This window comes from Plectropomus leopardus, chromosome 11, assembly GCF_026936395.1.
Source record: "Plectropomus leopardus strain MGB_pleo_1.0 chromosome 11, ASM2693639v1, whole genome shotgun sequence".
NCBI lineage: Eukaryota > Metazoa > Chordata > Actinopteri > Perciformes > Serranidae > Plectropomus > Plectropomus leopardus.
The window spans coordinates 24,573,549-24,632,470 of record NC_142186.1 but is presented as its reverse complement, the minus strand read 5'-3'; the positions used below and the strand labels follow the sequence as shown (position 1 = coordinate 24,632,470).

At 41.3% G+C, this 58,922-nt stretch overlaps 1 protein-coding gene across 5 annotated transcripts; it reads left to right on the top strand.

The window, feature by feature from the left end:
- Positions 1–2,034: 2,034 nt before the first annotated feature.
- On the top strand, positions 2,035–57,870 carry ddr1 (discoidin domain receptor tyrosine kinase 1). 5 transcript variants are annotated; one of them, XM_042489309.2, is made up of 20 exons: positions 2,035–2,390; positions 19,023–19,180; positions 22,689–22,791; positions 25,683–25,758; positions 27,528–27,680; positions 28,521–28,668; positions 31,100–31,202; positions 31,992–32,178; positions 36,341–36,587; positions 40,348–40,500; positions 42,111–42,167; positions 43,300–43,466; positions 47,186–47,393; positions 48,397–48,516; positions 51,427–51,728; positions 51,819–51,946; positions 53,288–53,485; positions 53,603–53,870; positions 54,306–54,455; positions 55,205–57,870. In XM_042489309.2, exons 2-20 carry the CDS (start codon positions 19,081–19,083, stop codon positions 55,343–55,345), a joined length of 3,009 nt encoding a protein of 1,002 aa, XP_042345243.2. In that variant the 5' UTR covers positions 2,035–2,390; positions 19,023–19,080; the 3' UTR covers positions 55,346–57,870. The 5 variants fall into 5 exon arrangements, with proteins under 5 accessions (XP_042345243.2, XP_087940492.1, XP_087940491.1 ...); XM_088084366.1 differs by lacking the exon at positions 2,035–2,390 and adding an exon at positions 4,009–4,028 and having other exon boundaries at positions 48,439–48,516; XM_088084365.1 differs by lacking the exon at positions 2,035–2,390 and adding an exon at positions 4,009–4,028.
- Positions 57,871–58,922: the final 1,052 nt, after the last annotated feature.

The window sequence follows — 58,922 nt, the reverse complement described above, 5'->3', positions numbered from 1 at the left end:
GCAGAGAAAATGAGGCCAGGCCAGATGAAAGTCCAACTAAAGTCTTTATAAACACAAAGACACTGAGAGAGAGGAGGGGAGGGTGAAGGGGTGAGGGTGGGGGAGTTAGTGGACGGGGTGGGCTGGGGTAAATGTGGCCTAAAAGGAGCAAGAGCTGAAGGGAAAGTCAAGACTGTGAGTATACATTTATAAGAAATGATGGACAAATAGAAAAGATGTATTTGTGCCTCTTCTGTATACACCAGACATGGATTGTTGCAATTCAAAGTATTACACAGACTACACTTATCAAAACAGAGACTTTCCAACAGTAAATCTATTCTGCAATTGATGTGCACCAGCCTCATTGGGACACGTTATCGAGCTGCCTAAGGATTGTTAATTATTAGACTAAAATATTCCAAACTCTTTCTGAAGTTTTACAGATGCGACTTGATACAGATCTAGCAATGTTTGGAGTGAAAGCAGTTAACATAGAGCTCAGAAATCGCCAATATAACATGATACGCTTTGTGACATTGTTGGCACAACGATGGATTATGTTAAACTGGAAACAGAAAACCCCACACACAAATGTTTACAGCATTTTTTGTTAAGAGTAAAGTAAAGACACATAAAAAATAATCATAGCACACAGGGGCGTAGATTTTGTTTCTAAAGCATGGATTTGTGCCTTTACTGCATAAATTTACAGTATGGTGGAAATATCTGTAATTCTTTCAAAATAAAACTCCTCTGCTAAGAGCCAGACACACCAAACAAGCATCACATCTAGTGCTGATGAAAGCCAACTGTTGCATCGCTTCAGGTCGCCTGTGTCGTGGCCCCAAAGCTGCACTCGAACACACGCTGCAAATTGCAATTTCTGAATATAAATTGCAGAATTGTCATCAAGAATGTACCTAAAGCATAAAAAGCACATAGTGAATAGTTTCGTATGTAAAATCTGAAAACTAAACAGTAATTATAACTGTTAAATAATTCTTGTGAAGTAAGAAGTACATTTCCCTTTGCAATGTAAGGTACTTTAGTAAATATAGGCTTCCTGGTTACTTTCCACCACTGCATAGCATGAATCTATCACTTTGCTGACTTTATTTCAGTCAAAAAGATTAGACAAAACCACCTTACTTCAAAGAACTAAGAGCAACATGTGCAAGTGAAAACACATGCACAAAAGCAAAAATGAACATTAGGCAGCAGAGAGAGTATCAGAGTTCCTCTTCCCTGTTTACCCAAGGTGGAGCTCAGAGTGTGTTAAATGACCTTTATTGTCCCTCGCTGCTGATTGAGCGCCAGCTAAAGTTTCCCTCCTCTCAGTCAGACAAGTACCAACACATACTGTAACTCCTGGATGGTGCTTTTTTTCCCCCTCAGTCTGTCTGTGTCTGACTGTTTCAACATTTGCTGTAATTCAGCGTAAACATACACACATGTGGCTCTTTTAAAACATGAATTCCCATTTCACTCTCGCTTTGCTCCGGGGTCTCATATCAACAACTCTCCTGGTTCCAGCTCCATCGCAAACCCTTCAGTCTGAGTCATTATAGCCCAGGGGCAGTAATGGTATACAGTTACACCACCAATACTCTGTAATAAAGTTTCCTTCAGAGGTAAATACCAACTGTTGTGGGGCCACATTACATGCTCCAGGCAGATGCTGAGAGGCATAACAGATCATTTCAGGAGTTTACAAGTTTATGTTATAAAAGAATCCGTTATAAAACAGCAGAACATTTTCCTACATGCAAAGGGTTAACAAGGTGAAAGCACTCTGCTGTATCATATATCATATTCCCCAAATCTCAGCCTTGTTGTAACAAAGAAACTCCCATCGCCCCCAAAGGCTTCACGTTGAATTTCTCTCTCTAGTGTTGTTAAGGTCACAGCTCCCGCCCACAGGGGGCTGTGATTGGACGGTGAGGCTGCTGGAATATTCAATCAGACACCTTGCTCGGAGCTGTGATTGGACACAGCCGGTGCAGTTATGTAAATGAGCACCTGGTGGCGCCTGCTGGCCCGGCTGCGGAGCCCGGACTGAGGTTGGAGCTGCCGGGGCTCAGATTCACCGAGGGGCCGAGGTGCAGAGACTCCGGACGGTGTCTCAGTCTGTTTTTGTATATTCGCCCTCATTGTCGAGAAGTTTTATAATTTATCCAAAGTGTGCCCAGTGAGAGCGAGGCTGCTGGTTTAGTATCAGCCGATGCGTAAAGCAGTTTTCGCGTAATTTGTTGTTGTCTGAGTTTTGACAAAGGTCGATCTGTGAGCTCAACAACTCCTCCGAAGCACAGTTTGGACTATTCAGTGGACGTGTGTTGTTCCGGGCAGCTTTACTTCGTCTAACTAAAAGTTTGGACTGCTGTCAACGCACACTTGCCTGTGTTTTTTAGGTAAGTACTGACCAACTCCTTTAAACCCTTCGCGCGTTTCCTCTCCGCGCACTTTACTCCATAATCAGCGGGTATAATAATATTGCGGCGGATATTTCCAGCTGTCCGCGTGTCTGTTAATGTGTGTGTGTGTGTGTGTGTGTGTGTGTCTGCCTCTCACTCTGTGGCTTGGCGTCTGTGAGTCTCGGTGTGAGGCGGGCACGGCAGCTCTGGACGCTGGCCACGGACTGCTGAGAAGCGCATGAGGTGTAACGTTGCGCTCCGGTTCTGTGCACGTTTGTGTGGCAGAAACATTGTGGCATTTGCCGACTGCGTGGCTGAGATATTCCGACAGTGTACATCATGATCTGGACTCTATTCAAACTGTTCAACATCTTTCTAAATGTGGGTCCTTGGCAGAGGAGAAAACATTACTCTGAGTCCTGATTTGCGCCAACACTTCTGCTCTCACACCTTTTATTTCTTCCGTCTTGCTTCACCCAGTCTGAAGGCCACAGAAATATAATATGTTTGGTTAAGTTGTCACCAGTCATTCCTTTCTTCAGTCTGCTAAACTCATTCTTCACATTGCACCTCATTCACTAAACACACACATCAACCTCACAAGTCAAACAAAAGTCATTCTTCTCAGCATGCCAAGCTTTAAAACTTGGTCAGTAAAATGTAATGTTTAGGATGACCTCCACACATCCAGGCGGTGGTCATCACACCCAGCATTAACCCTTTGACCTCCCAGTAAGACCATCCGCTCTGGTTTCAGTCACCTCTGGTCATAAATGAGTTTATTCCAACTTTGGGGAGCTATAGTCTGAACTCATCGCCTGGTGGTGGAGATGAGAACCTTTTGTTGATACAGAAAACATCTCCAAACTCCAGGGAGGAGCTGCCCGAAGGTTTGGACTTTGAACTGAGTGCACAGCTTGTTTTTTTCATGAGCCAGAAGAAAGGGAGAGTGAATCAATCATGTGGTCTAATGAATGATTCTGCTCTGTGAACAGAATGGAGCAGGAATTTAAAAAAAAAAGTGATGCTCAGGAACTGAATATTTTATCTTTCTGCTGCAGTTTGTTTGTTTATGTCAGGAAGAGACAGAAGGAAAGAGGTGAGACTGTGGGAGTGATTGCATGTGTTTTGTTGCCAGCTTGTTTGCTGTGTGTTTGTGCATGCCTCGCAGAGAGGCGGAGGTGGCCTGATGGAGGAGTGCACAATGGGCTTCAGTGGGTGTGCAGTGCAGCGGGGCAGTCACCTTTCCCACCACATGAAAACTAGATGTGGGTAGTTTGTTGGCCGAGGGGACTGAGCAGGCAGTCCAGAGGAGGTGTAGCATTGTTAGAAGGAGGAGGCGGTGGGGGTGCTATTTGCCAATAGATAGTGAGGCAATAAAAGACAATTTTCTCCCCCCCCATCCCTCCCGCTTTAAGGCAGGGGTATAAAGTGAGGAGGAGCCCTGAGCGTGGGTATACACAGTCCCTCACTGCAACCACAGGTCTGCTGGATCCCTGTCTAATGGGCATCTGGCTGCTAAGTCTCCAACAGCATCCCACGAGAGCCGCTGGCCCTGCATAGCTGCTTTTTATCAGCTGTGCAGTCCAGCAGAGGAGACGCAGAACATATTAAATAGCTGGAAAGACCAGTTATGTGAGTATAATTGCATATGCATAGTGGGGAACAGTTTTTTTTATTGATTTGTCTTGGCAGGCTTAGCAGAAAATGACATTAATTGCATAATATGATTTGTAGAGAAGTATGCACACAGAGCAAAGTAATTTGTCTGACAGTGTCTGAAAAAATGGCTCCTTGTTATTTGTTTTGTTTCGGTTTTTAGACATTTCAAAAGACTGCAACAAACGGTTTGGAAAGACGTTTTTTATGTGGAAGACAAGAAAAATGAAGCTGTTTTTTTTTATTACAGTTTTGCCTGATTGCTGTTGTTTTGTGATTGAAAACACTCCAGATGCCTGTGTGCAAGCTCTCTCTCTCTCTCTCACACACGCACACACACACGCACTCGGAGGCACGGTTTAGTCTCCACAATGGGAGCACTGGTTTGTGTAGTCTGGTTGATCATTGACCTCAGTGTGTTGTCCTCTATCTGCGTCATTGTTTTGGTGGCAGACATGCTTTGTGACTCTTTGTTTCTGGTTGTTGACCGTTCTGAAAAGACTTTTAGTAGGTGGATACAAATCCAAAAACCAAGGGCAGAACCTTGAACAATAACTGAATTGCATGCTTTGCACAGTTGCCTGATCTTTACGGCGGTGGGGCCGATCTGACCTCATCAAAGAACACAATGATGATAATAGTGTTTTCCCGTCCATAAGAACTCTTTTATGTGACTTCTCACACTGCGATCACGCATTAGGCAGCAGCTCCACTAAATTCTGTGTTTGCGCGTAATTGGCTCCCGACAGGCCGAGCGAAGCAACTGGAAGAATTCATTTAAGTCCAAAGACACGACACGGTTCCCTGCCTCTCCTCTCTACAGTCCCCTGCTAATAGGAAATGAAACCAATTGAGACCAGGAATCAACTGTCCACCCTGTTTTCCTAAACCAATTTCCCCTCAAGTCTAGACAGCTGGACTTTTCAATTGCATTTTGCCTGTATGTGTGGTCACATGCAGAGAAAGCTCACCCGGCTTGTCAGAGAAACAAATTTCATCGAGGAATTGGTGGTGACACTTCAAAGCGAGATCTGGGGTGTTCTTTGGCTTTAGTTGTCAGTAAGTTCTCGAGCCTCTATTTGATTTCCTCACAGTGATTCTCCATCACCAAAGTCCTACCTTCTTTCAGATTAGCCCTCCATCCAACCTTGACATCCAGCTTACTTTTGATCCCCTAATTGATCATTCTAGCAATCTGTCTCTCTCCTTGCATCTAACATGGAACACACATCCTCCTCTTCATCTCCTATCTCCCCATTCCCTTTGAAGCAGCTCTAGATGTTTCATTTATCCTCCTCCCCCTCCTTCCACCTCTCATCCATCTCACCCTCAGCCTCCCTGCTCCTATCGTCCCTGTGAGTCTCCTCATTTATCTGTTTGCTCTTGCCGTCGAGGGTGCCCTGCTAAGATAACAATGTTGCTGCCTCGATGTAAGCAAACTGGGGTTATATTTTGGCTGCTGAGGTTTCTTCAAAGAATTTGTCACAGTATCTTATCAAGGTATCTCAGAACCTTGGCTTGATGCCTCGTTTGAGCTCAGGAGCCTGCAGAAATGCCTTTGCGAGTCCCCAAATTAAAAGTGGCCTACTTTGGAGGCGCTAACATATTCATATGATATATTTCACTCAGACAAAAGAACAAAAATGAAAATATCTCCCTAATGTGCAATTTTTAACCATATTACATGTTTTATGACTCATGAATAAAATAATCTCACTAAGTACTCCACTGATTCAGTATTGCACTCTTATGACATTGTCAGATTTTTTTGTAGTTTAAAGGCCCAAATACACCAAACCACCATCTAAGAACTGGTGGCAACAAAGGCTGACTGTTTGTTGTCCCTCGAGGCTTGTGTTTTGGCAAAAAGGTGCACATGAACACACTACAGCCAAATGCCAACAAGCACATACGTTCTGCACCTGTGTTTGAGGAAATAACTCTATCTAGCAGCAGGAGCTGGTAGACTGTATTCCTCATTAAAAACAACAGGGTGGATTCAAGATGCTAAAAGCCAGTTAGCACATAACAACAACACAACCTGCTGAAAGAACAAAGCATCTTTACTGTATACTGGCAAACAATAGTGCAAACATTTAGTAACTTTTTTTGGGAGAGCTCAGTGGCTAAAAAAATAATCGTACCCATGACAACATTTTTGTTTCAATCACACACCCTCTTGACTTCAGTCATTTGTTTGCTTTCTATACTTCAGTGTCTCTTTTCATGCACTCAATTGAACTGACAATCAGAGGGATTTCTTTCACCAACAGGATCCGGCACCAGCTCAACATGCTGAATCGGCCCCAAAAAACCTGACAAAGGCCAATTAGTGGCAATGGTACGGCCAAAACTAGGGCCACAGATACTCAACAGCAGTCCCTCATTGACCAACTGCCGATCATGGGTGTGTCAGGGCCCGGCAGCAACCTCCAGGGCTGAAAACTGAAGCCAACACAATAGTGCCAAAAACTGCAATTCGCTGAACAGCCACTTCATGCTGGTTCCTAAAGCGAGTCAATCCCCAATGCCCAACTCTACAGCAGAAATAAAAAAAGTTTACAGTCAGGTACAAAACAGTTTTGGTCTCTAAAGCTAATGTCTCTGTTCATGGCAACTGTACGTGGGGTGAATTTTTATATAACTCCAGTGTATACATTTCATTAAGTCTTATAACTTATGCATATATAAGGTCGCGACTCTTTGAGTGACCTTGCGGATGACGTCCTCGGCTTCTCAGTCAGATCAACCCCTCGCTCCTCCACAGTGCCAGCCTCTCGCCCAAATATCGTCGCTAGGGTTGCAGTGATATACCGTTTTTAATGTGTGAAAGTTGAGTATTCGCATACCGTGTACATTTGCTTATGCATTTTTATTCCTTGTCTTATCCTGGTGCATACATTACCCACAATGCAACCTTCCCACAAACATTTCAGCTCTGAGCTTTGGGTGTGATATGCAGGTAGCAGCTGATGCAGCCTCAAGCAGTAGCCTCAAGCAGAGATGAAAAGCAGCTCAAGGTTTGATACATCTCCCTCTGGAGTCCCAGAAGTCTTTTTACAACTTTTTATCCACATGTGCAGTAGTTCTTCAAAAACACCTGCCAACACACTTTGATGTGTAGCACTGGTGTAATTCCCCTTTTAAACCACATCATGTTGAGCTGAGTTAATGATCTAATGAGTAAATGTGGTCAATGCTGAATCCTGTGAGTTGAAAACAACCGTGAATCAAGTCGATTTCTTTCACACGTCTTCCTCAATAACCGGCAGTTGAAGCTATCGCTTGTGGAAAAAGCGAGGCGAACCTTATGAAAGATGGAAACTTTCTGACACTTAAAAGCCAGCGTGTGTGCTCTGTTCTCTCCCTCCCGCTCTTTCTTTCTTTTCAGCTTTTTTTTTTCATCCCTGTCCAAATCCTCACACTGTGGTGGTGTTTTCGTCTTGAGTTGCGAGCACACATCGTGCCTCTCGTGGCTCGGTATATCACTAATAACTACTAATGGCTTCTGGCAAAGTAAGTGCTTTTGAAACCTTGTTGGAACATTGAAGAAAATTGTGTTCAACATAAAAGGTGAACTCCTTTTTTTTTTTTTTTTATATGATTCTCTTCGTAAGATGGATTTGAATTGTAACGATGTTCATACTGAGAGAGGCGGACCTGTCTGTCTTTCCCTCCCAGGGGTTTAGAGGGGCATATTAGCATCAGGAAACTGTTGTGTGATGTGTAATTTAGCTCTTTTTAGGAGCCTTTTTTCAGCTGAGAGGGAGGAGGAGGAGGACTGCTAGTGTGATAGAGGTATCAGCCTGTGCCTGAGGCTTTCTACTGTGTGTGTGTGTGTGTGTGTGTGTGTGTGTGTGTGTGTGTGTGTGTGTGTGTGTGTGTGTGTGTGTGTGTGTCTAGAGTTTCAGCAAAGTCTTTATATTAATCAGGTCGCAACACTTTTTGGATCCAGTGCTTTTATGCTTTTATGTGAGTGTATTCTTTGGTTTGCCCACTGCAGAAGCTAAACATCAAACAGCGCAAAGATGTCTGAAAATCTTTTCTCCCTGCTCAGCTGTCATTCATTAGAAATGAGACGAAGACATCTGTTAGAGGGCTAGTTTTGGCCTGACTGTTTTTCTCACTTTGACTCAAAATGCTGAGTCTCACTGAACTCATTCCTGTTTGACCTGGCCTTTCTTTCTGCTCCGTTCTGCTTCTCTCCAGGCCATCCCTCCTTCTTTCCCTCCCTCCCCTCTCCCTGTCTCTCTTTCTCTCTCACCCTCCTGAATAATTCTCACCCTCCTGCAGGCAAAGAGTTGCCTTTGTCCCACGTTCACACTGTCATTCTCAGTCTCTTCGTTCGGTTACTGGAGGGAGTTTTCCTCCATCATTGCATTCTTCTGTCTGTCTGTCCGTCTTCCTGTATCTTGGTCGCCGTCCGTTTTCTCTCTGCCCATTGTGAGAGTAGCACTGTGCTGTCACATGCCTCTGCTTTCACCCCGTCCTCCCCTCTGCTTCTCACTTGTTCTCTGACAGGTGGCAGTGAGACTGTGCAAATTGAATTCAGGGAATTGGGCTGCGGCTTGCCGTCACACTGCAGCCCTGAAACGCCCGTGGTGTCAAAACTAGAACCATCCACACATACACTCTGCTGTCGTATTAACATGATAATGCTGCCACATATCTCTGCTCTAGATTCTCATTATCATTTTTACACCCACGCTTCAACTGAGGTCAAACTCAGAACTAATCTTCCCTCGCTGCAGCAGCGAAGGCTCGTTTTCATGCAGCAGCAGCATGAAACTTCGAACTTTTAGTGGAGGTGAGAAAGGTCTTTCATTAACTCACTTTCACAGGGAAGTGAAATGCCACTCCTTTCATTCCAGGGGCATTAAACAGAGCGAAAAGAGCTGAGAACAGTTAAACTTCATGTACTGACATGTATGAAGCTTCAAGCCCTGAGAACCAAAACTGTGCTCCAGTTTCTGTCAGTCAAAAACCAGTTTTCCACAAGAACGTCTAATACACTCTTTTCTACTTTTTTTTTTCTCTGCATGAGAGAAAGAGGACGTCACCCTTTGATTCACTCGATGCGGCTAATGAACAGCCGACTCAGTGTGCATCCCGCTCGCTGCCAGAGGTGCTAACAAGGCCTTTGCGTGGTGGGAGGTTTTTTTTTTTGGTGTTGCACTCACTGTTCTTTGTCACATCTCAGCCATCACAGAACACTTTGTTTTATTCTAGTTTTTATTCTTCCTCCTGTGTCATTACTGTTTATGTGGCTGCTCGGGCTTATTTCCTCCTGATGGCCTCTGCAGATGCCATAATACTGGAGCACAGTGATTCAGCTATAATTAAAAAAACCCCATCCAGACTAAATATTGTGTTTGTACTGTGGGCTTGTAGCTACATGGACTGTTTTAGATCTACCTGGGTGCGGCTTTTTATTTCTAGCTCAACAGAAGACAAACCTGCAAGCGTCACCTTTTTCCCAACAAGCCTTTTATTGGCACAAATGTTGCGCAAAACAGCTGCCAAAAAATAACATTACCTGAACAAAGACAAGCAACATAACAGCAACACTGCTCTCACAGAACTGGAACATTGTGGTTCACACTGCAGAAGAGATTAAACTGTTTTCTGTATAAAGCCAACACACAGACATAGTTTTAACAAGATCCTGATTATTATGAATTTAGTATTGTGTATCATTTGTAACATTATTTGTAACACTAAAAATCAGGAAAGAGCAGGTACTGGTTCATAACAAGAGCTGGATTTCTGCCATATTGCAGAAAAAAATATGTTTCTTAAATATTTAAACATTTTACAGTTGAAAAATGAACTTTGTCAGGGCTTTCTGATGAACAGAAACACTCCTTCTAAGTTACCAAAACCAAATATTTGGCATTCCTTATTACTTCAAATGTATCTGCAAATTTTCCCACTGTGTGACAAATAAAGTATTATCTTATCTTATCCACAATAAGATAATATTTGTTTATATATTGTTGTAGCTCTATCAGATTCTGCTGAACATTATCTACAGTAAATAACGACACAGCCTCCTCTCCTCAGCCCACATGCTAAGATGACTTCCCACCTCCATCACACTCTTAACTTACTAACTTTATAAACTGTTTTTGGTGTGGAGCTACCCAGTGCTTTCAAAAGCATTGTTGCTTATATTTTATAATTCGTGGGATTTCACAAAATCCAACTTTTGCAGCTGCTAAACTTGCACAAATAAGACAAAAACAAATTGTGTAATTGCTAAAAGCACCTGCAAAAGGTGAAATGCACCCCTAATTGAGCTGCCAAGCAAATAGTTTCCTGGTGTTCCTGTGTCATTTGCTCACATTTAAATTATGTAACATACATACATTTGGCACAAAATTGGTCCTTTCTTTGCAAATGAGCCCCATTACAAAAACAGTCCATTTCACAAAGACCCACACTAATAGCCGCATGCACTTAAAGTGAAATTATTAACGTCTTCAGAGAGTTAGTGGGGACTGAGGCGCGATGACTGTCTGGGATATTAAATCCTAAATACGGTTTCTCGCTGTCATGTTTAAATTTCTTGCCCAAAGTTTTGAGAAATAGACCTAGACTGTCAGGACCTGTGTCTTGCGGACCAAAAATGTCTTTTCTTTCTGCTGTTGTTCAGTATAATTGTAGTGACACACAAAAAACATCAAACACGCCCATTAAATCAAAACTTTAAGGTTGTGTTTACACTGTAGTATCATTAGTGCAATATATATCGTCAATGAGACCATGACACGGGGCAGGTAGTGGTTCCTAGTGATGCGTGATTCATTATTTGGTCAGAGGCTGCAATCCATTCTTTATGAATTCAGTGTGTTATATACATTTTTGATGCGTTTTGAACTCGTCTATATTAGGGGTCAACCGATATTGATTTTTGTAGGGCCAATACAAATACTAATTATTTGTAGCTAATGAGACCGATAACCGATATTTGGAACCGATATGCATTTACAATAAAAATTAAATTCTTTCTGTCAATATTTAGAATTTAGAATAAAACAAACTACAACACTAAACCTTGTTTAAATTCCTTTAGCAAATGTTTCATCAAAACTGATACTTTCAACTTCCTGTACAGCAAGTTCCCAGTTTTTTTGACAAAGTCAAGTGAAAATTTGAATAAAAAATAAAAAAAATAAAAATAGCTCCCTAAGGTTTTACAAAGTAAAAGGTCCTCCCATGCTGACACATTCTCTGCACTTTTTGATCAATTAATTTGATATGCAATCGTTAAAATGAAACGCCGCGTCCAGGCCCATTATCAGTCGACACCTAGATGTATGTATGTGTTTTGGCTGTAATGTGAGCCCCTGCCACAAATCAAGTTCCTACCGTAATATTTCTTGACCATCAGAACACCAAACAAAAAAAGTACAGAAAACCAAAAAAAAAAAAAAGTGTTTCTGCTTACTTGCTTGGTGTAATGCTTTGTCCCTACACTTACAAATAGGTTTGTGCGGCTGCTGTTGATGAAGGCATTCTTCATTTGCCAGCACAACCTGTGGTAATCAGTCACCATTTGTCTCTGTCCGCCATGCAGATATGCTGAGCAGTGCTGCAACTGGTATAGACTGAGGGGCCAAGTGGACCTGCTTCCAACTACAAAGCAGTCAGTGAAAAGGGAGAAGATGGAAGTTGCGCTCTTTAGTTATGATTGATTTCAGCTTTGTGTAGCTGCATGCTAATGAACCCGACTTTATTACATTCATTTTTTACCCATTTTTTGCTCGACCCTTGAGCCTCAGCGCATGAGCCTCTGTGCTAAACTAATACCGGTGCTGGCTCGTGAATTAAATTTGTTATGAGCTTTGTTTTTGCACAGCACTGCCCTGTTTTGTCTGTGCCACCAGGAAGATGTCTTTTGGGGATGAAAGCTGAGCCGTCTCAATGAGTCATACGATGTTCAGCACAACTTAACTATTCCTGGAAACACATTTTTCTCTTGCAATCCCCTTACCATGCTTCCCTCAGCGTTTCATCATGATTCACCGCCTCCTTCAGTCATCCTTTAGTCACATGCTGCACTTTCTCCTTTTCTTGTTATTGCTGTTTAATTTGTTTTCCTGACTTGGCCACTGTTGCTGCCTTTTCCTTCAGCTCTCATTACCCTTTTTAAGTGACTCATTTATTCTTCCCTCCTGCTTCCTCAACCTCTGGTTAAACTTAGTAGAATCAGATTCCACAGTCGTGACTGGTACTTCCTTGTATAGATGAATATCGTGACACACAGCTGTACTATTTGATGACCAATGTATGACCAGCACTATGACCAATAGCAGGGCACATCAACAACTTCCTGGCATATCATGGATCATTTTTGGATGGCAGTGTAGGTGATTATTAGAAGTGTGCTGCCTGTATTTTTAGTTTTAACCCTTTGAAACCTAAGCAAATTAGCTTGATTTCTTTCAAAAAGATGGAAAAAAGGCAAAGAGCAACTTAACAAGAAATTACCCCCAAATATGGCAAGAAATTTGTAGAAGGTTACAAGAAAATTACCTGAAAGTAAGCAAACAAACAAACAACAACAAAAAAGTAAAAGAATAGAAAACAGGAAATAACGGGAAAATGTGCTAAAATAAAATAATCAATAGAAATAAATTATCTAGTGATCTGTCCGTCTGTCTATGTATGTGTAACCTAATTTAAATCTAGAATTATAATAACTATAAATTTAGTTTTCTTGGTATTTTCCCAATTTATTTGTCATTTCTAATGACTCTCCCATTGTTTTTTTTCTTTTCATTTGCAGAATATTTGCTAATTGCCTTTTTCCCATGTTTTCAAAAGAAATTAAACCAAATTTGCCCATGTTTGAAAGGTTTAAATGCTTGTAAAAGGTGTCTGAATGAAGCACAAAAAACTGATGCTGATCCAGTGTTGAAAGTGTTAAAGAGCAAATGTCTCTATATTTACGGACTGAGGTGAAGTTGGAGGTGGAGACTTAGTGATACTATAATATTTAACCAAAGTGAGCTGAAGGAAATGCTTTTAGGATGAAAAAGGAACCCCATGGACAGATCTGTGCTGCCAAACAACCTACACCTGCCCTTGGAGTGGGTCTTCAGTAAAAAAACAAGGAAACAGTGGCCCCACAGGGATCAGTCCTCCATTTACACCATCCCAGAGTCACACAGAAACAAGCCTGTTTACAGGAAAGCCGTCAAATGACCTTGTTTCTGCGGCTGGCACAGTCTCACCCTTCAAAGTGCTGTGAAGTTTGAAGATTAATTCGGGCTTCCTTCTCTCCAGGACTCAGAGGGTAGTGGAACGACGTCCTCACCAGCGTCCTCTTGCACTGACGGAAACCAAAAACAAAGAGTTCACTACTTTCTGTCTTCCGGGGGCCATTAGTCATGTCTGCGTGTTACTCGATCTTGCTGTGATTGGAGACTTCACACAATGAGGTCTGTGTGTGGACAAGAAAGACAATACAGTAGAAGAAGAGTACTAGTGGAAGAAACAAGGATTAAAAGTTTTAACATAAGCACAGATAATATCCTTTATATCACTATGATGACACAATACATTTGAAATACATTTAGTACCTTTAATACAAGTTGGTTTCACCCAAACGGCAACCTCAAGGGCCCAAAATTGAAGCCAATGTGGAAATGCCAAGAACTGCAGTTCCTCTGGCTCCAAAAGCGACTTAATTCCCACAGACACCCATGTTAAAACATCCAACTTTGCAGCAGAATATGTGCCAGCCCTCAAAGCCTCGACGTGGAAGTGATTTAGAAGTGAAAACTTCTACCTACCTTCTACCGTAGTCAGAGCAGTGTTTTCCCGAGGTTGACTGCTTCAGTGTGGTGGATCGGCTCATATAGCACTCCAGGGATGATGTTTTTCTATAGGCCAACGCAGAAGTTAGCATCGCCCTGGTTCCCTCGTCGAAAAGCCAATGGGATTTTTCCATTTTCCATCTTCACAAATGAATACCACTTTTAGGATTTTTTAAGCCTTAATGCAGTCGGCAGAAGTTAAAAACTAACGTTAGAGTATAGACGAGCTACACTACAGTGGCATTATTCAATGTTTTAAACAACAAGCGGTGTTGGAGCGGTTTGGTGTGATGATATTCTGTAGTCTAGTTTAGCCACTTTTTACCAGCCGCCTTTTTAAAGACACATAGAAGTGTCAAAGTTCAAGTGGGGTATTTACTGTCATATTTTATGTCACAGAACTAAATGTGAAAGTCTCTTAACCTTTAGTGTTTAACCACAGACCTTATTTCAGGCATCTAACCAAAAATCCATTTAAAAAAATCCAATTGACTCTCAGATGAGGGAACAGGAGATGCTGAAATGCTAATTAATTTCCAGTTCTTAGAACTCCTTCCTGGGGTTTTCTATTCGCTGTTGGTTTAAGTCACTCACTGCATCTTTCCGACAGAAGAGAAACGTTGAATATAAGCAAGCATACATGTGTTCTTGGCCTAACACTGTTAAAAAACAGAGCGGCTGATACTGCTGGAGAAACAGCAACAGATTTGATTTGTTAGCTTTTATTGCACGCAGTGTAACAAGTTCTCATCAACTTGAGTAACTTTCATATCACCTGTCTCCTCTCCTGTGCTCTGCAGTGGAAGGAGAAACACAGCTCACCTTAGCGAACCTGCATCCCATTTAAAGAGACTCTGATAGCAGTGGCAATCACATCACGTCTAGAGTTTCCCAGACAATGGCACCGGGGTGGACTTATGTTTCAGAACAGGCTGCCACAAAGACAAATTATTGATTTTCTGAATGAATGGATATTTGGCATTAAAAAGTTTTTTTTTTTTTACCTGTTCTCATTGGTTGGGCAGCCCGCCAGGCTTGTACAACTATAGGGGAAACACTGATCTGATCAAGTCAGTGAAATTTATCCTTTTGGGACAATACATGTCTGTATACATTTCATTGCAATCTGTCCAATAGTTGTTTAGATATTTCAGGACGAAGAGTGACTGAGTGTGTAATTTCCATCCCTCTCCAGCAGCTCTAAACCAAAATCACTAAGTTTGGCTGCCAAGAATCATGGCCTTCAAATGATTTGTTGCTCCAAATTAAAACTGAATAATAACCAATCGCTGTGAAAAGCACATTGTAAGTTTGCTAGTTCTTGGCTTTTGAAATATTGCTTTTCAGCAGCTCTCTTGAGAGTCAGATGTTGATTATACACCAAAAAAATGTTGGCTATGTAACGGTTTTGATTGATTACCTCTCTTAGGTTTCAAGTTGCTGTAAGTTGATTTTTTACTCCACTGACACAATCCTAAATTAATGGCTGTCTGGAATACAGTAAATCACGAAAAGCCAACAAGTTATGAAGTTTTCAGCAGTGGTGTGATGCTTACACAATTTACAGTTAATGGGCTAAAACATGCAAAACCACCTGAATAATCCTTGAGGTCACTGCTGACATTTTGAGCGGCTTTATTATACAACTGGAAAAATTAACATATGCAAACATTTGGTTCCAACGCGAGGGGCTCTCTCTAAAAAAGACATTGACCAGTGCCAAGGCGATCCTGCCAGTTTTTTACTGAAGCAATCTAATTATAGAGACTCTGGCAAACTATCTTTAATGATGCAATGGCTGCTAACTACCAGCGCGTCTCCTGCGTGTCTCTCTGCTCTTGACTCTGCTTCTCTCTTGTCAGTTGTGTTTTGTTGTGCGAACAGAAACAGCAGCTGCTCTTATTCATTAGTGCTGCGTATGGATTAGTCGAGACAAAATGTGAGAGTGTAGATTGGGCTCCACACTGTGCTGCCTCCTTCAGAAAACAGCGGCTCCTTCTGCCTCTCTCTGAGCACTAACCACAGCTGTTCAACACCACTTGACTTTTCCGACAACAATGTTCTCCAATGGCCGTGGCCACTTTTGCTCCTGCTCGCCAAAAGCATTTGTCTTCTGCTGTTTTAAAGAGATCTCTCTGTGTTGTGTTGGATAAAAATGTTGTTTCCACAGCTTCATTGACAAAACGGGGATGAGACACTGTTGAGAATAATGTTTGTTGATATCACTGTGGTTGTTATGGTGTTTTGTGGCCTCAGTCATCAGATTCTCAGCTCTGATTTTGCACACGCAGCTCAGTCCAGTAAGCCCAATTTTTCAGCTTTTTGTCATCTGGCATACTTACTCATTTGGACAATTTGGGTGTTTTTTTCTGCAAGGAAAAAAGAGATCTCAGACTTTCTTTCTCTCCCCATTTGGAACACATGCACTGTGTATCGGTTGCGTTGTGTCTGCCATTCAGGACAGCTGCACTGGCTGGCTGTCCCTCCTCTCTGCCCGCATATGCGCCACACGGACCCGTGCATACACACACCGCCCAAGGCCATAAGTCACCCTCTCTGCACCACCTCCCAAACACACACACATGTACCCATGTCATCGCTGCTCTTGTTCCAGCGTCTCCGCCCTGGTGTGCCTGAGCTAACTCTACTATTCACTCTGTTTCCATACATTCCCCCTCCTAGACTCCCTCGCCAACTCCCCCCTCCTCCGATCTTCTGTCACTACAGCTGTGTGTCAGCTGTCGGCCTGTCCCAGTCTAGTCAGAGATGAAGCCGAAACACAGAGGGTCCACAGGGAGGACAGCCTGGCTTCTCTGTCTCTCCCAGCTGTCACTCCCACTTAAGACTTCCACTTATCTGCAGGTTTCTTTCCTCCCTCTTGCTTCACCACTGGAAGTCTTCCTCGAACACATCTTAAAAGTGAAATATGCACGAGGGATGGAGCAATGAATTGTAGTAACTATTTCTGTATTTTTCATATATTCTTCATCACATATCACATATACTGTCATTTTAAAAATGTTGTATATGCCAGGTTATGAGTGTACTGCATCATACTGAGGTCTTCTTAAGATTAATGTCCACCATTTTAATATGAGGGTAGTCTAAGTATTAGAAACACATCTCTGTATCCTCCAAAATGATCATTAAGTTGTATCAACACCTCTCTTCAGCTGTTTCAACAGAGACTGAATGTTATAACTGTCTGGAGGGGAGTTTGTTTTGTTGGACTTTTGCTTCAGAGCTGAAGAACAAGCCGACAGTCAGCCATTGGTCAATGTCGGGCCATTGGTGCGCGTCTGTCGCCCTTGTTCTTGCATTGTGTCACGCACTAGTAGGCCCTTGTCGCCTGCTTTTATACCAATTCAGCATGTTAAAGCAGCGGCGGAGCCGGTGGAGCCTGTTGGTGAATAAAATCCCTCTGATTAGCAGTTTAGCTCAGAGGACGAGAAGAGAAATGGAGGTGAGGAAAGCAAACAAACAACTGAAGTCAAGAGGCTGTGTTCTTTCAACATCATGTTGTGATGTTAATGTGCCAACTGGTTAACTTCAGGCCCCCAGGAAAGCTGCTCAACTGTGCTTCCATTTTTTTTCCAGTGACCGCTTGCGGTATTGTAAAAAGAAAAATGCCTGGCGACCCAACAATGATTTTCATTAAAGGCCACTATTGTAAAAGAAACGTCTGTAAAACTGTTGACAGGACTCCTCAAACTGCAGACAAGCTCACTCATGACTTTCTGCTCTTAATTTTTGTTCCATTGAGGTTTTACATTTATAAAGCTTTCCTCAGGAGGAGAAATGCCATTTAAAAATCAGTGACGTCGTCGAAATTTAAAGTCTATGAGACGACCAGGAACTCGCTGGTGGGGCCAGCGGGAGAAACAGTTTTGCACATATTCAGTGAGCTGCATATCGTGGAAGAAAACCGTGGAGCTAGAGGACTTTATTTGCCGTTTTTGCCAGGCGAGCAACGCCACCTTCGCATCAAGTGTTATAATTTTCAAGGTATACCGTGGTATGAAAGTTATCATACAAAAATGCAACATGACAGGACATGATACCTTTATTTTTGTCATTTTCACACATTTAACACATACAATTGATTAAAAAATGTTTTAGAGTTTCAATTATAGTAATAACATTTTTTAACTTAAAAAGAGCCCTTCGTTTTTTTTTCATCTCTTTAAGGGTCATTGTAACTGACTGTAATAATAATTTTGTAAAACATGGTTTAACAAAATTATTATCACATTATTACACTGCAATATATACTGAGACTATTTACTCATACAGTCTCATACTGTTGCCCAACTTCGGTGTGTCTGGGCCTTTAGACCGTTTTAGTTTCATCTGGGTGTACCTAATAGATAGGTTACTGGTTGGAGGTGTTTTAAGAACCCACTCAGGGAAACATGCAAAATGTCTGTGATGTGACGTTGTAAGTAGCTCATTTACTTTGCACTGACCTAGCACAGACTATATTTGTGTCCCCATTAACACAAATACTTTGACATCTGTCCTTCTGTCTCTCTCATTGGCTTTCATTTCCCTTGCCTTACAGCTTCATCTGTTTGTTATTTATTTCAAACAAGCATCTCCGACCGGGTGCTCCACATATGCTCCGCGCTATTAAGGGAAAGTGGGTTCGAAAATCAGTTTCAAATACAAGATGAATAAAAAATTCTCTGGGAGTAAATGGGGCCGGCTAATTATACCATCTTCAATTACCAAGCTGTTTGTACCCTTTCTGAAGAAAGTATTATTGTATCACGGCATTCTGCTGCCAGAGAGAAAAACAAATTAGTGTGTGAAAGTGGCCTTTGTTATATGGCTTTGTGCTCGCTCCTCTGGGGTTTGGGCCGTTGCCTGAGCTCGGAATGCAAAACGCAGAGAAACAAATGACTGCGAGACACGCTGCGTGCTTTCGACTGTGAGGATTTCATTGAGGGAGTTGAGTTATCGACAGAGATGGTGAGCCTGTGAGCTCAGCAGCCTCAGGCAAGAACTGTATGTGTGCATGCGTAATGTATTTGGGTGTGAAAATACATATTTTTTTAATTTGTGGTTTGATGGAGTTTGCTGCAGTTTGAACAAGACAAGAATGCTAAAGTGGATGTAAATCTAAATGTTTCTTTTTCTTTGACAGGTATGCCTGTGGACATCAGTGTGTCTCCGGACAGGTAACCAGGTGTGTTGCTGCTGTCATGGCCTTGCCAACCCTGCGGCTGTTTCCTGTCACTGTGATCACAGTCCTGGTGGCGCTGGTGTCGTCTTTAGGAGACCACGAGTGGCACTTTAACCCAGGTAGGATTTCCTATACACACATGCAACAAAGAAACATCTAAAGTGATGATGGATAAATTGCTCCCCACAGTTTTTTTCTTTGTTGTTTCCCCCGAAATACTGTCACACTTGAAACAGCTCAGCAGTTGCCATATTTCAAGGTTGTTTTTTATCCTCACAAACTCAGACATGATTGCATTACCAAGCCCTCACCCTCCGCTTTCCGTCTCCTCCTTGTGTCCACGGGCGCAGCAATCGTCCTTCCTGCTGCTCCGACATTCTCCTCACATTCTCAGATCAGTAAGGCTCATTCTCCGGCCGCTATCAACAGGCTATCCTGTGTCCTCTCCCCGTCTGCCAGCCAGTCGTGTGTAATAGGAGAATGAGATAGCAGGGTGGCCCCCCCATCGTCCTCCTCCCCAACACCCACCCCCCTCGGCTCGTCAAGACCGCTAATGCACAGGCAGCTCATGAAAGTGTCAGTCAAAATGTCGGGCAAGGAGTGCATGAGGGGTTGTTGAATGAGAGCCAACCAGGTGAAAGCAGAGGAGACTTTGCATTGCGATCGACCTTCTGACTGCAGCAGCTAGAATATGAATGAGACTAAGGCTGCAGAGTAGTGATTGTTATTTTTGATTATATGTTGGTCATATTTTATTCATCACTTAGTTTTTACACATCTAACATCTGTGAAACTGGATCCATCAAATGTTTGGATTTTTTAATTATTTCCGTATACATGACTAGGAGTGTAACAATACAAGAACTTGGACTGATATATAGACTCAATAGTCAAAGTTAAATACAAATCATCATCTTTAACAAATGCCTTTATTTTAAAATATCCATGGAACGTCTGCGTCACCATTTCCATCCAAGTGCACCTCCGTCCTCAACATTCAGACAGTCCGAGCAGCCTAGCGCCAGGCAGACAAGCAGGAGGTGTCAGAAAAATGACCACAGGTTAGTGTTCACCCACTAACTGGGAATATGAGCTCAGTTCAGACTGTTGTAGGGCAGGATTTTTTTTTCCAAGTAAAGGAAACAGTAAGGAATAAGGATATTTACTGATATAATCTCATACTGATTGCAATCCCCTGAATTAAATCAAATCAAAATTGTATCGAGGCAGACTTTGTGATATCAGAGAATATCATATTGTTGTCAAAGAATTTTTACGATATTGTATTGCAGTTAAACTTTTGATATACACCCCTAATGGTCAGTTATTTTATAAGTTAATCGTTAAAAAAAAGGATTTCACTGCTGGAAAGATGTTCTTTTCATAAAGCCAGGTAGTCTATGCAGTAGAAAGATGCAAATATTTTTTGAAATTGGTGATACATGACAAGAGAAAACAGAGAAAAAGGACTGTGGCATTTACTTTTATTCAAGAGGTAGAAAACCTACAGCTACCAGAATGCACTGCATTGCATTATACCAATAAAGGCTCCTGTTGGTGGGTGATGTTATGTGAGCGATGACATTTAACAACAGGATCTTGAATTACACATCAACTGTAAGCTCAAATTTATTTCTTAAAATATCTGAGAAGAGAAATGGGCAAAGCAATAACAGAATCTTGGTTTATATTTGATCAGCGCTGCTTCATTTTACCGCTTGAGCTCAGAATTTTAGCCTCCATTTCCACTATAAAGGAAACATTCTGGTGCCCACTTCATATCCACAAATTGTCATATCACAGTCAACCAGTACACTAAAATTTTTCTGAAGACATTTCAGGCAAGAAATCGTCAATCCAGTAACAGAGTCTTGGTTTATGCTCGATAAGCACTGCCCAGGTTTACGCTTTGACATGAGTTTCAGAGAGAGACAGAGGGGCAGCTCTCTCTCTCAATCTGCTCCTTTACTCTTTGCATCTGTGGTGGCGGGCATATGAATATGCAGAAGTACGATTTGCAGTTTGAGCAACAGCTCTAGTGCCAACAAAAATCCACTTGATGATGTGATTTGAGCTGAGAGATGAGCGGAGAGATCTAGCTGTTGGTAAGATGGAGTGAAGCTTACCACAGTTTATTTTCACATACTGCCCACATTCTTATGATAGAAAATCTGTCTGAAACTCATCAAAGTATCCTTTTAAGTTATTTTTAGGAATGCTTGCAGCATAGCTCTTGTGATGGCGATATTGTCTGTTGAACGTCAGACTGATTTATCGAGACATATGTAGCTAGATTGATGGAGAAGAGAATAGACAGATGAACAGACTGTGGTGCGACACGCAAACACAAACACATGCTTTGTCCCGTTGAAACAACTGAATCAATCTTGACAGCGTGAGCAGGAAGGTTAAGTGCATGGACCGACGTTTTATGAAAAATGACAAAAAGAGAAAGTGAAAGCAGAGGACACAGAGAGAGCGACGGAGACAGAGCGGTGAGAAGATTACAGAGAGCGGGTTGTTGAGTGATGATGCGTGATGATGATGATGTAATAAAATGGGCACCTGTCTGCAGGGTGTGGATGATGATGATGATGTGTGTGTGTGTGTGTGTGTGTGTGAGAGAGAGAGAGAGTCTGCTGCACCGGTTGGGGTTTTTAGGGTTTGTCAGTCAGCCCAACATTCCTGTGAGCTGACTCAATGACAGAAACTGAGTTAGATGCCCACCTCACCCCCGCCTCTTTCTGTCACCCCCAGCCTCCACTCCATATCACTCCCGGTACCCCTCTCCACTTTATCACTCCCCCAAACCCTCCCTCACAGCCACACACCCCCGCCACCGTCTCCTCCTGATGACTGACTTCAGAGCGGATAGCTGGGTCGTTGGGTAATCCCTGCCTGGGACCACACTATCTGGATCATTTGATAATGCTGTCGCTGGACTGGAGTCAGCGCAGATATCTGAGACCTGTCTGTGTTCTTTCATTCGCCCTTGGTTTCTCTCCCTCTTTTGTTCTCTTCCTGCAAATCCCCGAGCTGTGGTAACTGGAACAGGGGCTGTGCGGGATCGCCTGAGCCCCGAGGAGGTGGCTTTGTGTGGGATGGGGAACCATTCGGAAAGACAAAAGGAAAAAAGAAACAGGAAAGGTGTAGTCTCAGAAGACGGGTCACAGTGTCTCCCAGGGGCCACTTGATTTGCTGTTTTACAAACACATTTTAATGACTGTCTTTGATGCTGTCACTTTTGACAGGACAAAGGGGATTTGCGGGAACAAGTGATGCAAAACACTGGCGTTACGTTTTACATGAACTCATTAGTACAGAGTCTACCCTGAGAGATTCTGTAAAACAAAAAAAAAGAGAGGACAGGAACAATTTATTGTAGAGTCTGGTATTTTTCTCCCTCCTCTCAGTGTCTGTGTGAGTTATGAAGCATGGAGTCCGGAAGTTTTCCCAGAGATGACATAACAACATTATGCTCCGTGACCAATGATGGCTGCTGACACTCTAATGGAAATATTAAGTTTCCCTCGGACATGTGCTCCATACGGATGAGATTGTTGCTCCCGTCTCTCTCTCCTGCTTTCTCTTTATCTGTCTTTCTCTCCTGTCTGTTCCCCCCTGCAGCTCAGTGCCGTTATGCCCTGGGGATGGAGGATGGCACCATCCCAGACTCTGACATCACCGCCTCCAGCGCCTGGTCAGACTCCACTGAGGCCAAACATGGAAGGTGGGGAGTGTGTGAGTGTGTGCGCAGGGTGGAAAGTAATTAACACAGTAATCAAGCTGCCTTTCCTGCACTTTGTGTGGTTACAGTGTAAAAGCTTTTAATCTTCTTAAACCTCCTGTTACGCTTATTTGTCATCACAGCTCGAGTATTCCTGAGTGACTAGGGTCATGTTTAATCATCCAAAAAAACAGAACAATCCAAATAAACATTGTTTGTATCTCATAACTAATACAATTACTAACAATTCAATCAATATTAAATGCAATGGTGTTATTCAGATCATGTCTTTTTTTTTTTTTAAATAGGCCTATATGGTGACATTTTTGGGGGGGATTTATAATTATATATAAACATATATTATATTGCTTTAAAATATTTTCCAGAGATTCACAAATTCTTAAATGGGTCAAAGTGAACCGCAACAAGGTTTAAGAATAACAGCAGGCCGATCATGTTGCTCTGTTGCACCTGTAACCACGCCTAACAGTGACGTCATGGTGCGAAGACACGTCCTGGAGTACATGTTTACATCACAGCAGCAAAGTGAAAAGTTAAACCAAATTTCAGCTGGGGATAACTTGCTAGACTTTTGTTTTGTCCCAGTTAAGATGATATCTAACTTAAAGTACAATGACATTTTTGGATTCTTGAAAAATCACATACTCATTTAAGAAATGGTCAGTTGTGGTATTGTTAAAAACTGTAACAAAATGTATCAGTATCATATTGAATGAAAAGATTTGGTGTCGCCCACCCCTGTTGCATCAAGTAAATGTTCACTCCAAACAAAGATGAAAGGAAACAAGTTTGAAAGTATACTCAAACCTTCAAAGCTTTGCGTTATGGTTAAAATGATAAGCCGTGATGGTATGTTATTGGCATTAAAACATTCAGAACTACAGATATAGCCCTTTAAATGTGGCTTGTACTCTTTCAGTCATTTATTTAGAAAGTTTCTTGTAAGGAAAACTTAACAGCCATTTGAATGATTTGTACTTGATAGGATTATTCAATAGCCTGGTAATTTTGTCTGTTTATCAGGCTACATTATCAGTGTTGACATTGAAACAGTAAGGGTCAGGATGTCACACTGGCCTTTTCACTTTAATCCGAGTGGACTCCAAACTACTGATATCACTGTACTTCAGATTAAGTGATCTGTATCTACTTGAGCAAAACTTAAGTCAAGCAACAGCACCGGAATAACATATTATAGTACAGAAACACATGTCACTGTGGACTAATGTGTTCATCTGATGCCTCTTTTTTCAGTCTGTTGGCACCGAGCTCAAGTCATTTGTCCGAGGTCTATTAGATTATGACAGAAGATGATAGAGTGTGTCTTTGTAAAACCCACTCCATAATTATATTACCACCTTGTCTGTCTGGCAGAGAGGTCAGACTCATGACAGCCAAGTTAGGCCTGTAACATACTAAAGCCATGCATTCGGGAGAGTGTGTGTGTGTGTGTGTGTGTGTGTGTGTGTTTGTGTGTGCGCGTGTGCGTGTGTGTTCATTTGTCTCCATTGGTCTGTAAGGGCTGGGTCACTTGGCTGACTGTCCAACCATGTGGAAATGATTATTATCCCGAGCTCTTTTTAAGAGACGTCGGGGAGACACTGAGAGAAAAAACAGTGGACGTAGGAGAAAAAAATAAAACAAGTGAAAGGTGGATCGTTGTAATGCTGCTCGGAAAGCTGGAGTAAAATTAATTTGCAAACAGGGTTTGAAGGAAGGTGTTGGGTGAAGGGTGGGATGCAGAGCTGGTAGGTATTTGTCTTTGTTGTTACTCTGCGGGAGTGAAATATCAGCATGTTTGTGTGCGGTGGAAAAGCAGGAGGGGGAAAAAGAATTGAGAACAAGAGGAGAGCGATGATCGTTGGCTGGTATTTAGGTAGAAGGCGGACAGAAATGGGAGAAAAATGAGGTACTTGGCAGAACAGCGCGCTGTAATGTTAATCCTGTTGGCTGGCGCACGGTGGACTGAACTCTGCCCAGCCACATTCCTCCTCTCTCCCTCCTCATCCTCTCCTCCCTCCATCACTTTGTGGAGCACTAATGTGTTGATATCATCTCGTGGTTTTCCGGCTGCATGATCTCACTCACCGAGGGGACTGATTGAAATACTAGCGCCACTGTCAGTGTGACCGAGTTGGTATAGTGATTTGTTTTGGCGGTCTGAGCAGCAGCTTTCATTTTGAGAGAAGCCCCACAGTGGTCAGAGCGTGGTTGTGGCCTGGCGTTTGTTCTTAAAGCTCCCCATACGAGTCGAGCTGACGTCACTGACACACCAGGCCAAGTATGCGGTCTTCATGTGGCCAATATGTGGTGGCAGTATGGGCTTTTCTTCTCAAGCTGGATTGAGGAAGGTCACACTGAGTGAAAATCCTTTTTAGTGGTGCATGTGTGTGGTCGTGGCAGGCCTGGGAAGCAGCGAATAAAGATTGGTCCTGACGCTCTGCACCAGATCTTGTTGTTAGATTTGAGGAGCTCGTAACTTTCACTCTGCTCCTTTCATCTCTTGTGTCTCTGTATTTCCCTGCAGCCCCTCTCTTTCTACTGTGCGCCTTTAGCCATAGCCAAGTTTTTCTCTCTTTCACACAACATTGCCCCATTTATACGTGATGCTGCAGAGTCAATATGTATGGTGGTAGAGGAGGGTTGGACTGTTTGTATTGAATTCTCAGTTGTACGTCTGCGTGCTGCCGGCACTGTGGGTTTTGATGTAGTCAGTCTTGTTGTGGGTGTGCTTGTATCTCTGCATGTGAATGTTTGGGTGTGGGACTGGGATTTAGTGAACTTTTCAGTTTTTATTTAAACTTTTTATAGGAAGCTTTTTTTTTTCTTTCTCATTTTGTTATCAAACATTAAAAAGTCTGTGTTTCTCTCAGGTTGAGTACTGGAGAGGGGGATGGAGCGTGGTGTCCTTCAGGAGCTGTTTACCCCAGCGGATCAGAATACCTTCAGGTCAGACTCTCAGTTTACTCTGCTCTGATTTGCACAGTTACATTGGAATACGTGCTCTGTATAATCATCGCATTGTTCATTCAAAGAATACCATTAAAATTTCCATTTTTATTTCATGAGTATAAAGCTGATACAAAATGTTGTTTAGACTACTTCTAAACAACATTTTAATTCAATGATTTCTGAGTAACTGTTGTAATCCACTCAAGGCTGTGCTTTAGACTGATTTGTAACAGCTATGTTGAACTGTTGGGAAATACACTTATTTACTTTCTCGCTGAGAGTTAAATGAGAAGATACCTGCCCACTTATTATGAAGCTGGAGCCAAAAAGGCGGTGAGAGCTCCATAAATCAACAAAATAAAAGGTAGGCCAGGCCTCTGGCTGTTGGGCAGCTAGCAGCAAGCTTGCAGCAGGTCGGCACCTGAACTGAACCAACTTTAGTGTCAACAATGAACTCCCTCTGAGTAATTTCTGTTCCTCACTTTTTAACTGGAAGCTCCTCCTACAGACAAACCACAGACAGTGCATAATTTAGTAAGTTAACTATTGAAAATATAAGTTGTTCAATTTAGTTTATTTGCAAATATGTGAGTGTATGTGGGGCAGCAGTAGCTCAGTCCATATCGATTTTTTTTCCAGTTTTTGCCTCCTGGGCAGTATAGTTCCTTGCATATGTGTATTTTAGGATTGTCTGTATAAGTACTCAGTGAAAAAAGAATTCTACTAGAAAATATATAAAGTATGTGGTGTCCTTCTATATAAAAAGACAGTAAATAAAACAAAGTTTAAACAGAAAAACAAAAATTTAAAACAAACAAACAAAAACAGACACACACTGGTCGAAGAAATATCTGGCAAAGTAGAAACACATAGATCCGCATACCAAGTAGCAGAAGAATTTTAATACTTTAACGTTTCGAGCCAGGCATGTTACACAGCATAAAAATCCTTCCAACGGGAGCTACTTGGTGTGCAGATCCATTTGTTTCTACTTATTAATCTACCTCCCCAATTAAATAGCAATAGTCATAATAAAAATAAATAAATAAATGCCATAATTCATCAGTTTTAAGACTTAGCAGTAACACCAAATTGATAAAAATGCACAATTTATATGGATGTTTATGTTTACAATGAAATCTACGCAGTGCCATAACTCTTTGCTAATCCTTTTCATATGTATTTTGAATGATGTACATGGTTATTGTAGTGATGGAGAAAGGGACCATAAAACCCCCCTCTCCACTACACTCAAAATGGTACAGTCCGAGTCCAGTTAGAGCCCATTGGAGGCTCTCACTTCCTGTTTGGCAGTTTAAACTCATGACCAACAGGTAATATGGATGGGAGGGCATTAAACAAACATTTGGTTGATAGTTGCATAGAGTCAATAAATGGATTGTGTCTTTTTTAAATTAAGAATGTGAATAATGACTGTGTGTGTCTACTGAAGTTACCATAAGTCTTTTAGCAGGTTAGTGTGTGCTTTACCCACATGTGCTCATTGTGCTAACATAACTCAGCCACAGAGGAAATAGCTACACAGCTTAGCAACTCAACCAGGAATAAAGATCAGTTGTGCTTGTAGGATGGAATAAATAATAGAACTGCAAAAACTAGAAAAATATCTGGCCAGTGTGCCACCTTCTTTTTCACTCTTACTCTGTTTCTATAGTTTCTCAACCTCATTACCTTATCTGTATCTTAATCTGTTTGTATGTTAGTGATACATGTTTTGATTATGTATTTTTTTTTGTCCCCTGCAGATAGATCTACACAAACTTCACTTCCTGGCTCTGGTTGGTACTCAGGGTCGTCATGCAGACGGGCTCGGGCAGGAGTTTGCTCGCAGTTATCGGCTCAGCTATTCCAGAGACGGAGTGAAATGGATCACCTGGAAGGACCGCTGGGGCCAGGAAGTAAGCGGGGTCTTTGTGTTTTGTTAATTACAACAGAGCTTGAGCTCATAGTCTCTTTCATGTATACTCAGATGGACGACAGTGGCAATTTGAAAGTCATGAAATGAGCTTTGGGGGAATCAAGGAACATTAATAAGTTGAAGTTGAGGCTCAATTATTGATAGGGAACAGTTCAGTATCCCGTGGCTGTTTAATATGAATGTCATGTTAAACACAGAGGGCTGTATTATTCATCTGCATTTGATTTATTTATTATTTATTGGCAAGTGGAGCCGTTTGGCATTGCTCCAGCTAAACTTTGGCTTCTAACTTTTCTATTCAGGCACAAGCAGGCTGCTTTTGTGTGTTTTCAGCACTATGAAATTAATGTCTCACATTGTGCACACAAAGTCATCTTGATTTTGGTAAATCTCCAATATTTTTTTCTTTGGTTCTAAGTTCTGTAGCGTGTATTTTACAACAAGATAACACGGGAATCAAGACCTCCAACAGCCAATGTTTCAGGGAAGGAATCACGCTGTTTGTGTTCCCCTTTCAGTTATTATTTCAGATCATTGCCAAGTGACAACATTCACAAATCACAAAGCCGACGTAAATCTTTGGGTGTCAACTGCGCCGACAAAAACTGCCTGAGGCTCAACCCTAAATCAGTCCCCCTTTACACCTTTGTGTATTAAAGAAAAAGTCAGTTCATTTGAGCTCTTCTTAGATTAATCGAATTTGAAGACACGCACTGAATAAAAAATCAGAGCCCTCTGGCAAGATTCATTCAACCCTGCAGATAACAGGGGAGATGAGCAATGTACTGTGTGATTGAATATTTGTATGTCTCTCCCCAAGGTGGTGTCAGGGAATGAGAACACCTATGATGTTGTGCTGAAAGATCTCGGCCCTCCCATCGTGGCCCGCATGGTGCGCATCTACCCTCTGGCTGACCGGGTTATGAGTGTTTGCCTTCGAGTGGAGCTCTATGGTTGTGTGTGGAACGGTAAGTGTTTGTGTTCAAGGGTGTGAGGGACACGGGGAGACTACAGAGATACAAAATATCTCTGCTTTTGTTACTTAGGTATTCATTTGTTCTGTATATTCTGAGGCATGCCCTGCAGACCTTGATAATTCAGATCACATCTCAAATGTTGAAGGTGGCTCAGTCGGCTATCAGGCACCATTTGCTCCTGCATTTGATGGTAAAAGGGGGATTTTTTTTTGATTGTAATGATTTCGAGTGTGTGTTTTCGCCATACGTCCCATGGATTGATTCAAGGCATTGCATCAAATTAACAACCCCGCTGTGGTTTGCACGGATAAAAGAAGCCACACAGTGATGAATGGTATTGGTCTCCACGTCTCCTGAGGCACAACACTGACTAGCTGAGTATTTATGACTGGCTCACCTCCTGTCTGCCCAATCCACCTCCCTCACACAGCATCAGGCTGCCTGTAAATCAAAGCTGTCACAGAGAGCTAAAAGTCCCAGTTCCTGGTCTGCATCTTCAGGGAGACCATCTCTGTAAAATATGCTCTATTGTGGAGTCAGTGCAGCTCAGTTCATCAACAAGCTGGAGATTATACAGGATCTACAGAATGTCAAGTTTTACGCACAGTCAGCCTCTCGTCTCACCCTGTACAAGATATTATGCAGGTCTGACCCAAGTGGTTTGAAGCTTTAAAACTTTGATCATTGCTATGGTAATCAATGTCAAAACCACAGTTCAGATGCTTTATTTTCTATCCATCTATCCATGCAAAAAACTGTCCCTCTGTATCTGATTTAAGATTTAATGCTACACTGTGTGACCATTGTAAGTCACTAGTATCTTGTTAAACCTACAGACCAAACTGGCAAGTAATTGCATGTGCTGGTCTGGTCAGTTTGCATATGCAGCGAGTTGATGGTCGGAATTTATATCAAGTGAGTAAAGTTGACATGCGCAAGCAGTTGCTGATCCATAAATGCCCGGTGGAGGTGTGTGTTTAATAATGTATGGCTGTATTACTATATGGGCATTCTAAACTATGTAAATAGTCAAGACTATGGGAAAGTATATTCAGGAAAACTTATGGAAAGGTTTTTAAAATTCATTGCTGAAAATGTGTGGGAACAGACAAGGATGTTTAAACTCACTGATAGTTTTGTGACTCTCTTCCATCTAACGTCAGTCACCAGCAGTTCAGCACTACTGAAACTGGGACAGTTTGACCACATGTGACAGGCTTACAGATACACCACCAAGATGTCAAATAGTGTTTGGAATAGTTTCAAAATTTGTGAAAATGACCCCAAATTGTCAAGAGCCAGATATGCCAGAGGAATCTGATATATCACAAATCTACAACAATCCTGACAAATCACCTGAAAACTGTAAGTAGCAGCTCAGCCGTCTAATATAATAAACAGTTTTTATTCGATGACATTTTACATGAAACAGACGATCTTATTCATGATGTGGTCCAGAAGTGTCGAAAATTTTGGCAATTTTAGAGACAATTCTGTTTTAACCCTCTTGCTGGTTTTGAGATTTTGAGGTTATTTAAAATAAATACAGAATGCAACCACTTAAAGTTGTGATGCCAGAAGTCCTCCCTAGTCCCTCCCCAGTGCCTAAAAAATAATTTGACATGCCTCCTCCATTTTCCACCACTCTCTTCCCCTGCATAAATAAGGAACAGTCCTTAAATATTATTTTTCCTAGCTATTACGGCTAGTGACCTGCATGCCAATTGGCATGCAGGTTTAACTGATGTCCTCCTCTCTTATCACCCCCTTTTTAAGTTTGGGTTAATTGCAGATAATCCTCACAGAAGCTTCAGTGCCCAAAAAATGGAATTGGAGACAGCCCTAATATTATGGCATCCCAGTGTCTTTCCTGTGTTTATTGCTTTACCTTCAGTTTGGACCTGCACTCTCTCACTCACATCTAAGTGCATAACCACATCTACAGACAGGCATTTATATGCAAACAGAGAAAACTGCCCACATACTGCAAATCCTATGTGAAGCATTGTTTATTATGGGTAGCAGAGCAGCGGGCTGATGTCCGTGTTGCTGACGTCACCTCTGCTCTCAGGGAGCGGGCTGATTAGCTGTATATTGGAGTGGAGAGGCTTGAGTTTCACCGGCTAATGGTGGCTGGGATTGAGCGGGCCCGAGCAGCCGACCTCTTGGTTTGTTTTACTACTTCAAAAAACAGCTGTAGCCGTTTCCCCTGCGGCAGTGATTACTGTTTAATGTTCGCTGTTAAAAAAAAATGTAAAAATGCGGCTGCTCATGATGGAAATGAAAAGCCTCATATATTAAAAAAAAGTTTGATATGCAGCTTGTGCATGTCTGTTTCTTAAATAGAAAACAGAAAAAATGTTTTGTTTTAACAATCACTCGACTTGCGTTGAATATTTTTGCATATTTCTGTGTCACTCAGATGGGTTGAGGGCTTACACAGCTCCAGTGGGTCACGTCATGCACCTGTCTGGTATGCCTGTCTATCTTAACGACTCCACCTACGATGGGAGCACAGAGCAAGGGTAAGATATTCATCCCCCGGGCTTTTTTTCCCCTTTTTTTTTCATTTCTATGTATGAGTAAATAGCTCATCTCCATACATTCCTACAAACTGCTCCTATGTATTTCGTTTTCATGGAAATACGTGATGAAACAGGCACGGCCCTCGGGTGTAAATTGCAACACTGCTTTTTTGCAAATGTGATCACAATAAACATTCACAAGTTTTATGGCCAACTATATGGAGCGATCAGTGGAATACCAAAATTGTCTCATCAACTTTGTTGGTGCTGAAGTCTCAGCCAAATCTTTTCGTCAGACTTTATTCTGGTGTCCGCCTAATCGAAAGAGACTAACTCTTTCTTAGTTACATGGGGATTTGATGTGTTTCCTGGCCGTAATGTTTTGGCAGGGGGCAAAGGAGGGGTGAACTAGGAATTGGTTGGGGACCACACTGTGTGGGTAATGGGGCTGAAATGTTTTGCTAGTGGGTGAGCTAATACGTTTGATTTAATCCAGACGTATTCGTAGCAGATGTGTGTAGTTTGTGTGTGAGTAAACGTGTGCCAGCTTGTTTGCATTAACATCTATGTATATATTCTTATTTATGCATCGTTGCATGCCAGTACATGAATAAGTTTGTAAATAGAAAGTGACAAGCAGTCCACAACGTTATTTCTGCACAGAGCTACATGTTAACCCATACAGTGCTGTGTGTGTGTGTGTGTGTGTGTGTGTGTGTGTGTGTGTGTGTGTGTGTGTGTGTGTGTGTGTGTGTGTGTGTGTGTGTGTGTGTGTTTATGTGTATGCAGGATGCAGTTTGGAGGCTTGGGTCAGCTTTGTGACGGCGTCCTTGGTGGAGACGACTTCATACAAACTAAAGAGTTACGGGTGTGGCCCGGGTATGACTACCTAGGCTGGAGCCGGGAGGCCCTCGGGCAAGGCAGCGTGGATATTGAGTTCCACTTTGAGAAACCACGTGTCTTCCACAACATGCAGGTAGGCGGTGAAAGTTTCTGCGTGAGGGTGCATGTGTTGTTGTGTGTAAACGAATACTAGAAGGTTATGCAGGACGTTGTTATCCCACTGGAATCGCAGACAGCATTGAGCTGCTTGTAAATCAGAGATGTCATCAAGGCTAAAAGCCCCGGTTCCGGTCTGTGTCTTCGGGGATCTTTCTAAAATATGCTCTGATGTGGAGTACGAGGCGGCTGAGTTTGTCCACAAGCCAAAGATTATACAGAATCCTCAGGATGTCAAGTTCTGTGCACATCCAGACTCTCATTTCATCCTGTATCTGATCTGACGACCGTGTTTTTCTGGCGTTGAAAATGAATGTCACTGTTATCCAGGACATTGTTATCACATCAGAATCTCTACATCTTTGGGTAACTTTTTCAGCAGCTTGAAACTCCAGCAACACTTATAAAATATAGAACAACTTTAAATTGCTCTAAATCTTACAAGTGTTGCTGGAGTTTCAACATTTTTAGACTTTTTTTTCCTTCTCCATGCACCTGGAGGCAGGTGAAGCTGTGCCAGCAATCCCCATCCAACCTTTTTAAGCACAATGACTAAGGTCAGACTCACTCCACTCATTTAAAAATTAACTCAAAACCCACCTTTTCAAAAAAGCCTAAAATATCTGTCTTCCTCTGCCTCCCCAACTCTCAACTGCCAGATTTTGTATTTGCATTTGTATTTCTTCTTCCATTTCATGTATGCATTTTTCAGTATTTTGTATTTTTATGTTGCATTTTATGTAAAGCATCTTAGTACTTAGAAAAAGGCTATATAAATCCTATCAATATTATAATATTATTATTACTTCTTTTCCATCTCTCCCCATTTTTCCTGTCTGTATCTAAACCGTCAACTATGCAGTGAGCGACTTTGTGTTTCCTAGCATTGCAAAGGCAGTACCCGCCCTACCATGCCTTACTCTTATTGGCTTACCCTGACATTCTTACTTTAACCCATCCCACTCCTCCTGCCTAAACCTAACCAAACCAACAAGGTAATGAGTAACAGCCAATCAGAGGAAGAGTAGGGTAGGTCATGCCTTTGCTTTCCTAGGAAACGCTATGCATCCAGTAAAGGCAAAAGTGCCAAAAACGAACCTTAAAGGTATACAGTGCAGGAATTTTTAGTTTGTATTTGTAAATGCGACTAACAGACATTACAACTCCAGCCTATGCCTGCAGTGCATTCAGTAGGCGGCGTCTGCACACATTTTGACAGTTATTATAGCTAATTTATGTGCCAGATCTACCGCTTAATTTCAGCGGCAAGAGCGGCATTTATGTCACCATGACCACATGGCCCATACAAACACAGACAAGTCAAGGGAGATTGATTAGATAGAGAACTAATTAATGTCATTCAACCCAAAATATCCTGCTGTGAACATAAATGTCCATGTAGGCAATTATTTGTCCACTAGGAAAGCTACCATGGCTTTTGCCCTGTAGGCAGATGTTAGTGTTTATTTTGTCAGCTGACAATTACATGGTTGCTGCTGCTGGCTGAAAGATTACTCTCCATTTATATAGCTTTCCCTGCCCTCGCCGTTATATGTCAAGCGGTGCACTGTTGCACTGATATTGAATGGATCCAGTGAAAGCCTACCCCAGATTCACTCTCGTTTTGGATTGAGCTTTGTCCGCTTGCTATTTTAACCATGCTATATTCTCTTTTGTTTTGGTGCTGCGTCCCAGTTTTTAGTAGCTTCATCTTGGATGCATGTTGCATAAGGTCTAGCCACTAACTTTTTATGAAGCTCTGACCTCACCTGTGTGCTGGTATTTGCTGAAGGCTGCACACCTCTGCCAAAGGCAGCCCACAAACATCCAAAAAATAACAAAATAATAATTAAAAAAAAAGAAAATCCAGGCAGAGGGTAGAGTCATTGCAGATAAATTTACCACCACATACTTCAAGTGAGTCATTTGTGATGATTCAGAGGGATTACTTCTGTATGAGTCTATATATTGGTTTTTTTTAAAAAAATCCTGCACACCTTTAAGAAAAGCAAACTTTCTGGATGCAGCACTTGTTCCCTCTTCAGTGGCAATGATTAGATTTTAGAGAACCTTGATGCATAAATCTGCATATTGAAATAGTGAAAGTGATTTTATTTAACTATTTATAACTCCTCAATGTTTTAAAATGAGATCCCGTAAATGATTCCCATGTGTTGCGGGACGACAAGTGTGCAGACAAAGACCGGTTTGTTAATTAATACCTCAATTTGGTTAATTAATCACCTCATTAGCACAAGACAAGCATGTCATTGTGATTACGGCAGGACATTAGGCTGATTGTTTCTTTTTGCGACTGATGAAACTCCTTGGCAATTTTCTGCAGCTCCAACCAGTACAACCTCTGAAACAAACTCCCAGCAGCAGTTATGTGTCTGCCATCTCACCAGTAAAGCAGCATTTTGACCGGAATAGCTCTGCAGCCGTTTAATTAGTTTTAATGTGCCATTGTTTATCATGGGACAGCGCGTCTGTGCTCGGCTCACTGCGTGCCACAGAGTTGCATCACAGACTGTTTGTGCGTCTGTGTGGCTTTTGGGGTTAGTTTGTGGAGCAACAGAGGGGGAAAATAATATGAAGCAACCCGGTTTGAGTTATAACTGTGTTGTCTCTTTGGACGCCGGTTGGAATGTCGGTTAGGGAGGGATTCACCCTATACATGTGCATATTGAACAGCACGAGTCCCCAGTCAGTGTTAAAAAAAGTGACAAGTAATCTTTTAGAGGTTTGGTTTACATCCAACATTTCTGGATTTTGTCTCTCTGCTTTTTTTTCTCCACATATTTAATATTATTCTAGTGTTTCTCAGTTACCTTTATAAATCATCCCCAGCGGTATTCCTGGTGTTTTTCCTCAGCTTTTTTCTGTTTTTCTTGCCCTTTTCCCCTGTGGTTTTCCCTCACTAACCTCAGCTGACATACGTCGTTATGCTGGCCTGGCAGAGCGGATATGTCAGACACACAGGTCAAATAAATAAAAAGTGGGAACCTGAACCTAATTTTGCCTTGACTTGTCTCTGTGGTTTCTTAACCTGCACCTAATCACTCTCTCAGAGGGAGATCTGCGCTTTGACCTTTTGCCAGTCATAACCTGCACTTCCTACAAGGCCTTTAACATACTCAGATTTTCTTTTGTAAAGCTCCAGCTCTGGGGAATTTATGTAAAACATTTTCTTTGCAAGCTCAAATAGATCAGAGGGAGCTCGCGAATGTAGGTTAGATTTATGATGAAACAAGCAAAACATAATGAATGCAGTGTTATGCTCTCAAATTAAGCTTTGTGCAGGTCATTGGAGCTGTTTTCCCAAAAGGAGTAGTGAATTACTTTGGTTCTGTTGACTTATTAGACCCCCACCGCTACCACCAACATACAATACATCCCCCCCCCCCAATTCTGTCCCCCTCCAGATAGAATCAGTTACATGTCAGCTCAGCATCTGGTGCAGCTGTTCTTCCTGCGTCTCGTGTGTGTGTGTTAACATGTGGATTAGGTTAGAGTGGCTGGCCTTGCAGTAAGTGTGAGGTTAATAGCTAACCTGTCAGAGCAGCCTTTAGCTCTAAGCAGGGAAAAAAAAGTTACTTACTTTTCAATCTCTCAGAGCTATAGTTTTGACCTCTCGTTCGCTCACCCTAACATCCTCTGCATCCCTCTCTCGTATCCTCAAGCTCCTCTTCCTCCTTCCAGCCACAATGACTTCTCATATATTAGATCAGCTTTTATGGATTCCTCTTCTCTTTGGCCTTTCCTTGCTTGTGAAAACAGGAAAGATATATCATCTGCTCCCCTCCATCGGTCTTCTGTCATATGCCTTCTTTTCTTGCATCCGTTCTTTCCCTCCCTGTTTTCTAATTTTGTTAATTTGTAGTCCTGCTCAGCTCTTAAGTCGTGCCAAAGCAATTACTGTTGAACAGGATGAGAATGTGTCATTAATTTTGTGTTTTAACTGAATTTCTCCGTACCTCTCCACTGTATAATGGATGAACGGTTAAGGCCCCAATTTTTCTTGAGTTCTTTCAGATGTTTGCATGAGGGTTGAGTTAATTAAGGTGTGTATATAATTAAAGGATTATATCTTTTTACCTGTGTTTTTCCTGTTCCCTTCTCTCGTCTCCTCTCTCTAGGTGCACAGTAACAACCGCCACACTCAGGGCGTGAGAGTCTTCAGCAAGGTGGAGTGTCTTTTTAAGCCCGGTATCCTCCAGCCATGGTCCCCTGCTCTCACTCTGCCTGTGCCCCTCGAGGATCTAAAGGATCCCTCCTCCCGACCCATCTCCCTGCCGCTGGGCGGCCGGCCGGCTCAGATCCTCCGCTGCAAATTCTACTTTGCTGACCGCTGGCTGCTCATCAGCGAGATATCCTTCCTCTCTGGTAAGAGAACGAGTAGGGTTGCACAATATTGGATATTTTGCCGTTATCTGATATGCCGATGTTTAACAACTCATTTGGCTGATAACAGATACCAATGTAGACATATCTACTTTTTCCTCAGTTAATGTTAGTGATCATCAAGTGTCTTCTGGTGTGGAATTAACATCATATTATGCATACTCTTATCGTGATGGCCCACCAGCAGATGAAAACATGAAATTCAATGTTTTTCGTTATATATAATATTTATTTATTGTGCAATATAAGAAAAATACTTCAATTTAGGACTGATGTTTTGTACATCAAAAAAAAAGGTTTTTTGTATCAGCATGTTGGCTGATTCCAGTCTTTCATTACTGATACTGATGCCAACATTATCGTGCATCACTAAAAACTATATGGAAGTGATCAGTTTTTATGCCTCTGCAGTAGCGACAGCCGTGGTTGGTGGCGTTTTCAGGTTATCCGTCCATCTGTCCGTCCCATTCTTGTGAACGGATATCTCAAAAATGACTCAAGGGAATTCAGATCTGACACAAATGTCCTCTTGGACTCAAAGATAAAGCGAGTAGATGTTAATGGTCAAAGGTCACTGTGACCTCATGTCATTTTCATGGCTGTGATATCTCAAGAACTACTTAAGGGATTTTTTAAATTAAATTTGGCACAAACATCCACTTGGACTCAACATTGATTTGATTAGATTTTGTTGGTCAAGGTCACGTTGACCTGGGTTTCTTTTATTCTCATCAGTGCCATATCTGAAGAAGGCCTTGAGGGAATTCATACGCTAATCATGACTAAATTTCACACAAATGTCTTATAGCATAAATTGTGATGAAAAGTGATGGCATTTTTTGTCCAAAATTTCAAAGGTCAACTTCACTGTGACATCATAATGTTCTGCAAAAACATTTTTCTGGCTATTATTCAACACCTTAAGACAGAACGAGAGGCATTTGGTCGGATACTTAACTGGTGACACTAATCTTGAGTGTCCATCTGGAAACTGAGATCTTCTGTACTGCCGGGTTGAAGATGTGTGTTAAGCATCCACATTTTAGAATTTGTAACTTCTTCACAGCAATATCTATATCTGAAAATATGCCTACTGTGATGTCTACATATGAGTCTGGACAGATATGGATGGAAACTGCAACTTGACTGGTTGGCTGAGGCACACAACTGCGAGGCGGTAATTCTAGATTCGTATGTGTTTCTATGGCTCTGACAGGCAGTGTTTCTTCTATAGAGGCTCTGCATATATCCTAGCAACTATGCCTGGCACTGTCCAGCAGAGATTTGGCTGTGCTCAAACAATAGCTAAATATAGACAATATGAAAAGAGATACCTGAAAAAGCTTGTTGTACCGTGGGTGTAAGTCCAATCAGCATTCATAAAATGCACAAAGTAAAAGTCAGATGGAGTGACATTGATGAGAAATCTGATGACAGAATCATATTCAGAGTTAAGTTTCTGTCCTTGCTGTGTGTGTGTGTGTGTAATTTATTTTAAGGGTTCAGATTTTTCACAGTCAAGGCCCTTGTCCAGACTCTGGCAGGGTTTCAACAGAAAAATAATTCCTTTTGTGCTTGATAAAAAAAATCATAGGGGATGGCGCAACCCCAAACTGAGATGTCTGTCACTTATGCTTTATAGCTTCTCTTATTCATTTTACAGTTTAACAGAATCAGAAAGTGCTAAAATGCCTGTTTTTGTATCTGTTTTCTTATCTTCTCTATCTACCTTTTTACTGGCTGAAACGGACCCACGCAGCAAACAGAAATGGTGTTTCGATATCTTCTGCGAAGATAGGATTAATGTGTATCTGATTGGAAGTCAGATAGAGGACTCGTCTGCTTCTCCTCCATCTGAGGTTGCTGTGACTAATTAAACTGTCCTCTCTACTCAAAAGGACTGTCAGTTTTAGCGTGATAAGAATCAGTGAAGTGCTCAGTAATCACACCGGACTCAGGTAGGTAAAATGAACTGACCCTGAGGTGGCACGTCTGGTTGCTGGACTTGTGCCAGTACGGTAATAAATAACTGCAGTGTCGTACCAGTATCAACAGTAGCCTGCTTTAAGGTCATGACACGAGCTAGCGTTATGGCTGCAAGAGTTTACACCACCAAAACTACTAAATCTCACACACTAATACTCTTATATGGGACAGAGCGGACTTACATTTCGTCCTTTGGCACCAGGAACACATCTTTCTACCTCTGTGACAAACTGTCAGTTTGGCAACAATCCAGCAGGCTAACTCTCTAAAACAGCCGATGTTATTATTATTGGCAGAAATGGGATATAATATAATAAGTATGGGTTCTTTTTTGTATAATCACCAGAAAATAAGACTTGTGTTTTCGTTACCTTTAGAATGATCGGTTTATATCTACATAAGGAGCGGGTCCTCGTCCATTGAGTCCGCCATCTCATTGCCATGTTTTTACAGTAGCACAGAACAGACACCAACAAACAGACAAACCAAACACCAGCAACAGATTGGGCCATTCTCATTTTCGCTTCTACCACCGTACCTGAACAGCATCAGAAAATCAGAATCAGAAATACTTTATTGATCCCTGGGGGGAAATTGTGGTCTGTTACATTGTCTCTGATGCCAGAATAGAGAATTATAAAAAGCAGAATGAATTAAGTATATAAAAATATAAAATGGAAATAAAGTAATAGTAAGCAATTAGCACTAATATGTAAATATTTAAAAATAAAAGTATGTATAATCTACTGAGTATGTAAAATGTGTAAAAATATAAATGTAAAGAAATACATTAATAGACAATAAGAAATAGTATGTGGATATTTAAATTATAAATATGTAGAATGTGCTGAGTGTGTTAAGTGTGTAAAATATAAAAATGTGCCTTTTGCTACAATACAATATGTAAAACTAGCATGTAAGTTCAAAATATAAAAATATGAATATATGTGCAATGCTACAGTGAACAACAGAGATAAACATAACTAAGAATAACAATAATATATACAATATGTGTCACATGCACCAACCAAAACCAATGATTTTTAGCGTGAACCTGCTTTATTCAGTGTTTTTACCTGTTTAAACCACCTGGTGCATTTGTTTTGGTGACTAACAGACCTCTGCCGAAAAGTCAGGTCCTGGTAAAAACTACCTGAACGTCTGGATCTTACATTATCAGAGGAAAAAAGGCGAGGTTAGCATTGGTGGGTGCTGGGGTTGCGGCCCATCTGCAATGTGGCAAAAAGCAAAGGAGAATGACTGATTTGTAACATAAAAGTGCTTTTTTTCTGTGTATTTACTGGTTTAAATCACCTGTTCTGTTTGTTTTGGAGAAGAGGCGACTTCTGCAGATAATTCAGCTCCCAGTAAAAAACACCTGAACAGTGAACAGCGAAAGAATTCTAATCACGATAAATTTCAGCTGATTGCAATCTGCAATCTTCACCACTAAATGCCACTCAATCTTTCACACTGCTCCTTTAAAGCAGCAATGGTTAGTTGGCCAAGGTAACACTTTGTCAGTGCACAATCATTCAGAGTCAGTCCTCAGTTTGACTTTAAATTAGTCAAAAATAACATATTGAATACAATCTCGTGGGATGAATACTAAAACACAACCAGCTGTGACCACATCCACCGTTTCCCAACAGCCGAGGACAACCAGACGGTGTGTTGTGCCCTACGGAAACCCCCTAAACATATAAAACATGATTCATTTTTATTAAATTATCTTTCTCTTTTCCTCCTTATCCAGAGCCGTTTGAGGAGGATGTCACAGAGTCTGATTCATTTCCTCCGAATCTTCCAAAGATTCCCACCACCAGTTCCTCTCCTCCTCCTGTCAACCACACCTCCTCCTCTCCCACGACGAGCCGCAGCTCCTCCAACACCACCGCCGGCCCATCTGGTGAGTCCTGCTGTTCCTCCTCTTCCTCTTTTTCTTCCTTCTCTTCACCCTCAACATCTTTGTGTATTTACTATCTTTCTCTCCACCAACCATCCTCATCCCCTTTCGTCACCCACCTCGCTGCTTCATCCACATTACTGCTCTCTAATTCCCCTGATCTCTCCCTCATCACCTCTAGTCTCTGTGCTCGTCTTTTTCTCTGCAGTTGTGATGAGTGTGAGCATGTCGGCAGTGTGTCTAAGCCATGTGTCTAAAGCAGAGCCAAAGGCAGGCAGTGCCAAAGGAGGCCCATGTCTGACTCGCCTCCCTCTTTATCACGAGCCCTGAAATCCTTTGGCTTTGTGCCAAACATTTGCTGAACCAAAGTCAGTGCCGGATGCTAATCTTACACTTTTCATTGTGCATAAAGGGCAGGGGAAATATGGCTTAAAATTAAAGGTCAAATGTTTTAATTTATAATTCCAAGTTTTTTTTATCAGCTGTGTTTGGTTATAACCCTTTGAAACCTGGAGCGACATCATTTTCCTTGTGCTGCTCTCAGTTGCTTTTCGCAAGTATTACAACCTTTGAACGCTGGTGCAATTTATTAAAAAAGAAAGGGAAAAAGGCAATGAGCACTTTGGTAATAAATGTCTCAAAAAAATGTAAAAAAAAAAAAAAAAAGAAGAAGAATTTTTTTTAAAAAAGCTAGGGAAAAATGTTCATGAAAAATTTAAAAAAAGCTGGAGAAAAACTATATTTATAATCATCATAATTAGACATTTAAAATTATTGTTACAAAATTATCAGGGCCAGTGTTAACGCAGTTATCACAGTGCAATTAAGGTCTGTACATAAAGTTTAAAAAAAAATTGGTTTTATTGTATTACTCGCCAGCCAACATTACTGTCCCCAAGAGACTGCACCGGGCTTAAGAATACTTTGAATACCCAAGAAATCCAGAAAAAATTTTGGCGATGGAAAAAACGGCACAGGGATCCCTTGACCTCTGACCTCAAGATATGAGAATAAAAATGGGTTCTGAGGGAACTCCCTTTTAAAAACATGCCCACTTTATGGAGTAGTGTGCTGTTATTTGATTCCTAATCAAGGCAATCTGGTAAAAATTGCTTTATCTTATCAATATGGACCTCAAAACTGTTTTGAAATGCAAAATAACGTGATAAAAACAATGCTATTAATTGTGATTAACTATTAAAATTCTGCAAATAATTGAGATTAAAAAAAAAGTTTTTGACAACCCAAATAACTATAATTTTAAGCATTTTTTAATGACCTTTTCAGGGTCATTTTTTTACTTTTTACTTTAAAATGTTTATTTATTTTTTGCAAACTAATGGTAATTGTCTTTTTCTTTTTCCTAATTTCTTTCTATTTCCCAATTGCTCTTCTTTTGTTGTTCATTGCCTTTTTCCCCATGTTTTTTTCAAATCAAGCCAATTTGCTAAAGTTTCAATTAAAAAAGTTAAACTTTTAGTGATTTTCATTTACATGGCTGAAAAGCCAAATGAGCCAGAATCCTGCTTTCAGTGATTTCTCCTCCTCATCATCCTCCTCACCACCTCTTTTCTCACACATCCTCCTCCTTTGTCCATCCCTCGCTCCTCCAGAACTCCACACAACCACCTCCTTCACGATGGACACCACTGGTAACTGGACGCTGTCAGGTGAGAGCGCAAAAACAGACAGAGAGGACGATCCGAGTGGCGGGAGCTCGCTCCGTTCGCTCTGGCCCTCCTCCAGCCTCTTGAACTGTCCCTCTGCTCAGAGTATGAACTGTAATGGAGGAGGGAATGCAGGAGCAGGCTTTGGCACTGGGCTCTGTCCCCGGGGTTTGAAGATATACAGCTGGAGGAAAAACACTAACAGCTACAGTACATTATATTTATGTACAATAACAACTTGGCTTCCTGCGGTCTCACAAACTGCATGTTTTTTTCAGGGGCTCTTGTTCTACACAGCTAAACAATACCAGGCTTTTTAAAAAGCTGGAAATGGTTTTGTGTGACGTGTATGCTGCTTTGTCCTTGTAACTGGCTTTATTTAAACGGCTTTGTTTGGGTTTATTTATTACCCGCATGGTGTTGAAGTGACAGAGAGAGAGAGAGAATGAGGGTTGTTTTCTGTTGTCACATTGTGGTTTGTAAATCATTGGCTTGTAAATGTGTGTGTGAGTGCGTGCTCGCAGGTGTATATTTGTGTATACGCAAACGCATCATATATGGCGTGCGTTTCTGTTTTTTGGTCTTTTTAAATGAGCTGTTTGTTCCTGTTGAAGTGGTTTTCAGAGTTTAGTGCCGTTCCATCCCTCATTCAAATACCACGCCACATTTGACCTTCAAGAGAGGAATAAAAAATAACTGGATGATTCTGATTAATATTTTACTACAAAGCTGAAGCAAAACAGCGTTCACATTCTGTTCTCAGAGCAGCGGGCACTGAGAAGCCCTGTGGTATGAGAGGGCGTACTGAAAGCATACAAACACAGACAATCCCCATCAGATGTTGAGTAAGCCTGATGAAACTATGTTGGTGTGTGTGACCCCAGTGAGTGCGTGACTGTGCTGAAAGAGCTAATGCACACAGACTGAATAGTGCATTAGCTCATGCCAGCTTCTCTCTCTCTCTCTCTCTCTCACACACACACACACACACACACACACACACACACACACACGGTGTTGCATAATAATCTACACACCTCACATCAGACTGACAAATAACACCAGCTTTTCAGACGATCAAGCTCACGCACACACAAACGTCTGACATTTCCGCCCGCAATTTCTCTCCTCTTAGATGCAGAATTTGGTGGCAACACTCCGAGGGCGGGACTTCCTGTTGCCAAGGACGACAGCAGTAATACAGCGATTCTGATTGGCTGCCTGGTGGGCATCATCCTGCTGCTGCTGGCTGTGATCGCTGTCATTCTGTGGAGGCAGTACTGGAAAAAGATACTGGGCAAGGTGAGTCAAGATTAGGGGTGTGAATTTACAGTCTTGCCTGTTGTGGACTGATGGTTGATTTTTTTATTTTTGTTTATCGACCCATACTCACATTAGTAACATTAGTTTGGATCTTTTTTCACATCAGACAAATGAGCTGAAACATCCAATTAAACAATTTGTCTTTCTGACTTGGCTTAAGAACTTATTTTAGGATATACTCCATCCAGCGCTGTTTGTTGTGTGTCAGGGGTGCATGTGTAGGTGTGTGTTAGGTGCATCAGTTGCAGACGATATTCACAGACGGATAAAAAGAACGTGTTAATTAGTTTGGTTCCTGCTGGCTTTCCATGGTTGTAAACAGAACTTTCACCTTTTGATTTGTACCAATATAACAAATTTTCTGATTTACTTGGAGAGAACAAGCACTTCAGCAGTTGTGCTCCTAAATTTACATTCGCTTTGCATAATTTGTGAAAACTGGACAAACAGTTTTTGATGATAAGCTGATCTTTCAGCCCACTCACAATATGCAAAACAGCACCTAGAAAAGCCTCAAAACTCCTCAAAGTCATTTGGAGTGATGAGACCAAAACTGAACTTGATAATGATCCAAAAGCAAGTGGCAACCTCCGAAGGTGAAAAATAAAGCTCAGCTATGTACATTTTATTAGGGCCTAAAGTTACGCATATTTAAGGGCGGCGCCGCTTGAGATGTCCACCCTGCACTCCATTACACCTCTAAATATGGTCACTTCTGGCTCCAAAAAACCAAGGTGGCGACAGCTGAAATACCGAACTCGATGCCTCAAAATGTATACAGTCTATGTCCAAAGCAAGAGGCTGCGTCGACCCCTCAGTGGCTACAGCAGCAAATAGTGAAGGCTCTGGAGTGACCATCACAGTCTCCTGACCGCAATACCTCTGAGCCACTTTAGGGAAATCTCAGATGTGCAATTCATGCAAGATACCCAAGAATTTACGGGAATTGGAGGCTTTTTGTCAAGAATGGGCAGCCTTACCACCTGAAAAAATAAAGGAGCTTGTTCTCAGCTATTACAAAAGACTGCAAGCTGTCATTGATGAAGGACTAAAGGGCTTAAGAACTAAGAGTATGCACACTTTTGACCAGGACAGTGTCAGGATTTGTTTTTTTTTAATGATTGTATTATTCAGTTTAATTTGTATCTTATTCTTAAGTATAAAAGAAATGTGTTTTGCCCGATCACTGATGTTTCCATAGGGAATGGCGCACATCTTATACATTGGGTATTTAAACCTACGAGCAGAACTGAGTGTTGAATCATTCAGCACCCACATATATATCCTAAATAGAATGATCCTTTGTTTTATAACCTAATTTTCCATCAACTGTGACGGTTCAACTGTGGTATGAGCATTCAAATCAGGCTCCTTAGATTGAATTGTTGACTATTCTGGGTCACTTCAAGTCAAGATTGGGGTCACAAGCAATGTTTTTGTTTATTTCCAAAGCAGCAGTTCCTAATTGCAATTGGTGATTTGGCTGTAACCGTCACTAGTAGTGGATTACCATGCAGTCTTGGTATTAAACTTTTGGAACATCTATCTCTAAGATTTCTCTTATCACCTTGGCACAATAGAGGTAAATTCAATTTTGTTTGTGCTGCTCAAAGCTCTACATCTACTCGATTTCCCTGAAATAATGTCCCAGTTACTCTAAATAAATTCATAGATCTTTTGCTGTTAACAGCTTTCTACAAAATAAAAAACCCTTAGCGGGAAAATGTTTGCTTGTGTGATTAGGCTGAACTGCCCCTTTAACTAAGTTTAAATGATTGATAGCAGGCTGAGATAACGACTGCCGGCCTTTTGGCAGAGTACCTCTGGATCTCCATCTGGACGTGTTGTGGGAATCCTTTTACATTCACTTCAAATTGTTCAAAGATTAGAGGCTGTTTCACTAGTTTGATCACCATCTGCTTCGGGGATTCAGATGATGCTTTTACACTCAGTTGCCAGTTTAATAGATGCAGGAAGGTAAAACCAATGCAGTCTAATGCTGTGTTTTCATATGAGCTCGGTGTTGTGTGCATGATCAGGTACGGACATTGTCATGAGTTGCCCTTTCACACTTAGTACAGAACAGGAGAGAAGCGTCCTAACCTGCTGGAAATGCTCCATTTGTTTTCGGCGAGGGTAGGCGCCTGGGAGTCAGGACACGATGCAAAAAAAAAAGCAGTGTTTTGTTTGCATACCCGATTTGTAAAGAAGCCATTAAGTGTTGGTTTAAAGGAGAGGTGTTAAGGTAAGGTAAGGTAAAGGGTAACAGTTGCATCTCATCACTTTTAAGGTAAATCATGTCTTCATGCATAATAAATAAAGTAAATGCATAAAGTGAATTATTGCTATTTTTGGCCTCATATTTAGTCACTACAAGTCATATTGCAGCAGAGCTCAGCTAAGCATAGCTGTAGTGGGTTTGTCTTGTACTGGTTGTGGGTGCGTCCTGTAAGCTTTAAACAAAATATGGCTGCAGCTACACGTTTCACATCTGTACTTGCTTGTGTTGTTTGGGTAGATGCTTCATAATTTGGTCATATATAATTGAGTGTCTTGCCATTTCTTGAATTAGTCTGGCAGTTTTAGCATTAGCTCTTAATAAAAGAAGTTCCTGGATCTTGCTGTCTCTTCAGTTTGACATTTTCATTGCTGTCTTTATTTAAATGACCCTTCTTGCTCACCCCTGGATGTTTGCATTTTTCTTGTTTTTGCGCTGTTCGCATGATAGAAATGTCATCAACACGCCCACTCGATTACTGTGAAATACCAGGACAATTAACTGCTCCATACTCACATTGGCTCAGTCAGACATGAAACGAACTTTGTAATAAAGAGCCAACAGGTAAAGTCTGTTTTGTGTCTGGTACAGCTGATGTGGAGATTTGCGTTCTGACACACAGTTCCTCCGGTAATGTCTAGATAAGTTCAGATCTACAGTGCATGTGTGAAAGAGGTGCAGAACAACAGTCCTGCAATAAATCTACCTTTATGAAGGTTTTATTGTTCAGCTTTTGTTGAAAATGTTTCAAATAGGTGTTTAGAGATAGATTTGTGTTACACTGAGAAGTTTATGTCCCAATATTTAACCTACCTTAGTGTTGCAAATGGATTGAGCATGATATTAATTTCTGTTTTTATTTTGGAAAAGCATTAATTTCACATTAATTCACAGTACATAGTCACTATATTAATGCAAATGGATTCACATAGCACTGTACAAACTCAAAACAGGAAAAGTAAAATTGTAATGTGTCAGATATCCATTATACAGTCTAACTCTTCAAGGTTTTATTTTCTAACATTAGTTTTAAACAGTTGAAACAGGGGAAGCTTTCATCTTAGAAACTACAGAGCTTTAAAGAGAATAAGAAAAAAATAACAAGTAAGGAGTAATCTGTCACCAAAATTAAAATATATGTCTCACACATTATCACTCCTCTATTCTAAAGTTTTACCCTAAAGGTTTAATGTACTCAGCCTACTTGGTCCAAAAAATGTTCATGTTTTAAATAGCACTTAATCTGGACCAAGATGATGTGCTCTTGAAAAACTTTTTGGCCTCTATGAATGTAGGGTTTATTGGGGGACTTTTTTGTTGAGCTGCATTCATTTTAGCTGTACCTAATAAACAGGCAACTGAGTATATGTTGTTTACACCTTGTATTTCTACATTAACCGTGAACCCTCTGCCCTCGCAGGCCCAGGGCAGTCTATCCAGTGATGAGCTGCGGGTCCACCTGTCAGTCCCCTCGGACAATGTGGTCATCAACAACACGCACAGCTACTCGAGCCGCTACCAGCGCATCCACACTTTCCCCGATGACCGCGATCATGACAGAGAGGGAGAAGGAGAGTATCAAGAACCCATTGCTCTGCTGCGGCCGAGGGATCACAGAGACAGCACAGGTAAGATACAAACACAAGGTCATGGAGTTCATTCACAGATATGACTGGTTCTGTTGTTTGTGTCAGAGCTGATTGTTTCAGTCCAAAATAAAAAAGCCATTTAGTTCAGTGGCGTGACACAGAACATGCAGACATGCAGTAAAACATACCACATGCTAAATACTTGTTGACAGGGATTGATCTATAGTCAACCACACGCAACTGGCATGGAGTCTGGAAAATATGAAACAATGCAATATTCCATATGTACATAATTTCAATTTCTGCAAACATGTATGCGGTTTGTTCGGACTGCTTAGTTTGCGTGCCTGTGTTTGTGCTCTCACGAACCCCCGATTCTTGATCATATCAATGAGCAAACTTATGTGCAAAGAGGAAGCAGCAGGAGGAGAACAAAATGTGGCATACATATCAAGAAAACAATGGTATTCCGATGTATTTCACCACACCAAACAAAAAGTAAATCAAACCAAACACCCCACGAGGAAGAGTGCCTCCATGAAGATGCTCAGCACGGAGGGGAGCACAAAGGAGCCATTGTTCTGGGAAAAGGGAAGAAAAAATAAAGAGGGAGGAGAAAGAGAGGAATAATGAGAGAAAAGGCATTCCTTCACTTGCATTGCACCACAGGAGGTCTGCATGCCGTCTTTACGAGGCGCCTGTGTGAGTTTGAAATAACACGAGTAACAGAAACATTATTTCATCCACTGGTTTTTGTTGTGTTTGAGTTGTGTTAACTTTGCTTGTTCTTGCTATTCTCCATCTGTTCTGTGCTCCATGTGTCAGTGCACCCCTCCCTCCTCCTCCGCCCCCTCGGATTATAATGGATATGCTAACAGTGTCATGCTAATGGTTGTTATTGTGTTTTGTTGTGTGTGTGTGTGTGTGTGTGTATGTGTGTGTTTTGTGCCACTTCGTACGATCCGTATGATCCATATCGTGGTTCCTGCATCTACCCCGCCCCGTACCGTGTGTGTGTTTGTTAACGTGTGTGTCCTCCCAGCCTTGCTGTTAAACAACCCAGCCTATCACCTGCACCTGTCAGATCACAGGAAAAGTTCGAGACCTCTAGTCGTCCCCAACACCACACAGGCTCAGGAAAAGAGCCTCAATGTGCCCCAGGGTAAGAGACCTCGGACTGGGCCAACACAGTTAGGAGGGGCCCTAACTCTCTAGTTGCCTACCTGTCTGTCTGTCCACGGCTGAGGCTTCAGAAGTACTCTCACCGTCACTGTACAAAGAAATGCTTCTGGGAGATAATTAGTGTCTTCTGCATGTGTCTGACCTTCATCATCCATCCTCTTACTCACCTAATTAGTACCTCTCATTCACTCATCGCTTGGTTTAACTGTGTTTGAAGGGATAGTTTGGAATTTGGGGAATATTACAAATGTTTATACTTTCTCAAGGACCAGCAAACTCAAAGATGCGTCTGTCTAGGAAGCCTGACTCTGTTGACTCTGTTGATGACGATGTCTAGCTGTTGTTCCACCACAGAGACTGTATGTAAAGATGGACAACTTGTCTCCACTCTCTTATGTAAAACTGACACCAAAATATTCAAGATACAGCCACCGCCATCTTGCGCTGCTGATGTGATATGGTGCCAAAATCTGCACAGGAGCCATCTCTGCAGTATGGTGTTCCCCCCTTTTGACCAGTTGCGAGCAGCACCATTGATCACCAGCACACTGAATGGCACACAGCTGTCGATCATGACGTCAAACCCCTCCTCAAACTCCCCTTTTTTTTTTTTTAGCATCAAATAACTGTTTAAACCTTATCAGAAAAAAAATCTCCATTTGAACAGACATCAGCTAAGAACTACCTAAAATGACAGAAACCATCTTTTGGAAAAATTTGATGTTTATTTTTTACTTTTTTTTTTCTTTTTTGTGATCAAATGTTTTTATTTACACCAAACAAGAAATTATTGATAATACCATACAGTGTGAGATATTATTATTATTATTATTATTATTATTATTATTATTATTTATTATTATTATTATTATTATTATTATTATTATTATTTATTATTATTAGCCTCTTCCCTTACCCACCCCAAGTGCCTGGACAATTCAAAGAAGCAGAACAGTTAAAAAGAAAGATGGGACAGAAAAAGCTACAACAAGTTTTGAGTTTAGTTTAGTCTCACAATTGGACTTTAATTTTCTCAGCTGCCACATGCCAAGACATAATATTCTCTTGTTTTGATTTGTGGATGCTCGCTGTGGATATTTCCAAATAAACAATAATAATAATGAAGAATGTACAACACCAGTGTGAAATGCGTGTGTGAGGTGGCTTCTATCTTATTGCAGCAAGTTTTTTTCCATCATTGTAAACCATCATTGTACTTGTTTAGAGCTAATTAGCAAATATTGGCATGCTAACATGGTTTAGACACGGCCAGGATGGGAGAATGTAAGTATGCGGACAGCATTTAGAGCACCGCTGTGCCTCACAGAGCTGCAGCACGTCTGCACTAGAACCAAAGTTTTATAGAATGGTGCAGGAATGAGTCCTAAAACCTGGAAATGAATTAACATCTTAGCAGTCCCGATTGTTTGCCTCCTGGTTCCCTCGTCTCAAAGTAAATAGGTTTTTTAAAATGGGTTTTTGGTTAGATGCCTGAAATACGGTCTGTGGTTAACATGAGCTTAAGAGACTTTCAGGTTTTGTTCTACAAAAAAAAACTGTCAGTAAATTTCCCACTCATGAATTTTGAAGCCTTTACGTGTTAAAAACTGTCGCAAAAAAATGGCTGGATGGTAATGCAGCACATCATCACACCAATGCCATTGAAGACATTAGACCATAGTGTCGTTAGTTTATAGCCAAACGTTAGCTTTTTACTTTGGTCGGTTGTATTTAGGCTTCGACAACCCTGAAAGTGGTGGAAGATTGTCATGCTGGACAAAAGATGTAAGTATCATAAACATTTGTTTGCCACAGAGCTTATTTTCTGCAATAACCCAAAATCCAAAAAAAAAATCCAACTGGCTTTATGAGGGAACCAGGGCAACGTTAACTTCCAGGCGGGCCAAGATCTTAACCTAAATCTTGCTATGTGAGTCTGTAAAATCACAAAGGCACCACTTGAAAAAAAAGGCAATGCTTTACGGGGTTCAGTGTTTAGTAGGATACTTTTTGCCCTGAGGCAACACTTTTTCTTCATCTTTGTAATAAATACAGCATCAATCTTAGCAGATAGATTAAACTGCAGGGTCCCTATTCGTGGCAGGGTGTGCACTGGGTTAGAAAGTTTCCCATCATCATCATCTGCATTATCATTTTAACAAAGGTGTAACAACTTAGTATTCAGCCACACTCTCCACAAGTCTTTGACTTATGCGCGCTGTCAGAGCCTTGTGGAAGCTGATCATGTTGAATGTTAAGTTGTTACACCTTTGTTGAATTAAAACTTTAAATTTTATCTGCAAGTAGAGCTGTAGATCCTTATTTAGTTTTAAAGTTAATCGAAAAGACAGATACAATGTCCCAGGAAGATTGATTCTTTCAAAAAAAAAGTTCGACTTATCCATCACAAGAAGTTCAGTTATGCGTTTTTCTGATTTTAATACCTGCCACATGATCCCGCAGACATCAAGGAATGAAGAAAAATAGTAATATTACGCACTGCAAGGCTGATCCTATGCATATGTGTTGTAGCCAAGGCTTTTCTATCTAGTAAAGACTTGAAAAAAGTAACACAGATTTTACTTTAATGCTTTTCTGTAACTCTTTGCCTTTTTTATTATCCAGCATTTTATTGTATGAGGTTTATTATTTCTGTTCTCTTCACAGAAGCTTGTGAAAATTGTTGCACAAAGAGTTTTTTGGTTTTTATGGTCCAAAGAGATTTCTCCCAAATCCAAACTATTCCTTCATAACAAGATGTCTGGACTTGTGATAGCATGTGACTCTTTCACTGACAGACCGCCTTCAAGCAAAGCAAAGTTGTTTTTAATTACACAGTTCTTCTAATCTCTCTATTTCATCCACCCTGTCTGTCTCTTCCTCCCTGCAGCCTGTGGTTTGGAAATGGACATGGAGAAGGGTTTCCCCCCGACTCAGGAGGAGCCTCCTCCCTACCCCGGCTCCCCTCCTTACCCTTCCCTGTCTCCCCCCGTGTCTCCCCCACTGCCTCCCAGTGTTCCTCATTATGCCGAGGCAGACATCGTGAGCCTGCAGGGCGTCAGTGGTAACAACACCTACGCAGTGCCTGCTTTGGCCTCCTCAAGCCCCGGGGCCGACGCTGCCCCTTTGCCGGAGCTGCCACGCCAGTGTCTCATCTTCAAGGAGAAGCTGGGAGAGGGACAGTTTGGAGAGGTGAGGAATGACCTTAAAAGAATGTGTGCGGGGGTGGAGGAAGGGAGGAGAGATTGTTCTCTAACAATGTCTGTGTTCATTTGGTGAAAGGTGCACCTGTGTGAAATCGAAAACCCTCAGGACCTTCCCAACTTGGAGTTCCCCTTCAATGTGAGAAAAGGTCGCCCTCTTCTGGTAGCAGTGAAGATCTTGCGCCCGGATGCCTCCAAGAATGCCAGGTCTGTAACATCATACACTGCCGGGCCTGGCCTCTGTGCTGTTCATAGTTTTTCTTTCCACTTTTACAGCTTATTTCCTCCTTTCCCCTTTTGTATGTGTTCCTCGAACTGCAGCTGGTCATTAAATTTCTGGAATGTCAGGGCACATTTAGAGTTGCAGAGCAGAAATTCGATCGATTTCCTTGAGAAGTCAGGAAGTATCAAGGAATTCCTGGGAAAAAATATATGTTAAGGAATGCACAATTAGGCCTTAAAAGTCCAAAAAAAAGTGTGAATAAATTGTTACAAACATTTCTTCTAATTTATTCTAATTCTCTAATTCATCTTTTAATTTAATTTTGGCAAAATTTGCCATGCTCTTCTGCATGAAAGTGCACATTTCTGATTTTACAGATCTTGGAAACTACCACTCAACTGAGTACTGTCTTTTTACTTTATACTTGCACATACCTGTTTGAAAAATGTAGATTAACTTAACTCACTCTAATAGCAATATTCCTGCATAAAACATATATCTGCACAGGGCCACATATATATACCACCATCTTTTTGAATAAGAAAACAATGATTTGGGGCGTTCTGTGGCTAACCTGGTGGAGCTGGCACCCCGAGGCTGCTGTCCTCACTGCAGCAGCCGCAGGTTCGACTCTGTCCTGTGGTTCTTCGCTGCAGGTCATCCCCTCTCTCTCTCTTTCTCTCTCCCCTTTTCACGCTTGAGCTGTGATATCTCATAAAGGCAAAAAGCCCAAAATAAATATTTTAATTCAGAAAACAATGAGTTGTCCTTAAATTAGTCTTGAAATTGTTAAAAATTATCGTGAAAGTCTTAAAAAGCATTAAATGTAAGCGTCTGATTCCTGTAGACACCCTGAATGTGTTGTGGTCAACTACATGACATTGCATGTCTGTTCAGCACAAGCAGAGCAGAGATTTCTTTCCTCCTGTCAAATAAAAGTCCAAATGTTTTCTCATACTTAGCCCTGGTTTGAACTTCCAGCTCCTGAGGATGAAATATCTGGGCGTCAGTGGTTTTCTAGATGTTTGACTCTTTTCACCAGCTGCTTGTTTACTTTGGCTCTCTGCCCTTTTGGCTCTGGGCAGGTACAGCTCATTTCTTGTTGAGCTGACGTGCTGAGAGGGGCTGTCCACGGGTTTTATACGGGATGTTAGTGAGAGCTGGAGCAACACAAACATATTGACCAGCAAAACAAATCAATGAGGTGGAAAGCCACCTAGAGCTGCAGGCAGGGGGGTTTTGATCCAAAAGGTTTACTTTGCATTTGACCTAAAATTAGCGTGTTTTTCTCTGATGTCCTTCATTCTTTCTTTTCATCCTGGTAGGAATGACTTCCTGAAGGAGGTGAAGATCCTGTCTCGCCTTAAGGACCCGAACATCATCCGTCTGCTGGGAGTGTGTGTGAGCAGCGATCCTCTCTGTATGGTCACTGAGTACATGGAATGCGGAGACTTGAACCAGTATCTGTCTCACCGAGTGCTTCTGGACAAAACGGGGCCTTCACACAACACCCCGACCATCAGGTAAACCAGAAATGTGTACACAAACATCGCACATATACACAGATATAAAAAAGAGAACACAGAGCTATAAATTTATTTATTCATTATTTCCTTCATTTATCAACTCTTCCCCCTCAGTTACCCGGCCCTCATCTCCATGGCCAGCCAGATTGCGTCAGGAATGAAGTTCCTCTCTTCCCTCAACTTTGTGCACCGGGATCTAGCCACGCGTAACTGTCTGGTCGGAGGTGAGAGAGGTGAGAGCGGAGAGGATCGGGGTGGGGAGCGTCACATCAAGATAGCTGACTTTGGCATGAGCAGGAACTTGTATGCTGGAGATTACTACAGGATCCAGGGCCGCGCTGTGCTGCCGATTCGCTGGATGGCCTGGGAGTGTATACTCATGGTAAGAGGACAGGAATGTGTGTGTTTGTGTATCTGATGGTGTGTGATAGCTGTGCCACAGTTTTTTATATATCATTTTGGATTGATAATTTTATTTATTTGTTTATTTATTTTTGTATTTGTTTAAAAATCCAGTAGTTAAGGTACTAAAAAAACAGGTGAAATATAGATTAGGAAGTCATTTATACAAAAATCCATGTGAAATTAAAAAAAATATAGTATTTCCATTTTCAAATGTACCAACGACTTTAAGAGGAGTCTGTTGCACAGTTAAAAGGTCAAAAATCCCATATCGGTCGGGCTCTACATAACAGTAACTTACCAGCACTGCTTGTATGTAAAATTTCCCTCCCTTTGGATTGGTGTTGGTAATACTTGTCATAGTGTTGGAGATTATATTGATGAAGATTATATCTGTGTGGTTGCATGCTCTCAGGGTAAGTTCACCACAGCCAGTGATGTGTGGGCATTTGGGGTCACTCTGTGGGAGATGCTGAGCGTTTGTCAGGAGCAGCCGTACTCCAACCTCACAGATGAGCAAGTAATCGACAACGCTGGAGAGTTCTTCAGAGACCAGGGCAGACAGGTACTAACACAGTCTTTTTCTGTCAGTTCACAGTTCATTTATAATAACACATGCTTTGCTCTTACTGATAAAAGCCGATCTTCACTCTCCTGAACTGTTTTTAAATTGGGCTCATACTGACTTCAAAGCAGTAACAACACAAGCTCATCATTTACCATTTGTTCATGATCTCAGAGGCCCTCTAGTGGCTGGTCTTTGGGCCACACCTTCTTTATCTGAGCATGTAGTAACTCATAGTTTAAATCACATTTCTTAAATGGACAGTTCACCCCCATATCAAAAATACATATTTTTCCTCTTACCTGTAGTGCTTGTTATCAATCTAGATTGTTTTGATGTGAGTTACCGAGTGTTTGAGATATCGGTTGTCTGTCTTCGGTATAATGGAACTCGATGGCACTTGTGGTGCTCCAAGCGGCAAAATAATGAATTTGGAAAAGTCAACAGCAATGTCTTTTTCCAGAAATCATCAGTCTGATTCTCAAGATAATCCACAGACCTCGCATAAAAAAAGGAGAAAATATGCACTATAGATATGGGAGGAAACTTTGTCATTAAAACCAGTTAGAGACATGTTAATCTCTCGCAGACAAACTGTGTTAAACCAACAGGAGTGAAAAAGTGATAAACATATCTGATAAAATGACTAATTTCAGAGTTTAAACCTGGTGTGCTTTATCAAACATGAAAAATATATTAAAATAAAGAAAGTCTCCCTTATTAAATTGCCTCTTGCCTCCCTCTTGCAGGTGTATCTGAGCAGACCGGCTGTGTGTCCTCAGGGTCTCTATGAGCTCATGTTGAGCTGCTGGAACAGAGACTGCAAGCTCCGCCCGTCCTTTGCCGACATCCACTCCTTTCTTACCGAGGACGCCATGAACATGGTGTAAAGAGAGAAACAAAAAGACAAAGGCAAATGCTAAAGATGGGAAACGCCTCATACGTTTTTGCATCCTTGCTACAGTCGGTATGTGTGGTGGAGGTGGTGCACGGAAGAGGCAGATGAGAAGGGTGAGTGGGTTGCTTGCTTTTGTAGTCATACTTTTTTGGGTGGTTGGGGCTGAGACACCGCTGGTTCGGTTCATTTCCACATCAGATCCCCATCCCCAAAACTAACCCCAGCTTTAGACAAGTAACAGTCCGGGCTACATTTCACAGGTGGTGGGTGCAATCTGCATAGGACCTTTCTCTCTTCTCAGTTACTTTAACATCACTGGTGCTTAAGTGTTGTAGAGTTAATGCCACAGGAAGCTTAGCAGAGGCTAAACAGAAAAAATACTCCAAACTACAGATATAGCAAGCAGACAAACAGTTAAATACATGCCTTTTATTCATCCATCTCAAATGCTACATGTAGGATAACAGGTGAAGGTGCACAACGCGCAAAATTCTCCGAACATCAGACATGAAAGTGCACGCACAGGGATTGCCTTAGTATTTACAGTATGTATAGCGTACTGTACACATTACAGTCAGTCAAATTCCACAAGATTAGTCCATGCCTCAGCCCCACCAATGATTATCTTCTAGAAGTCCATGAAAGAGTTTCAGACATGGATTATGGCTGTCTAGAACATGAGAGATCTCACCATGTTTGCCAACCCTTCAATAGTCCTCGATCAGCCTTTCAGAGTGACCCACATCCACATCTGCAACTCAAAGTTATTGTGGATTAGCGTAAAACGATGTGGACCAGACAACAGCAGCCCTCTTTCTGCAAAGCAATTACACCAACTTTGCTCTCAACCACCAAACCACCCTGTTGTAGTCAAAAAGCCCAAGCAGTTTTTGAACCCCATCTTTGAGTCACATAGACTTAACTGTATCTCTGGTGCCAAATGGACTTCTCAAACTTGAGAACACAGGCACGGAAGAGGAGGATCTGCTGCTGCCGGTGAGACGTCACCTACAAACTGGCACGGCTTTTCCAAGCAGAAAGAAAATACTGCCAGCCGGGGCAGTGGACAGACGGGACACCATTTAGGTGCGCCTGCTCAGGTGTTTCGGCAATTTTTAGTATCTGGCTGCGATGCAGAAACAAAGGATAGACATAAAATTCCACGACCAGCTGCACTTTAAATCCTCCATGCATATCCCCAGAAACTCTTCTTTGTGAGGAGCCTGATATGATTCCTGTCGATGTGGATTCTAATCACTCGCAGTGATTTCAGATATTTTGCCAGGGGAGATCAAATTCAGGACAGTCTGTCTGCCTTGTTAAATCCTCCCCCACAAGGCATTGCTAAACCATAAGATGTAAAATATTATTTAAAAAACTGAATGACACCATCAATTCATCTCATTTTAAATATATGACAGCCTTTTGTACGCTTTGATGAGACATATTCACTCATCGAATAATCAATCTTTGCTCATCCAAATGCATTACTGTACTATAAAAATCATTGCCTGGAGGGTAGCTTTTTTTATTTTTTTTTTTTGCTCAACCAGAACCCTATTTTCCCATGTTTTAAGTAACTAATGGGAATAACATTTTTTGAAATTGGTCCAGTATTGGGAGAAAGTACTGCAACCATCATTTAATGTCCCCTACAGAGACAGACCATTTTGTTAAAGAGTGAGATCCTTTTTGTTTTACCAAAAACAGCCCTGTAATCGCTATCGACAAACCCACCATTTAAATTGGTAATTTTAGTGTGTATACAATCACTATATTTCACATGTAACTAGGTGAATTAAGGATTTATTTTAACCAAACCAGAGTTGACAATTGTTGGAACAGTGGAAAAACAAACCACAGTATTTTTTTTAATGAATTTCATTTTGTTTTTGACAACTTATAAAGAAGCCTGTCTTAGGATAATTGACAATACTTCTATTGAGATGAAGTCTGGTGGGTCTGGCAACAGCAATTTCAGGGATGTTTCAGGGTCTAGACTGAAAAAGGTACCCTCTAAGGAACTACTCAAACAGGTAATTCTGTGAGTCCTCATTTTAGTGTGAATGTCAACATCAACCTCTGCATCATCCCATTTTAGTACATTAAGCTGACCACGGTAGAATCAATGTTGTCTCTACCTTACTGATTGTATAGCACTGTAAATCAGTCCTGATCAAGATCATCAAGTATAACATGTTTACTGATTGTCAATGGTTGTGCCATTTGAGTCATTTTTGATACACTGTAGTTCGACTAAACCCATATTTTTATATATACTGTATGTACTTTGACACTTCTTGATGTCTGATTTCGTCCTTTTGTGTCTGAAGTTGAGCATAATAGTATGTACATATTTTAAGGACAGAATTGTAATTTCCTTTACTAATATATGGAAAACTCTTTGTTACATTTGGGGTCTTCTGTACCTCTGTAGAACGCTTGCTACATTGATGCCATTGTAATTCATTGTTTATTTTTGTAGATGTTTTAATAAAGTTAACCTTTTCAAATAAATCAAGATGTGCTCTAGGGCTTTCAAAAACTATTATTTTCATGATCAAACAATTTTGTTTGATAAAGCATGACAAAATAGTGAGGAACAAAGGCATTTCATTTTTTCTAAGCACTCAAATTATTTTTTTCTCAGATCAACGGTCCAGTACCCAAAAAGGAAATCATACAGCTAGGGAGTGTACAGTTGACTGAACCATAGAGTTTCTACCAAGTTTACACATACCAATGATGAATGGGCTATTCTGTCTGTACATTAAGTAGACAAAGATCAACACATTACAGTGCATCTATTAACAAAGTAAATAAAAATGAAATTTACATGCGTTTACCTTACACTATTAATAGTGATTTTCTAGGTTATGATCACCTGTAACCTGTTAACCCATAAGCTATCTAGATAGAGAAATTTGCATTTTTGCCACCATAGATGGCAGCCCCTCCACAACTAGAGGTAGTTTTAAGGTAGGCACCCAAGAATACTGTCACCAATTAAGTGTCTGACCATATATCTCCCGCTCTGTTCCTGAGTTATGATGCTGAGTAAAAGGCCAAAAAAGTGTTCTTGCACAACATTATGATATCATAGTGAAGTTGACCTTTTGAATATAAAATGACAGCAGCTCCATCATTCTATCCTATATAACACTTGCTTTAATTTTTGTCATTTGCCGATGATGTTTTGGCTGAAAACAAGTTTTGTGAAGACTCAGTGACCTTGACCGTTGACCACCAAAATCTAATCAGTTGATTTTTGAGTCCAATGTCATCCAAAGTATGACCAAAAGGTTATACAATAGTATGTCCTTCAAAATACGTCCAAAAAGTCAAATTAAAGTATGTCATCAAAAATATGACCAATAAGTCATTCTGTAGTATGTCATCCAAACTGTGACCAAAATGTCATATTATTGTATGTCATCCAAAATATGACCAAAAAGTCATTGCATAGTAACACATCATATTTTGAAAAAATGGCATATTGTAGCTTGTAGAGACACATTATAGTACAGCATGTCAAAAAAGGCCAAAAACATCATAATATAGCATGTTGA

Excerpts from the sequence above, each read along its gene's own strand:
- ddr1 (XM_088084365.1), top strand. Across the intron at positions 31,203-31,991 it reads GATGGGAGCACAGAGCAAGG|GATGCAGTTTGGAGGCTTGG; the intron begins GTAAGATATTCA and ends ATGTGTATGCAG. Across the intron at positions 42,168-43,299 it reads TGGTAACTGGACGCTGTCAG|ATGCAGAATTTGGTGGCAAC; the intron begins GTGAGAGCGCAA and ends CTCTCCTCTTAG.